The following is a 72,089-nucleotide window of genomic DNA, read 5'->3' on the forward strand; positions in this document are numbered from 1 at the left end:
TGAGGTTTTGAAGCAAAGGAAAATAGAAAAAAAATCTTAAGTAAAACATTGGCGTAAACAAATTTGACCCTTATTGATAGAAAATTTGAACCGATACCTTAAGAAAATAACATAATGGAGGAGGGGCAATGCACGAGGAGCCTTACTTGATCCGCTTTCTCTATCTAAGCTTGTTTTTTTCAAAGCCTGCAAAAAAAATCAAAGTCAACATGTTAAAATTAAAATTAATAAAAGCAGCGTACTTATATTTTTTACCCATTACAACGTACTTGCATCTATTTTTTCTTTATATCAATAGCATCTAAACAAAATCTAAAGTGTAGGGATCACTTGAAGAACGATTGACTATGAATCTATCACACTAATTTTCTCATGTGCAGCCTGTGATAACAACCAAGAAAATAGTGATTATCTGGTGGAATTATACACGAAACTGAACATCTTCTAAAAGTAAAATATAATAAGAATCTCAAAAATAGTATTATAACAACATTAAAAACATCTTGACATAACAATGTACTTACAAAAATTTCACATTAATTGTGAACAAACCTGACCCAATGAACTCAAAATTGTCATTGTCCTACAAAGAAACGAAAAGGTTATTAATTATTTTTTGAATGAATATAAAAATAAATAAATTAAATTATACTTCAGAAATCATGAATAGAAGTCTTTGCTCTTTTTTCCTTAAAAGTGTTTTGTGAAGAGTAGTTTGTCGATCCTGCTTGTATTAAATATTAAACAGGTTAAAAGCAGGAAATAGCAATGCACTTCAAATACAAAACAACTCTAATTCATGTAATATGGAAAAAAAAAATGGAAGTACAATGCTATAATTTGGATAAATTTTTCAAAGTACAATATAAAAAACAACCAAAACTACAACGTTTAATTATCCAAAGAATTTACTTTTATTGTTTAACCATACTAGATTGATTTAAAATAAAAACAACTTCAATCATATTACATTTATTTTCTTTATAATTTATTAGCAAAAAGAAAAAAATTTCAATGATTTTTTTCTTTTAAATAAGAATTATCAGTAGTTAAACCAATTTTTTTTCCATAAGTAACCAAATGAAAAATATAAACTACAATTTTTTTTTTGTAAACTCATAGTCGATAAAAGATCAAAATATATGTATTTTCCTTATTGCATTTTTTCATGCTAAATATATAAATATTTTTTTTAAACCGTTAATAGAAAGATATCATTTTTCATACATATTTTGTATGGTGTATTTACGGGTAAGTCTGGGACTTCATTGGATCATGGTGTGGTTGTGGTGGGATATGGTTCCGAAAATGGGAAGTACTATTGGCTTGTTAGGAACTTATGGGGGACAGTTAAACAATCCTCAAATAGTTAATCATGGTGACTCTTATAAATGAACTTGAAAACAATTTTACTATTTTCCCACTGAACTAAAATTAGGACACTTCAAGAAAAAACTTGATTCAAATTAATATGTGAAAAATAAATGAAGTTTGAAAACCTACAATTAAGCAAAAAAAAATCAAATACCATTAACATTCTAATTTGTTAAGCACACAAATACAGTGATTCATGTCACGAATAATGAAATAAGAAACTTACATTAGTCCTTGCCTCATGAGAAACATTTTGGGGTTCTTCATAACTCCCTGGTCACATCACATAAAAGCTTTTGTGAGGGGCATGTATGCAGAAATACAAGCAAAATATGCCTAATATCAATTACCACACTAAAATTTCCCCACGCAAAATGAACCTAACAATTTGCAGTTTCCACAAAAAAATGAACCAGAAAGAAGAGCACATTCTCACAGTTGTAACACATAAACCTACACTTAATTGATGCTACCCATACCGTTTCGTCTCAAAAAAACTTCCACTTGTGTTCAGTTATGTAGGGTTTCATGAGGAATTTAAATTTGAAGTCTATCAGTGAGCCTTTGTAATTCAATCTAAGAAACAAAGGGGAAAAATATCCAAAACCTAACAACCAAATAACAGAAGAACCCTAAAGATTGGAAGATTCAGTACAAACCGGACTAATACAAAATACAGAAAACTTGATAATGACAATAGGAGGAACCAAAGATTCTTCTTTTCTCATCCCAAACACAAAACTATTGCCCCTCGCTGGCGCTACGTCTCCTACCACTCTACACCTGTAGGCTGACATCAAACACTTTCCATACACTCCAAACGGCTAAAACATATATTCATAAAAAACCCAAAACAACTTGCATTCGAAACACAAACAACAACAAAAACCCTAAAAAATATGGGGAAAAAATGGAATCGACGGATGCAAATACAAAATTCAAAGCATAAAAAGAAATTCACAATCCTTGTGTTTCATTTTAGGAAGAATTTCATATATATCCTTCCTAAACATCAAAATGTCATATGTACCCAACTTAATTTCTAAATATCATATTTACCCTTTATAAAATTTCAAATATCATATTTACCCTTCATAAAATTTCAAAATATCATATATGTCCTTTTTGAACATCAAAATATCATATATGTCCTTCTTAAATATCAAAATATCGTATATGCACTTTTTAAACATCAAAATATCAATGATAATATCTAAAATATACTCCATCTACAATATAATAATAATCAACAACAACAAGAACTAAACAATCAAAATATACATTCCATAGAAAGTGTTGAAGATGAATCTTTTTGTCTGTCAAAAGACCAATATTCCAATAATTTAGAAGTTCACATTTCATTATCATAGACGTAAGGATAATATGGTTCAATTTCTTAATTATTATTATAATTTTATGGTATAAAAAAATGATTATAAAATATTATAAATATTATAAAAAGGATTTGGACAAATATGATATTTTAAAGCTTTATGAAGGGTAAATATGATATTGAGAAATTAAGTTGGGCAAATATAATATTGTGAAGTTTAAAAGGGCATATACCAAATTTTCCATTGATTTTATAAGATCATGTGTTATAAATTACAAAAAATACTGTTTATATTTATCGTTTTTCCTTTACAAAGATGCATTGGCTTTCTCTTTGAAGAAAATGCAGAAAGAATGGGATGTTGATGCTTGAAGAGGAATAGAAGTGATGGGGTCGTAATGGAGAATAATGAATATCGTTCGGTTTCTCGTCCTCTTTCGATTTCGATTTCTAATTCTGGGGTGTGCTATTCCTCTCCGTCGGTGTTTGTTTGTCACTTGCACAGATGTAGGATAAACATACCGAAATCAAAAACACAAAACGCCACCATAGAGAAATAAAAGGACGAAAATCCACGACAGCAGCAGCGTCTAACACTCCGTGGGTTCCCAAAAGTCGATTATTAACAGGCATAGTGATGTAAGGGTGGATGTGTAGCAATAGACGGATCGATTTCATTTCAGAAGGCCGAGGAAATGTTAGTGGTTCTTCAGATTCACCATCTTCTTCGGATGGTAAAAAATCTCCGCAAAATACTTAGGAGAGAGACAGTGATAGGGAAGAACGGTGATTTCTTATTAGAAGGCGACAACTGGCGACATGCAAATGGATTGTGGGAGCGACAAATGGTAGAAGATAAGGCAAGAAACCACCGCCAACACAGATATTACCAAGGCCGGATTAAATAATAAAAAACAACAAAAAGTGAAAGGACAAGAAGAAGCAAAGAGGAGAAGCTGAAGGACCAAAAAAAGTAACACAAATTTAAACGTTAAAACCAGAAAGCATGAAAACTATAGGGACCGAAAGTGCATGAAGCCCCCTTTTTACTGTTCATAAGGAACAGTTTATAATATATATATATATATATATATATATATATATATATATATATATATATATATATATTTAAGATTTTAATATTTTGTATATTATATTATATTATTTCGGTTAAAATATTAAATAATTTATACTTTTATGAATCATATTTTCAACCATGATTTTTTTTATTTTGTGATAAAAATAATAAAAGTTAATTTCAAATAATTTTATTTTATTTTAGTGATGACTAGAAACACATTTTATGTTATAAGCTTCTTTAACCCACACCTAAATTCTAATTTATTTAATTTTTTCGTCATTCTCATCCAATCCTACCTTATTTTTATCATATTTTTAAAAATATGAATAGTATTTTGTCAAATATAAAACAATACTTTTCATTTCTAAAAAAAATAGAATTGAAGTTTTAATTGTTAATTTTAGTTGATATTTTATTTTACATATTTCTAGTTTATTTTTATCTACTCATTATAATTTCAATATAATATTTAATATTGGTATTACATTGTTATAGAATAAATTATATTAATTAATCATAAATATAAAGTTTTATATTTATGTATCGAATTCATATAGGAAATTAAATACAGGTAATTCCAAAAGAAGTTGCAAAACATGGTATATCTTACAAATACGACAATAAGTTCGAGGATGAACATTATCTTTACATGTCAGTTGAAGTTGCAAAAGAAGTGACATTGATAGAGATTGAAACAATAATGGATAAAAACGTCAATTCCAATAATTTCTTGTTATGATATAATATATTAAAGAAAAAGAAACTCACTTCAAAATGCATAACTTGATTATCTATAAGAAATTATTTCAACACATAAATATGTTTTAGTTTTTTCAAATGTAAGTGTAATATTTCTAGAAAATGCATGTTTAATGATTATTTAAAAGTGTATTATAAATATAGTCTTATTTATTTAATAATTTTTTTCAATAAATAGTTTTTATACAAATTCATTATATACAAACAAGTAATTTTGTCATAGTTTTATGACAACATAACTTATAATATTATTACAATGAGAAAAAATAGAATATATATATATATATATATATATATATATATATATATATATATTCTATTTTTTCTCATTGTAATAATATTATTAATTAGTAAAATTATGTTTAACAATCTATGTAAGTTACAAAAAATAAAATATTGATAGAAATATATATTTGGAATAAAAATATAAAGATGGAGATTAAACACTATTTACCTTATCTTTTACACTATTTTTAGAATAAAATAATAATTATTTTTTTTACACTATTTTTGGGATAAAATAAAAATGAGTTGGAAATGATCTAATACTATATTATGATTACTATCCCCTCCACTTATATCGTTTTCTTTTAATTTTTCAAGTACTTTATTTAGTAATTATTATATAATATTTCTTAGATAACATTTTACTTATTATCTGTTTTAGTTTAAAATAAAGATTATAAAAGTTATAAAAATAAAATAATTAACTATAACACAACTTTTACAACAATACCTTAAATAAATATTAATGAAAATTGAAACATAAAATACAAAAGGTGTTGTTAAAGATATATTAGAAAACTTTTTAATTAATTTTTTTTGAACCAACAAATATAATATTAAAAACCAAAATCTTAGGTAGTCACCTATAATTAATTTTTTTGAACCAACAAATATAATGTTTGTATTAAATACCATTAGTGCAGTTAAATGCATCAATGAGTTTCCAATTAATACTAATATGATTAATATAGTAATGAATAAAGAAAAAACAATCTTTGATGCATTTAATTGCACTAATGGTATTTAATACAAACATTTGTTAACATATATTCTTGTTAATTTATGATCGAAAATCTTAGGTAGTCACCTATAAATCTTGCTCCAAATAGATCACAAACACATAATTTTGTAAACGGTTGTTCCGACTCATTGTTGAAGTCTTGAAGATAAAATACAAGCAAAGCAATGAAGCTTTTTAACATATTTGGCTTTGCTACAGCTCTATTACTTATTACAACATCAATTGCAACAACGACATCGAGTAATTTACATATATAATTTTGTTTTGCTTGAATGTGTTTTTTTTTATAACATAAGTTATGTAATATATGTTGTCACGTTGTTTAGGTGATGGGAAAAATAAGATGAAGATGGTAGTCAAGTTATGTGATGTGAATCTGACATGGACAACCGGTTGTTGGAAAGAAAAATGCAACAATTATTGTCATTTCTGGAGGAAGAAATACTCATGGGGAACATGTTCGGATGCTCAAACGTGCAAGTGTCAATGGATTTGTTCATAATTTTTGAAGCTTATTATGTTGGTATATTTGATTGCCATGAATAAAAATTAGTTATGCATGTTAAGTTTTAAAAGATTGGCGGTTGTTTTGATTGATTCTACTTCAAATTTGACGATCAAATAGTCGTGACAAGTTTGATTGATCTGTTTTAAATAAATTAGTTCGAGTTGTATTTTATATGAATAAGGATAAAAATGAATAATTAAAAATAGCCAAAAAGTAGAATGACGATGGGTATGTTTTCTCACCAGGTTTTGAAATTCTTTAGGAACTTGAGTTTTTAATTAGTTTTTCTAAACAACGAATTAAAAAAATGTTTGAAAATACGAGTTTAAATTAAATGTTGATGAAAAATAAGAAATAAGTTAGTTTTTTTTTTTTAACAAAAACTCAAATTTAAACCCAAAAAAAAAAAAAAAAGTGTTTGAATGTACGAGTTTAAATGAGATGTTGATGAAAAATAAGAAATATTCATGAGCATTTGCCCAAATTCATCCAACGGTATGATTAGGTAGGGGGAAACTATGCACAAGAACTTTTATTCGATCCGTATACCCGTTTTAAAATATCCACATCGGATAATCTGTTATATAGTTTTGAATCGAATACCTTTAAAAAATGAATCTGTATTTTTATCCAGCTCGATAATTTGGTTAAATCTAATCCTGATAAAAAAAACGTTTAATTCCAGTTTTTGTGCACGCCTACGCTTGTGTATTGACAAATATACAAAATAAAAAATAAAAAATAAATAAAAGAAAAAACGTAAAGTGACATGTTACTGTTCTTTTGATAGAAAAATTGTTATTAATAATTGAAAATTGTAATTATATTGTTATTATGGATTTGTGTCTACTCTCATCGTCTGGAGTTATATTGCTAGGTAGTGAGTTGTTCTTATTCCGTTTTCGGTGGATACATTTATTCGGTGGAGTATTTGTCTTCTTTGGTGGGAATCCAGTGCAAGTGTTTTTGTCATTATCGAGTTTTGGGTTTTGTTGAATTTCCGCAATATTCATATAGATGGAAAGGTAAAACCGAAAATTTTTAGACATTTTTTTATGACATTGTAGCTAATTTTTTTTTTTTTTTTTTTTTTTTTGGGTTTCTAATAGGAAGAAAAAAAAAATGCATCGGGGGTTCTTGGTTGCAAAACCGTGCTCTAGTTTGTAAAACTTGGTAATTTTCTAATTTGTTTTAATTGGTTTTATTTTTTACTGTATTTCTGTCGTTCAAAAAAGAAATCTTGTTATTATGTTGTTCTTAGGATAAAAAATCTATAATATATGTAAAGCATTAAATTAAATGATATGATATTCTTTTCAGTGGGGCACCAAAAGTCCAAAACCATTGTATTCAATTTTATATTACTACGATAAATTCATATTTTTTTGGACTGAAACTACTAGAGCATTACTAGTGTTACTCTATGTACGGAATTTGAAATTTTGACTCAAAATTTACTTTGTTAAGACTAAAAGCTTTGATAGGATTGAACTTGAGAAACATTCTATTTTGAATGGCACATTAAATGTTTCACAAACATGTTCAAAATTTAAACTTGTTATATACACATTAACAAAGAAAAAAAAAACATTTTCAGAATTTAATATCCAATACTTACTTATAATGAAAATGTTGTATTTATATTTATAATTTATGAATTTATGAATGTCATGTGTTCCAAATTCCAATCATTATGAATCATAGACCTTAGACTCACGATCTAAAATTAGAAACTAACCAAAGGATGGATGTTGATCCCGCAAGAATCTCTAGCCCAAACAAATTTCAATTCTCAATTCATATTTACACTTACCATTTTCCTAAATTAATCATCTCAAATCTAATAAATGTTCTTCATTTCTTCTTTTATCAATCCTTCCATTCACAGCATAATCTAACGATTTTCCAGAAATATGAGAGAGATTGTAAGCATACACATCGGCCAAGCCGGAATTCAGGTCGGCAATTCCTGCTGGGAGCTTTATTGCCTCGAACACGAGATTCAACCCGATGGCTTCATGACCAGGTTTCTCGTTTTTCTTCAAAATCATCAAATCTGTTGATACACAGAAACTAAAATCAACGATTTCCAGGATTTCTTATTGTATTTGTATAGATTGATTCGATTTGTTATTTCTTTTCTAAATCGATGAATGTATCCTTGAAATCCATGGATATCATATGTTAATTTGTGTTTAAAATTAGGGTTTGTTACTGAATTTTTTGTGAGATTTGTTGGCAGCGGCGAGTCGCAGCATAGCACCGGCGACGATTCGTTCAACACGTTCTTCAGCGAAACAAGTTCTGGAAAAAACGTTCCGAGAGCTGTATTCGTGGATCTGGAACCGACTGTGATTGATGAAATCCGCTCCGGTAGCTACCGGCAACTCTTCCACCCTGAACAACTTATCACCGGCAAGGAGGACGCCGCTAATAATTTCGCCAGAGGACATTATACAGGTAACTCTTTAGCCTTTTTGTATTGGTTTTCTATTTTATCATGGAAGAAAAAAAGCTTTCTATTTATGTAACTTTAATGATACAAAAAATTTTGAAGATTCGTTATTTTAATTGAAGTGGATTTTTATTTTTATAAGTAACTAAAAATATTGTTTTATTATAACTTATTTGGATTTTGGATGTGTGAGCTTATGGTTGATTAATTGATTTTTTTTTATGTTGGTCATAAAAGGTGTCTTGTAGTTTTTTTTTTTTTTTAAATGTATTGACTTTTGTCATAAAAAAATTGTACATGTTCCAACAAAAACTACATTTTTCGACCAAAATTACAAAGATCATACATTTATTAAGGGACCAAAAATAATCATTATCTAAACACGTTACAAAAAATCTCAAAAGATTACTAGATTTATAAAAACGAAGTGTTCAAACTAATCACAACTATTACATAATTGATCAATGTGAACACAAATTTGTGTGCAGTGGGAAAAGAACTTGTTGATCTATGTCTCGATCGAGTTCGAAAGTTAGCAGACAATTGCACCGGTCTGCAAGGATTTATGGTTTTCAATGCAGTAGGTGGTGGGACCGGTTCAGGTTTAGGATCATTACTTCTAGAACGTTTATCCGTTGAATACGGCAAAAAGCCCAAACTCGGTTTCTCAATCTTTCCATCCCCCCAAGTTTCAACTGCAGTTGTTGAGCCTTTTAACAGTGTGTTATCAACTCACTCACTACTCGAACACACAGACGTTGTTGCATTACTTGACAATGAAGCAATATATGATATTTGTAGGCGGGCTTTGGACATCGAAAGGCCATCTTACACGAATTTAAACCGTTTGATTTCTCAAATCATTTCATCATTGACTACTTCATTGAGGTTCGATGGTGCAATTAATGTTGATATTACAGAGTTTCAAACGAATCTGGTTCCATATCCTAGGATACATTTTATGCTTTCTTCATATGCACCCGTGATCTCAGCTGTCAGAGCCCACCATGAGCATAACACAGTGTCTGAGATCACGACTGCGGTGTTTGAGCCGTCGAATATGATGGCTAAATGTGACCCGAGACATGGGAAATATATGGCGTGTTGTTTGATGTATCGTGGTGAAGTTGTCCCGAAAGATGTTAATACTGCTGTGGGGTCCATCAAGAACAAACGTACTGTTCAGTTTGTAGATTGGTAGGCTTTTTCTTTCGTATTAACTATTAACTATTTAAAGCAAAAAAGCAAGCGCGTTTAATGAAAAAACTAAGCAATATAAAAAGTTTCTTGATTTATATTTCTATAAGTAAATTGTGATTTTTTTTGAAGGTGTCCAACGGGTTTCAAGTGTGGAATCAACTACCAGGCACCGACAGTGGTTCCTGGCGGCGATCTTGCAAAGACAAGGCGAGCAGTGGCCATGATAAGCAACAACACGGCGGTGGCTGAAGTGTTCAACCGGATTGACCATAAGTTTGACCTTATGTTTGCAAAAAGAGCTTTTGTGCATTGGTATGTGGGTGAAGGCATGGAAGAAGGTGAGTTTTCAGAAGCACGTGAGGATCTTGCTGCTCTTGAGAAAGATTATGAAGAAGTTGGTCAAGATGCTGAGGAGGAAGGAGGAGAGGAAGAAGAGGAGTAATCATCCCATGTGGCTCTCACCTTTCAAAACTATATATATTTTATTTGTTGATTAAATTTTATATTTTAGAGTTCAAATATGCACAAAATATAAATCAAGTTCTAACATTGTATTCTTTTTTCCCACGAGTAATGTGGCTGATGAGTAATGATGTTTGTCTCCATATCATGTTGTATACATAAAATCTATTGGTTTTTTAGTCAAAATTTTTTTTTTTTCTGAAATGAATGTTCCCTTCGCCACCATCGTCGGTGTCTTTGTGTGACATTATCATAACAGACAGGACATTGTTTGTTAGGGCCCAACTTGTTTATCCAGTTTGATACTGGTTTTTATTCATTTAGGCCGAAGTCACTTTAGGTTAATTTTGAAATTGGAAAACAGGAATGTCGCTTGAGTTTCTTGATGAGCAATTGCCAAATGGCAATACACATGAAACGAATGGCAACGATTCACATCTTTGATAAGTGACTAACAGGTAATCGTCTCAGTCTAAATGTCTCATACTCTCATTTGGTTTTAAGAATCACAATCACAATCACAATCCAAATTTTATAGTCGTAATCACGAATTTATAAACCTTGTTCTCAGTTCTTGTCTTTACTCTTCAGTCTTAAAAAGTGACAATCATCTGCTTTTATGTTTGACTCTTCTAATCTTCTTTAATATTAATCAAAATTCAACTCAATAGTCTTTTTAAATCACTAAATAGGCATGTTTCTATTCTAACTTTCTATCTTTCTCTGATTCAATGGCTATAAATTATAATTGACTAATTTCTAAAGTATTTCTCTTTAATGAAGATTTTTACATTTCTGGCTTGGTTACTCAAGACTCAAGAACATAATTTGCAATATTTAGCTATTAACATGCCTTCTGGATTTAGCAACTAGCAATTCACAAACATCACATGAGTTTTCTTTTTCAAAAATGTACTTTATTGTTAGTTCATTTGATTGTGAACTTGATTGTCGGTGAATAATTGTAATGTGTTTGTTTTTTGTATTGAAACTAGAGTAGATTGTTTTTAAGCACACTTTGTTGATATTATACATGGAACATCTGAAAATGGATGAACAAATTATAAAATCTAGTAAGTTTATAATAATTCGGCTTATTGGTTGGGGTATTTTATCAAAAAGAAACATTTCTTTTTGATAAATCATTTCTTTTAGAAGGCATGTTTTCATTCTGTCAGAGCCTTATAAATCATTCATGCTACAGAATCATTCTTGTTGCCAAACAGGTAAGTCGAAGAAACAACCTAAAGTTTGGTGTGAAATAATATTTTAAAAGACATAACAAAATTATGCAACATAAAAAAAAAGCAAAATCTCTAACATATAATAGTTGATTAAAGCATGAAGCAAAAAAAAATTACATAAAATCTAATGCAAGATCCATGATTAAACATTTGTTTTCATAGTTTTTCCCCGATAAAAATGTGAATAACACTAACCAGAAAGAGTATGGTGATGATGATGATGATGATGATGATAATACTTCCTCAACGATTGGCCTTGGCAACTCTCTCAATCTCATCTTTCTTCTTAATCGCATAGCTACAACAAGAACAGATGAACAATGAATACATAAAATACGAATAAAATAAATAAATAGCAATTTTTTGTTTCGGGGATTCAAATATTCAACACATACCTGTTTGAAGAGCCCTTAGCAGCATTAATGAGCTCATCAGCAAGACATTCAGCAATGGTCTTGACATTTCTGAAAGCACTCTCACGTGCACCGGTGGTAAGAAGATAGATAGCTTGATTGACACGTCTTAGAGGTGAGATATCAACAGCTTGACGCCTCACAACACCAGCAGAACCGATTCTTGTTGCATCTTCTCTTGGTCCACTGAACATCATCAGTTACAATCAATCAGAAACCATGGAAATGTAAGGATGGTTGAAAAGAAGTAGAGTGAAACTGTAGAAGGTGATTGATTGTGTACCTGTTGATGACAGCATCAACGATGATTTGAATGGGATTAGCATCAGTTAACAGATGGATGATTTCCATTGCGTGTTTGACAATGCGAACAGCCATGAGCTTTTTACCATTGTTTCTCCCGTGCATCATGAGAGAGTTGGTTAATCGTTCAACGATTGGGCATTGAGCCTTCCTGAACCTCCTTGCTTGGTACCTTCCAGCTGTGTGAGGCATGTAAATTGGGTGCTTTGATGCGGTAGCAGTGATGTAATCCTCTACAGAAAGATCGGGAACCTGTTCACATGACATAGTTAACTCGCATAATATTTCTAAACCAACCAGATCGAGATTGAAATTCATGAGCTAGAAGTACAATACGATGAGCTTAACATGACACAATTGGTGAAGATATTAAAATGAATCGATGATACTTAAGCAGTTTACACACACGAATATCTACTGAAACATGTGAATTTGGCTTAATCGGTTAAGAAGATAACCTGAACGTCGTCGTAAGTCCAGCGGTTAAAAAGCAGGACCTCGCTGCGAGCCTTCCCGTCTTCAACAATAGGTGCGACGGCCTCCATTGCTAACGATTCTTACTCAAACTGTAAAGCAAAAGCCTTCGTGATTAGTGTGTTAACATGAACACGAAAAATACTGGATTAACTCGATCAAAATTGAACAAATTTGGTGAAACGTGTTGTCGTAGGTACATGGATTAAACAGATCGAAGAGGAAGAGTTAGCAAACCTAGAATCCGGGTGTGAGGAACAAAGCTGCTGGTTCTAACCTAAGCTCCGCTTCAGACGACGAAAGGGGTGATAAAACCCTAATTGGTTGTATATAGTATGCTTGTGGTCAGTGAAGGCTTGATTATTGGGCTTGACTTGTAGGCCCAATCACATGGTTTTTTAGATGGAGATCAATAGGTCATTCCATTATCCATATAGTAGTAGTAGAGTTGAATTTCCGCAGGCTTGACTAAAATAATTTGGGCTTTGCAAAAAAATTAAACAAGTTTGATGGTGATTCAAGTATGGTGGTAATCTCGATAGGACACCGTCCGAAATGTAAATAAACGGGTTTAGATTATTTTTTAAGTTGGCCCGTCTTTCTCACATAATAAATAAATCGTGTTTGGATTGGTATGTATGCTTAGAGGTCAACCCATTAACCCATTAAACCATATTAGCTTCAAAAACATATATACCAATTTGAGATGACAATTCTCCCAAGAATAAAAACAATAAGAGTTTAAACAATTTTACGTGTCTTTTCATATCTTCAAAAAGCAAATTAAAAATAAAAAATAAATAATAAATAAATAATAAATAAAATAAAAAACAAACTAGATATGAGGAACTAATGTTGGTATTGTAACGTCCCAAAAATTAGAGCTAAAAAATTCATTTTTATTTAAAGAGACCATCAACCAAACATTTCTTGTGAAACCATATTGAAATCAAAGTATGTTAATAAACATCCAAATACATCAAGTCCATTTGATTTCTGGATACATGTCAAAGCTAATGGGAGCATAATTGTTATGTTGATATTGCAAGTTAGTAATACTACTTGTAGGGAACAAAGTTTTGTTTGCGAATTGCAAAGTTTAAATATTTTTGCTATAGTTAGACTTAAGGGAGATGGTGTTCATACTTCTTTTCGAATCTAAAGGTTTAGATCAAATGGTTTAATAGAGCTTAGTCTTGGACATTTATGAATGTCATGTTAAAATAATTTAATCTTAATCCTAAACCCTCTAGATTTCGAAAATGTAGGGTATAGGATAATTATCCAATTAAACAACAATTATCCAAACAAGGAACCCTAAAACCGTACGGTAATTTCGAAATCAAGGGATGGAGCTAGGGTTTTTCAAAACCCTAACCCTCTTTTTGATTAGGGTTTATGGAGGCTAGGGTTTTTCGAAAACCCCTCAAACCAAAACCCTAAAAACGAAAACTTTGGCCTTTAGGGTTTAATAGCTATAAACCCTAATTTGCAATTCAACTCTTATAGCAATTCAAATTAAAACATAACCAATGGCTCTGATACAACTTATGGGTTTTACGTAAAGTAAATAAACTAGAAAACAGCTCCAAAGTTCAGATGCAGCCTACTTTGGATCTGTGTTTTAATTATTGAACATATAACTTTGAATTGCAAAACAAAAACTCTAAATAGGGAGGCTATTTTCCGAAAACAACTAATTAGGGTTTTTAGAATCACATACCTTTCAATTGTTATAGTAACAATTGGTAATCCTCGATCTTGATCTTCTTGGAAACCTAGCACCACAATTGTAATTCCTTTAATGGAGTCACACCCAAGAGCTAGCAAGAAGGACAATGTGTGTGTGTATATATATATATATATATATATATATATATATATATATATATATATAGAGAGAGAGAGAGAGAGGTTGTGTGTATGTGTGTGTGAGGATGAGTACGTAATTTTCGGCCTAGGTTTCTTTTAGAGAATGAGTACTGAATCTGAGAGCCATAGGGTTCCTCTTATAGTTGAAGCAGCTAGGATTTCAGAGATAACACTAATGTTCTTTTTCTTATGGCCCAAGCTAAACCATAGACCTTTACTAAAGCCCTTCGACGAAATCATTAGGGTTTCCCCTAAGAATTTCGTCCACCTCCTCCAAGGAGGTTCTGGAGCCTTCCATCTAACTATTTTAATAATTTCAAACTAGTCCTTGTACTTCATAATTAATATAATTAACCCCAAAATCAATTCTAATTAGTTTATGGTTAACTATTAATCAAACATTATGATTTATAATTAATATATTAATCTCATAGTATATTATTAAATCATTTATATTAATTTATTAGTCTTATAATAAATTAATCTCTCTCCTTTCATAATTTCATTGTCGAGTTGCTAGGTTTGAGGGCAACTGTAACACCCAAAGTTTTAAAGGCCAAGAAGGGAAAGAAAAGCCCTAATTTTAAGGGTCGACTCGGCGAGTCCAAGGAGGGACTCGGCGAGTCCGAGCGGGATCCGGGTCAAGGTGTAAGTGGCCAACTCGGTGAGTCGGCCAAGTGGACTCGGCGAGTCTGTTCTGTGCGAGGAAAACCATGAATCCGGGACTTTGGGCGCTATTTAAGCTTCTTATTCTCTCCATTAGGGTTCCTTAGAGCCTCCCTTGTTCAGAAAACGAAGCCTAAGCCTCCATTGTTGTAAATTCAAGCTTCCAAGTCATTTTTGGGTAATTTAAAGGAAGAAGAAGGAGGGGAATCAGTAAAGCTTCAAGGATTTGCTTCAAATCTGGAGTTTGTGGAACCTTTCTGAAGTATTGAAGGTATTAAGTCATTTCCTTCCCTTAGATCAAATCTTGGTTGTGAGTTTTAGGGCTTTTAAGCCATGATTAGCCACCCTTATGGGTTAGAAGCCGGATCTGGAGTTGCTACTTCAGATCCAAGTGTGTTATGGTCTGGAGAAGCATAAAGTATCAGCCATTAAGTCGATTTTGAAGCCCCTTGGCCTTAAACCCTAGTTTATGGCATATTTTGCCTAGATCTCCTTCCCTACACGTAAAGTTTGCAACTTTACGTGTGGAATAGGCTTGGGAAGGGTAGATCTACAGTTTGGAGTCCATGCATGACTCTAAAATCCTATGCATGTAAGGAAAACTGAAGGGACTCGGCGAGTCCTTTGAGTGGACTCGGCGAGTAGCATGAAGTTGTGGAGAAACTCGACGAGTGGGATGAACAACTCGTCAAGTCGTATGAAGATTGCCTTGTACTCGGCGAGTCAGGTCGCGAAACCCCAAATCCTTCGAGTTGAGACTCGAATCAGTGAGTCGGGTGGAGACTCAGTGAGTTGGACAGGTCTAGACTCAGAAATCGGTAGACTCGGCGAGTCATGGACTGACTCGACGAGTCGAGTCACGAATGGAAGGAATCTGAACATTATGAACTCGGCGAGTCAGTAGGGTGACTCGGCGAGTAGGGTTGACCTGGAAGGTTGACCTTGACCAGGATTTTGACTTGGACCAGGGTGGACTTGGTTGTCTTTCGGGGGTCAGTTAGACTCAGTGTTGCATTGATATTGGTAATTCGGGGAGCAAGGGGATCAGGAGTTCCGTGAGTTGTTGGGAAGCAACTAGTGAGATCATCAGCAAGTTCAGCCATTGCAGGTGAGTTTCCCTTTGTGTGAATGGGTCTAAGGCCACAATGCCGACCCATGTAGTTATGAATAGAAGACCCGGGGGTTAGCCCTAGGCACAGTATGCTAGTATTATTCTCAGGACGAGGTCCAGTAATAGCGGGCGGGTGCCCAAGGAATTGTTTATATGATAGTTTATACTTGTTGTCTGTGTGATACATGTATGTGCCTGGTAGGGAGGTGAGTGGGGGCGAGGTCTCGTATCTCACCAATAGCAGAGTGTGGATGGGGTTCCATATCTCATTAGTAGCAGAATACGGGCGAGGCCCAAACTAGAATAGGAGTGAAAGTGGGCTAGGCCCGTACCTCACTACCATTAGTAGCATGGACGGGGTTCCATGACTCATCAGTAGTAGGACATGGGCGAGGCCCAGGATAGGCGAGGCCTTAGGACAGAACCAGTTGCATGTGTTAGTTATGTGTTGTGAAATGTTTATGTGTTATTATTTGTTGACGGGCGAGGCCCTGTGACAGGCGAGGCCTAAGTAAAACCGATCTGTATCCGAGCGGGGCTCGAAGCCAGGCGGGGCCTAGAGCGGTGAGGTCGTTGTAGCGAGCGAGGCCCGAGGTAGGGGGCGAGGCCCGAGATAGGGGGCGTGGCCTAGTATGTGCAATATGTGGTTATGCATGGTATGTGGTAGGGTGGGTAACTCACTAAGCTTCGTGCTTACGGTTTTCAGTTTTGGTTTCAGGTACTTCCGGTAGCGGAGGGAAGAGCTCGAGGTGATCGCATGGCACACACCATAGATTAGACAGCCTGGGAATGTTTACTCTGATAATGAACATGTGTTTTGAAAACTTATACTTATATTATGTTTTGGAATGATGACTTTACTTTAAGTGATGATTTATTAAAAGAAATTTTGGGTCTTAAATTTTGGGTCGTTACAGCAACCCAAAAGGATTGTGCTGCTTTCAATTCAAGTACATATCAATTATAGTTGTGGGCTTAGACACTTAAGCCAACATAAACACAGTGAGGAAACTTACCTCAAGATGCATAATCTCTCATATAAAATCTCAGTCTGCTGGTCAAGAACCCCCACCCCCTCCCCCCCACTCCCGCACTAACATCATCAAATAATATCCAACTAATAATTGGATCTCGACACATAATCAAAAATCTAAGATTATTTGTAAATATGTGGATTTTCGTGATGATGAAAATGGCTGATTTGGGTTTGTTCTTTCTTGATTATCAAAATAGAAACCTACAAATCAAAATTGAAAGAAATTGATTTGAGTTTGTTCTTGTTTGATTTTGTCACACCCCAAAACCGGAACGGCGGAAACGTTATGGGGTGGATGATGTCATGTCAAGTATCACAACACATGCATTATAGTAATCAAAGTACAACAAAACATTGCATTAATAGTAATAGTTCCACATAGTTTACATAACAGGGTATCAAAGTAATACAGAGAATTGTAATAAGAACAGCATGGTACTAAGCTATATTCATCAACAGCTCCGGGGATGTACCTGTCTAATGCTAAGCTGAGAATACAAGTTATTTGAAAAACGAGTATCAACATTTTTACAAAATGCTGGTGAGTTCATAAGTAATTAGTGACATTTTATTCAAATAACTTTATAATGTAGTAGTTTAAGAGTTTACAGTGTATTAGAGTTCTTTCCAGAAAATCCTATATTTTCTTTAATAAAAGCAGCCTTCTACCAAGACTGGACGGAGTTATGTGGTAAAAAGTAGACTCTAGGAGAGTATCGAACGAACGATACGCCTGGTTCCGTCTAACAAATGGAGACACAGACCCCAGAAGGTACCAAATGAAAGGTACAGCTGGTAAGGTCTGAAACAGTGAATACAGACCGCAGACAGTATCAAATGAAAGATACATCTTGCAAGGTCAAAACAGAGAATACAGACTGCAGATAGTATCAAATGAAAGATACATCTTGCAAGGTCAAAACAGAGAATACAGACCGCAGATAATATCAAATGAAAGATACATCTTGAAAGGTCAAAGCAGAGAATACAGACCGCAAACAGTATCAAATGAAGGATACATCTTGCAAGGTCAAAACAGTGTGACTCTGAAAATAAGTTACCAACATACAATGTAAATTGCCGGTGAAATACCGTTACCTTAAGGCCATGAATTATAAGGCAACCAAGGATACTCGTAACCATACTAACCAACACTAAAGTACCTGACGCCCTACAAGCGTCTATAAAATATGTCAGTTGTCACCCCTTGGCTTGGTGGGTCGTGGACTGTAACTAGCTGTCAGGGTGCGGGGGTGTAAATCCCGTATAGATCTATACACACAATGTTCGCTCTCCCTACAGGAGACTCTGGTTACCAACTAGACGACGGAGAAGGCCGTGTCCCGAAGATGCATCCCAAATAGTGGGTAGAGACTTCCAAATAGTGGGTAGTGTGTCTTTAATGTAAGTATTGAACTAGAGGTAGAGACTTCCAAATAGTGGGTAGTGTGTTTCTAATGTAAGTGTTGAACTAGAGGTAGAGACTCGTAACTGAACTGACTAGAGCATACATGTACGTCTATACTCGTATACATAATATGTAACTAATGAATCAAACAACCTTCGGACGGCCATCCGATCCCACCAGACCACATCTCAACGAAGAAAAGGAAATAGGGCGGACGAGCCTTCCTAAGACTTTCAAATCATTATTTATATGTACCTATACAAGCACAAACATACATCTAACTACGAATGAGTATGTATTAAGTAGAAGTGATTTTTGTGAAGTAGGAGTGTCTAACGAGTGAAGTAGGAGCGGTCGCAAGTGAAGTAGGAGTGTCGAACAAGTATAAGCATATCACAAAGTAGAAGCGACGATAAGTGAAGTAAGAGCGTTTATAAAGTATAAGCGACTACAAGTATAAGTGAAATAGAGACAATAACCGGTATAAGCGTACCACGAAGGAATTGCGTTATCAAGTAGGAGTTTTAAATAAGTAAAGCGAAGCAGTAGTAACAAACAAGTAAAAGTATACGTCGTAAAAGGGAACTTCGATGAAAACCTTGGAAAAACCTTTATACTCAGGGAGAATCACATTCGATATTCTTTGGTAAAATTAGTTTGAAAAACTTTATAAATCCTTGGAACCTTTATAAACCAGTTTAAAATGAACTTAGATAAAACAATATAAGTAAGGGTTTTGAAACAAATGAAAACCTTTTTGAAACCATCATAGTATCCTACTCGGTAAAAAGTGTACAGTGTGGTAAAATTCTGTGCATGCGGGTTATCAATCACATGTGATCGATATGATAACTGACATGTTTAACTTGTATTCCCCCCTATAAACATGTAACAACATTTAAAAGGTTCATTCAGGGGTATGAACTCACCTGATGTAAGTAGGTCCGACGGAGGTGCCGGTTGGGTATTCGGTGTCACGTAAAGACTTGAACACACTCAATGACCTATTTAACATGTGATAACATATGTTCACATACAATTAGTATATTTAATACTAATTAAACAAATATACGCACTCAAAAGGAGCGGAAAACACTTTGGTTAAGTGTTTAGGGTTTCCCGGGTAGCGTCTAAAGGTGTGTATGGCTTAGGAATGGAGTTTACTATCTGAGAGTAAACTCTCAATGCTATGTTTACGGCCTAGGGACATCTCACCATGAGTTTACGGCTGTAAACTCATGGTGAGGGGTTCTAGTGTGTTTTAAGGCTTCTAACTTGTTCATGGAATTATTCTAGGTTCAAAACTATATAGTATGAATGGGTTTAAGGTCTATAAGGGCATCATTAGGGAGTTTACGGCCCATGAACCATCCCTAAGGGAGTTCACGGCCGTGAACTCTCATTCCTTGAGTTTAATGAAGTTTTAAGCCCTTAATTCACTCCTAGCATTTTATGGTAATAGTCTAAGGCCATTTGGGGGACAAAAACCAACATTTTGGCATCATTAAGGGTGTTTACGGCCTTGACATGTGTCTGGGCTGTAAACTCCTTTTAACCCCTTAAATCTTTGTGTTTGGATGATCTAAACCCGAAATAGCAAGCCCCTAATTCATGTATAAGCCTAAGGGTGGTTTGGGAGTGTGTTTAGGGCATTTTGACAAGGTTTAGAGGTGTTTACGGCCTAAGCATGTGCTTGGGCCGTAAACTCTCTTTTATGCCCTAAAATCCTATGTTTTGATGATTAAACACTCCTAGACAAATTCCTTAATTGGTTCCTAGGCTCAATGGGACAAGTTCGGGTCATTTTGGCCACATTTAAGGGGTTTACGGCCCTAGAAATTTCTTGGGCCGTAAACTCCTCTTTGACAGCTTATATGGTTGAATTTTGGGGTATAATCACAAGTCATAATGTTTAGAACAAGCTAGGGTAAGTGGACTTACGATTTGGAAGCGTTTGGTTGCGGATTCGGGTAAAAAACGAGTCTAGAGAGAGAGTCTAGAGAGAGAGGGTGGAAAAGGCTCAAATGGAATTTACTCCCCCTTATATATGGGTGGGAGTTGGAGCTTAGTGATATTCTACCCAATACTGTCATTTAACGGGGTTGTTGGTCGCACCCGATTTAGTGGTTGTAATAATAAAAACTAACTTTTCCAACTAAATGGAAATGTGTATTATGAGTTTTTATTTCTCTTATCACGACTGAACGACATAAATAAATGAAATATTTATTTAATTGGCGACCTCTAATTAACGAAACTTTTATACAGTGGAATATTCCGTTAACGATAACGGGGTAATATAACGGAATAACTTTGGGTTGTCACAAATTTATTTGTGGAAATCGAAACTTAAACCTCGAAACCCTTATTATCGTGATCTACTATACAAAAACGAAGAAAATACACACTATATTTGATGAATGTATCACATAAAATTAGAAAGGAAGAGTAGTGCTTCTGTAAGATTATTTGTAAATATGATGTTTTATAAATTCAAAGTTCACAATATCTATAAATAAATAATTATATGGAAGAAAGTTGTGAATTTATTCTAAGATATACTTTGCCTTAGTCGAGTAGTTGTGTGATGTAGTTGCTAATCGCATCGGCGACGCATCTTTCAGCCACTCCATCTTCATCCTTGTAGCCTCTGCATACAAATCACTATTTAAGTGCATAGAAAATTAGAAATGGTGGACCGGAAAAGCAAGAAATAATCACCGGTACCATTTCCCACTTATGATATATTGGTAAGTGCAAGGGGTATCAGTGTATTGAAGCGATACAGATTTGGGACCGAAGATAACTTTCAATGCAACTATTAATGTGATTATTCCAATTATACTGAGTATCATCCATGTAACGATCGTGGTCGGGATTCTTACTCTTAGATCTAATATTCAAATCACTAGAATTTCGATAAAAGAACTTTATAGTTCACTACAAAAAGAATGATCATTGACAATCTCAAAAATATGATTTTTAATATCAAAATATATAGAATAACTGTCCCCATTACTATCTTTCACTAACAAAGTATCATAAGAGAAAAAAATTCCGAATGACCTTCGACGGCCAAAAAAAGATCAGCACTAAATCGTCTACACTAACAATCCATCATTCTCCCCCCAAACAACGATTTTAGTAAATAACCAAACATGATACTTGGGCTAAGCGTCAAGTTGGTTATTTTTCTTACATATCCTCCTCCCGTATGAGTGTGATTTTGTGCTCCGATTCAAGAGAGATAAAGGGATGGGACCGGTGGATTAAAGAGGTGGGACCCATTGTATTGTCATAACAATATAAATAGTTATAAGAAATAAATTAAATAAAAAAGAAATTACCAATGACACAATAGTCTTTTTATATAGTGCATGGACTAGCCATACAACGAAAACATACTATGGTGTCTGAGTTTAAAAAAAAATGTTAGGATCCAATTACACAAATTACCTTAAACAACAGGGACCAATCTTGTAATTTACTCTAAATTAATGAAAATTTGATTTTTCTTTTATAACTCAACCATCGGAAATCTGTAAACATAAAAACTGCCTCCGGCTCCTTCAACATCGACGGACACCTTCTTCCTACACCATTAGCCGGCCATCAGACCTACCATCGCCGTCGACCAGCAGCGCATCTCCGCCGTCAGCTCCTCTGCGCCGATCTCTTCCCCTCGTCCCCGACGGTACGTCTATTTCTATTTCGATTTCGATTTCGATTTTGACCTAATCTACAACAGTACCTCGAACCTAATTTCTTCCCTTTTCCTGTCTCTTGGCACCACCTTAATACTGATTTATTGATTAATCTGCACCACTACCTCGATTTTGAGTTTAACCTAATCTGTACATTGTCTTGCTTTGTTCCAGTTCTATACACCAACTGTTAGAGAAAAAAATAATTCAATAATGGAAGCCAGTTGGTTGAATTTCTGAATAACTGATCTTCAAATATGATGCTTGTAATTACGAAATTCGATACATCTCATGAGTTTCTGTCTAGTGTTTATTAGTTTCACTTTGGCGAACATCTATATCAACTAATCAGAATCTGATCCCGTATCCGATTTAGAACAGCAGACATATCAATGCCTGCAGAATCATGTATTTTTGGCCAATTCGATGCAGAAAAAATATGATGGATCATGGATGCTTATGTAGGCTTTAGAAACTGATATCTTCTTGTCAACTTAATTGACATTCAGGATACATTTAATGTATTTAAGTCTATCCATAATCATTTAACAGAAGATTGAATTATTGTTTTTAGGACATGTATATAGGGTTCTCTTAAGTTTTAACTGACATTTTTATTTCAGGAAAACCTACTGTAAATGGCAACAGCAACTTATCCACCTCCTCCACCATATTACAGACTCTACAAAGATTATGAACAAGACCCCACCTCTGCTCCAGAACCTCCCCCTCCTATTCAAGGAACTTACCTCTTATATGGTGCCAATTACACTGTAAGCTCATCTTCTTAATAACAACATAATCAAATAGTATATTTTCATCATACACATTGTCAAATTTGATTCTTTTATATACTAATTTTGTTTGTAGACTGATGATGTATTGCCAAGTTTGGAGGATCAGGGTGTTCGCCAGCTGTACCCAAAAGGCCCAAATGTTGGTATGTTATAATTCCATTTTCTTTCTGTTTTTTTATTTTTCCATAATTGGTAGTTGCATTTTCGATTAATTTAATTAATTTTATAGATTTCAAGAAGGAATTGAGGTCACTAAATAGGGAATTGCAGCTGCATATATTGGAGTTAGCTGATGTTTTGATAGAAAGGCCATCACAATATGCAAGGAGAGTGGAAGATATTTCTCTTATATTCAAGAATTTGCATCACCTTCTTAATTCATTAAGGCCACATCAGGTAGAATTATGTCTGATTAAAATTTTAATTAACTTAATTTGTTCTTATTTCAAGACCAATTTACTTAAATACCCAAAATACCCCTTTTTTCAGGCGAGAGCAACACTTATTCACATACTTGAACTTCAGATACAAAGACGAAAGCAAGCTGTGGAGGACATCAAAAGGCATGTTTTGTACATTTCATGTCAACACAAATAGACCCTTAGTTTAAGAAGTGTTTGTATGAATAAAATGATTTTTCATATGAAGTATTCCATTATATACTTTTTCTCGTAAGTCTTATTTTTATGTTTGACTTTTGTAGGAGGAGAGAAGAAGCACAAAGACTTCTCAAGGAGGCACTTGGGACATTGGAGGGACAATAAAAATAAAAAATGTTTAACTACCAAATCAACAAGTGTAGTATTTTTTTTTTGTGCACTAGCACCTAAGATTTCTATGGTTGTAAATGTTTCACATGAGTCTTTATTTTTATTATACTAGAGTATATTTTAGAAAAGGAAACCGAGCATGTTAAACCCTAATTTTGTTTCTCATTATCTGTTTCATTACAAAAGATGTTGAGACATGGTAAGACAGGTTGAGTTCTAGTGGTTGTATGTTTGATGACGAGACGAGGACATTTATATTTTTTGCAAAGATCAAGTGGTTCCATCTTTTTGGGTGTGATGAAAATTTACAGTTTTTGTTTCATTAACATCAGTCTGACTATCAGCTAAAGTTAAATACATGATAAATAGAAGAGAAATTAAATATCCTTCTACTTTTCTTCATAATTATCTTCTTACACATGTGAAATGATGACAAATATCCAAAAAATATAACTAATTTTATTAAAATATAACACGTGTCATCATTTTATATAGAGATTGATCATCTTAGAGGAAGTATGCGATTTGAGGATTGTTCGAATATTTGAGCTATGCAAAAGACCAAGTTGTGCATAATTTTATATTCTTTTGGTAGATATTTATAATGTAAAAATATATTAATTGGATGATGTTGAACTTCATTTTGATCCAATGGTATTATCGTTAGGTTATTATGACTTTATGATCATGTGGTTAGATTGCCTATGATGGAGATGAAGTGGGGGTGATTTATCATTAGCGTATTTTTTAGTGTCTAAATTGATGATATCAGAACCTGGTGGACTATAACTGCCAGGAGTTGACATTTAAAGGGGTGAAAATAGTCATATCGTCTAACTTTAAGCCACGTAGAACCTTAGAAGTTTCTGGAGACAAAGCTGACCCTAAAAAACTCTGTTGCGTGAAATTTAATCAGTTGAATCGCTGCGGATTAAGGCACGGATATAGCTCGATCGATTTTGCTGCAGGTATTGTTCTAATGTTCTTCGTCATAGTTGTACGTAGTTGGTGATTTATTTTTAAGCGTATGTATTTTCTCACATTTGGAATTTAATTGCAATTTTGTGTATGATGATATGTTCTGATAATCTGATGAAATGTTTCTATTAATTAACCGTTATCGTGATCGCCTTGTGATTGTAATCTGTAGGTATTTCTCTGATTTCTTCGTACTTTAGTCTTATATGATTTGGATCTTATTTGCAGTTCCACATCAAAAATTTTGTTAGATCAATCGCTATTTTTGTTCATAGTTTATACGCGAAATACATCAATCTATTCACACTTGTAATTATTCGGTTTTAGCGTTTCGTAAATTTATGCATCTATTCCCTCTTTCAGTTTCATCCTCACGTATTGATTCTCATAGTTATTACCTCGAATGTATCAATCTTTTCATCCTTGCTATTAGCCTTTGCGTTTACTGAATTTTTACGCTTGTATTCGTTCTTTGTCTATTTCACATCGCTTTTTGTTAGATCAACAGCATCCATCTCTTTTCATGCTTGTTGATTGCTGTTTTAGGTCCATTACATTGCAGATTAGATTTTTCATTTTTGTGTTTGAAAAACACTAAATTGAGGATTATGAGGTAATTGTAGTTCATTGCAATCAACATTCTTTAACATATATTGGCTACAGGGTGAAGCATGAGGGGTAGAAGTTACAGCTACAGCCCTTCACCACCAAGGTACCATAGCAGAAGGAATCGAAGCCCTAGCCCAAAGCGTCATGCTAGAGATCTTCCTACTAGCCTATTGGTTCGCAACCTTCGCCTTGATTGTAGGTTCGTTCCAACATTCTTTCTTTTTTGTGATAAATATTTGAAATATAAACCAATGATCATCAATCATTTCACAAACTCATTGTTTGCAGACCAGAAGATCTTCGTGTGCCATTTGGAGAGTTTGGCCCTCTGAAAGACGTTTACTTGCCACGAGACTACTACACAGGGTGAGCATATTCTTAACTGAATATTCGTTTGTTTATTACAAGTGTTGAAGACAAATGAAGTTAAAAAAGATTACCATGAAGACTGAAGAAAGTTGGTTATAAAACATAGTGAAGAACTTCACATTAAAAATGTAAAGGTTAGCATTCGTTTTTGATGAAAATATTTGGCTCAAGCTTTTGCCGGATATTGAGCGAATTACAAAACAAAACCATTATATTTTGGGGTTTTACCATTTATACTTTCGATCCTACATATGTTTTAATTTTATAATATTTATCTACAGAGAGCCACGTGGATTTGGTTTTGTTCAATTTCTTGATCCAGAAGATGCTGCAGAAGCCAAATATCAAATGGATGGTCAGATCCTTCTTGGTAGGGAGCTCACAGTTGTGTTTGCTGAAGAAAACAGGAAGAAGCCTTCAGACATGAGAGCAAGAGAACGTTTCAGGTAATAAAATTATTAATATCAATATTTATTTATTTATCCAATGAAAATTAACGTCTGAATAAATACAGAGGCAGATCTTATGATCGTAGAGTGTCTTCTTCTTCTTCTTTCAACCGTTATTCTCGTTCCCCGCCACGTGGCAGATCATATCACCATTCTCCTCCTAGACGCCGTCATCATTACTCAAGGTAGGCAGTTTAATGTGTTGTGATCTTGACACGTAGGACGGATTTAATTTAATTTAGTTTTTGTCACGTAGTGGCATGTGATAAATAATCTCTGCCACGTGGGATAGAATACATGTCTACCCAATTAAAACGCAACAACATGTAATAACAGTTGGTTTTGAATTTCATTATTGAGAAATTGACATTAAGTGTTTGATGAGTTGATGTGTTTGGATATGGAATAGGTCAATCTCACGAGACCGAAGCTACAGGGACAGATACAGGTCTTATTCAAGGTCTCCATATGGTTCCAGGAGTCCAGAAGGTTATTAGTTGACAATTAACAGAGTCTTTAATTTATGGATTATGAAATTCCGTTATGGAATCTGGATGTTGATTTTACGTGAACAACTTGATATAATATATATATATATATATATGCATTTAGACTAGATATCTACTTTTTTAGAACTTATTTTTGTCTCTTCAAAATTGTAGAAGACATTTAAGATGTGCCACAACTATAATATCTCCATCTCGTTTTTTTTTTTTCTTTTAATTTTATTTTAGTAGGATAAGTTTTATTTTTAAAGGATACAAAAAAGCCAACAAAAACAAATATGTTCTGGTTGTTTTTATGGGTCCATCGTTATATTTCATCAGTTTTGCTGGTTTAGAATTTTGTTATGTCGAGCATTTTAACATTAGTTTATTTTTTACTAGTTGTGAGATTAAGTATTATATGGGTTGATTAAAAAAAAGTTAAATAAAAATGTTAAAATATTTGAGAGTTTTAAATTTATAAGAAAATAAAAAAATAATGAATTGTTATAATGAAAATGTGTTTTATCTTTTAAATTTGAATAAATAAAAATTTTAATGAACTTTAATTTTGGAAATTTTAAAATTAAAAGGTAAATTCATTAATAAAATTGATATCTATTTATTATTTATTACATTGAAATATTATGTGAAATTTAATGAAATATAAAAATTTATAAAATGGCATGTAGAAAAAAAAATTAATTTAAATTAAATAAAAAATAATATTTAACAAATTAAATAAAATTATGATGAACGGCAAAAAAATAATATAATTATTTATTAGAGCTTGCAAAAAAAAAAAAAACTTATAAACTAGTTTATTTATTTTAAGAAAACTCTGTTTAGATTAATGTTTTAACTAGTTTATTATATAATTTAGGGCAAATTACACAAATGGTCCCTATGGTTTAGGGTAATTTGCATGTTTGGTCCCTAACTTATTTTTCTAACTCGGAAGGTCCCTACTGTTTGTTTTTGTTACACGTTTGGTCCCTGTCTTACATAAAAAGTCTATTTTTCTCTTGATTTTTTAATTTATTTAAATAAACACACCCCCAACCCCATCCCCTCACCTTACCTTACCCACCCTACAATTTTTTTCCTATTTAAATAGCTGTCTTTTTACGTAAGATAGGGACCAAACACGTAACAAAAACAAAAAATAGGGACCAATCGTGTAACAATAACAAACAATAGGGACCTTCCGAGTTAAAAAAATAAGTTAGGGACCAAACTTGCAAATTACCCCAAACCATAGGGACCATTCGTGTAATTTACTCTATAATTTATTAATTTTAAAAAAGTCAAAGCTTCTATATTTTATAGCGTGCATTAATGTTATTTTATTTATTTCTGTTATTTTTTTAATCGGATTATAATTATTTTTCACTTATCAGTTAGTTCCGAACATATCCTAAATTTGTAATGATAGAGAATGTTTGTGTTTTATTGAAATTTTTGATGTTAAGTGTTCCGCTGAAGGCACTAATGGCCATTTTAAGACGCTAAGATATTTCCAAAACGGTCCATATAGAAAAATTGTCAAATGTGGAAGGTATGGCTGACAAAATTAAAATATGATGATTAAGTCACAAATGTATTGATTAAACTATAAAAATAATTTAAACATAATTATATATATATATATATATATATATATATATATATATATATATATATATATATATATATATATATATATATATATATATTTTATCGAAAGACTAGTTTCACAAGTAGCTTATCCTTTATAGCAACTGGTTTTCATTTATTTATTTATTTTTAAATTTGTTGGGTTCTTTGCCAAACTTTACGAAACCTTCTATGTTCGTTAGCTCGCCTAAAGAGTCTTAGCTTAGCTCACTGATTGCTTTCTTCACTCATACGACCATATTTGGCACGAAAAAATTGGCTATAAAATAATATGTTGCAATATAAAATTCCTCATAACACGCATTTAGAAAGCAACACAATCTTGTCTTGTATTATAATTTAATATGTTAAACATGCTCTTTGAGGTTTTAAATTTGAACCATAGTAGGAGGATAAGACATACGGATAAGATTCGCGGGGATTTATGTCTATTTAATTTTTGTTGTGCCTTCTTTTTGAAATTAATTTATTTATGAATAATTGAGATGTCAACTCGCTGTGCCCACTTTATCTTGATTCGTATTTCTTTACTGTTTGTTTGTGAGGATTGGAAATGGGCAGATGTAAACGTCGACTAATTTCTAGAAGGAATTGATTTTCTTCGTTGGTTATTATAAAGTCGTTTGTAACGTTATCTGCAAGAGACATATCATGCTATTAATATAGTGTGATGTGATCACTCAATAATTTAAAGACAACAGGTTGATTAATTTATTTTATTTAAAATGGTAAGTCTGTTAAATTAAACGGTGTCAAAAGGTTGAATTAATCAGTGAAATGGTAGATGTATCTCATGTTTTATGATTAACTTTTTTATAGAAATGACAACAATATCAATTTTTTAAAAATCTTTTACAAAAAAGTACCTGATGATTTTTAGAAATGGATAGTTATCGGTAAAAATCACTTAAATTTTAGATAATTATGGTAAAATACTTATGAAAATCGAATGTAATAGTGTTTGTATTTTTTTAGTTTTAATTTTTTTTATACCCTATGTGAGTGTAATAGTGTTTGGTGGCAAGGAGGAAAGAGTCACATGATTCAAAGAAGAAAAGAGTTTCAAACCATGAAGGCGTGGTTTAAACTCGCTTTACTTAAAGTTTAATTTTGTTTTAGTATATAAAAAAATTAAAGAATGATCGGTTAGGCTCGATCTTCTCAGTGGGCTTAAATTGTTTCTAGACAACCTTGATTATATACATGTTGAACAATTATTTTTCTAGTTGAATTGGTTTAGTTGAACCGGATTTTCTCTTGAATCAACCGGTTATAAAACCACATGGTTTTTATTCTAGATTTGCAATTGATTACACTCTCATCAATACGGTCTTAGTGATCTATAAGGCATCAAAGAAAACTCTACATCATTAAAATGAGCATTATAATGCTTTTTCAAGTTGAACGGATGTGACATCCTACATTGGTTTTGATGAGCATAGATATTATACTAAGTGTGCGTTTTACATACATAAGTTCTAGCGTATCACAAATTTATTGGGCAAATGTCATATTAGCCAATTAAACTTGTCGTTTTTGGTTTAAAAGGCCACTCAATTGTTTTTTTTTGTTACAAAAGGTAATAAAGTCATATATGACAGTTTTAAAATCTCCTTTAACCCTTTACATTAGGTTACTTTGACACGAATTAAAAATACCGGTGATATGAACTTATACGCAGGATACAACAACCTAATTGGAGTATTACGTGTCATGGATAGTACAACCCTTGGGGAGCAAGGGTTCTTACGTGCCCTGTGGTCCCGTATATAAACTCGTATTCCCCTTTTAGGTTAAACATCCTCAGTTTGTTACCCTTACAGAGCACTAGTTGTCTACCCTTTTTCTTCCTTCCCCCTTTATAAACTCTATCCCTACCAAAGATCATGGCTTCAAAAGAGATTTTCATGCAGAGGATTCCACGCGTCAGACTTAGACATCCCCATTATGGAGATACAGGTCGAAATGGAAAACATGAGAAACAACTTCACCCTGGAGGTCGTTGAAATTAGAGACCATATGACAATGATGCAGAAGAGGTTCAATTTTAGTGTGTGGATTTTGATTCTTGGAGTGGGTGATGCTTTGATTTGGGTTTATAGATCCTTGAAGTAGTGTGGGTTCATGGACCACCAAAATCGTTTTGTGGATGTCTCATTAGGTACTAAGGTTAGTTGGGTTTGTCTTGATTTCGGTGGTAATGGTGTTAGTGGGTTTCTTATATGTAATGTTGGTTAGTTTATGTGTTTATGATGACTTATTTTGGGGGTTTTGTTGATTTCGTATAATTACAGTCATGTAATGGTGTTTTGGGGGTATTGATTAGCCAATTACCCTGATTATAGTTCACGGATCAATTAGTGTACCCAAAAAGTGGTTTCAATGTTAATGGAAAATATTTCATATTATATTTTGGGGCCCTATATTTTTTATGTTTGTCAAAACAATTTTAATGCATTTCAAATAAGATGTTGACTTATTGCAGTAATGGTGGATGCATTGTGTTGAAGGTTTTGTGTTCATGTTAAAAGATAGTACATGCGAAAGTACAGTGCTATTTTAGGTGAATTCTTAAGTGCACAATTGACAACAGAAAAAGTACAAAACAAACATGTTAAAGAACATAAAAACAAAGTACAATCATCTTTCAAAGTACAACGCTATTTTCATACCTTGTAATTGTCAACATTCAAAGGATATGGTTTTATTCTTGAAATTGTGTTTGAAGCACACACATACACATCTTAAAACAACCATGACAACATAAAACAAACACATCTAATCCAAGTCCATTGGTGTGGTTGAAGTATCACCTTCTCCGTTTTTATGTAACGACGTAAATTTTCAAACCAAAATTTTCATTTTTTAATTACCACAATCACATATCATAATTCTCAAAAACCTCAAGTATCAATGTCAAAACATATTTCAAAATAGGTTTTCACAAATCCAGAATCCATAATAAATATAATCTCCAGCTTAAGTGTGTGTGTACAATCAAGCCGATGCCTTCTCGCGATCCTCTGAGGTACCTGAAACACATAACACGGTAAGCAAGAAGCTTTGTGAGTTCCCCAAAATACCATGCACAAATAACTAGCCAGTCGAGGCTATAGCTCTGTAAGACCCTCCGATCAATGTGTCTCAGTGGGACCCTCCAGTCCCATAGCTCGTTGGACCCTCTGGTCCGGTCTGGTTGGGACCCTCCAGTCCCATGGCTCGTTGGACCCTCTGGTCCAGTTTGGTTGAGAACCCTCCGGTCTCATAGTTCGTTGGACCCTCCGGTCCGGTCTAAGTATCACATAATATAACATCCATCACATATATCATACAAAAAATGCATAACTCAAGCAAGCACATAAGACCCTCTGGTCACACATAATTACCACTCTAGGTAAAGTATAGTGAGAAGACTCACCTCCAAGTAAGCAAGTTAATACACCTCGTACACAAATCACCGATCTAGCCTCCGCCTAATACATGTGATGATTATCTCTAATTAGACCATAATTCTAATAAACTCATACTAACCCCTTTCTAACTCTTGGTAAGGGTAAAAGACCATTCTACCCCTCCATGGCCTTCATTACTCATATTTTGTCAAAACTCCAAAAGTCAACATAAGTCAAACTTGAGTCAATAGTCCCTGTTGACTGAACTCATCGAGTGCATCGGAGAAGACTCGTCGAGTCCCCTCAGAGACCTTATGAAAACCAATTCTACTCGTCGAGTAGACCCGTCAACTTGTCAAGTTACAGCATGCTCAGACTTATCCGGATAAACCCTAAGCGACTCGTCGAGTCAGTTCATGGACTCGGCAAGTTCATCCAGTCTATACTCCCATTCAGACGATTTAGGGCAGATCTATCATCCCAAACTCTGGATCTAGACTCCCTAGGCTCGAATGTCACATAAAGATTCGATCTTTATGTTCATGCATGACATATTTGCTCCATAATGCCGTTACAAGCTCCAAAGAAGGTTAAATGCACATGAGCTTGCCCCTGGCTTAATAAAGCTCGGATCTTTGGACTCTCAAGGTCTCTTATAGTCCATATATGAGGTTCTAATCTCAAACCATACTCAAATAACTCAAGGATACAAGATGATTGGAAGAAACCCTAAAAACTCCCAAAAATGAGATCTAATGAAATATGTGGACAAGATGAGAGCTTTTTACCTATGTACAGATGTCAATGATTGAAGAACACTAGATCCACAACCTTTCCTCGATTTGATCCACAAAGCTCCTCAAATCTTCCTCCAAAAATGCACAAGAATGCTCAAAATGGTCTCTTTGTCTATACACAACGAATGGGCGGTTTAGGGTCTCTCTCTGTGAAGTGTGGCTTCAAAGGAGGCTATAAGTGCCTTTAAATAGGTCCCAAACCCGGGATTTAGGGTTTCTCGTTCCTGCATCTACTCGACGAGTAGCCTCTCAGACTCATCGAGTAGATCATTAAACCCACGTGGTCATTCGCGACTCGAGTCAACAAGTCATAGCACCAACTTGTTGAGTCACTCTATAAACTTCAAAAATAAATAATCAAAATGATGTACCTGGGATTTTAGATGTTACAATTCTCCCCCACTAGAATCAGACTTCGCCCTCGAAGTCATGCTCCGCAAATAGTTTTGGATGCTGCTCCCGCATCTCTGACTCTGGATACTAGGTCAACTCGGACCCCTTCCGATGTCGCCACTGGACTTGAACCAGGGGCACTTCCTTGTTCCTCAGAACCTTCACCTTTCGATCCAAAATTGCAATCGGCCTTTCAATATAATTCAGGATCACATCCACCTGAATTTCCTCTAGCGGTACCACTACCGTCTCATCAGCCACACACTTCCTCAACTGAGACACGTGGAAGCTGTTATGGATCTGGATCAACTCTGCATGTAGCTCCAAGTGGTATGCTACCCTGCGCACTCTGGTGGTCACTTTGAAAGGACCGATGTATCAGGGTCCCAACTTGTCCCGTTTCCTGAATCGGATCACCCCCTTCTAAGGTGATACCTTCAGGAGTACAAAGTCTCCGACCTGAAACTCTAGGTCGGATCGTCGCCTGTTCGCATAACTTTTCTGGAAACTTTGTGTCGTCAGTAATCTCTGTCTGACTTGCTGAATCCGCTCGGTCATTTTTAGCACTATCTTGGTGCCACCCATCACTCTCTGTCCCACTTCTCTCCAGCAAATCGGAGTCCAACACCTCCTCCCGTAAAGAAGCTCATATGGATGCATACCAATAATCGAATGGTAGTTGTTGTTGTAAGAAATCAGCCAGTGGTATGTAGGTGTCCCAACTTCCTTCGAAGTCTATGACACATGCATGCAGCATGTCATCAAGTGTCTGTATCGTCCGCTCACTCTGCCCATCTGTCTGCCGGTGGTACGTAGTGCTGAAATGTAGACGCGTGCTCAATTCCTCATGAAATTTCTTCCAAAACTGGAAGTAAATCGCACGTCTCGATCTGAAACTATCGAGATTGACACTCTGTGCTGTGCTATCACCTCTCTCACATAGATCTCTGTAACATCCTGTTTCAGATTGTTCGTGATTTGTGTTGGTGGGCCACGAGTCGGGCAAGAGAAGGTTTCGGATTGAGGCGAGTTGCTTGAAAGGTAAGGGATCTCTTTACCTTTCGATATATATGAGGATGGTGGAAGCAAAGTTTTATCTTTAAAGCTATGAAAGTTTGGAGGGTTGACAAGTTAAGCCCTTAAAGTCACGAAGTTGGCAACCAAGTACGTTGGGCGTACATATGCGTACGCTTAGCGTACAGACGCGCGTTATTCTTAAGCTGAGCCACCTAGTACGCTGGGCATACCAGGGGGTACGCTGGGCGTACTAGGCACAGAAGAAATCCCTAAGTAAGTAAAGTGTCCCTATATAAAGAAAGAGATGGTCTCGTTTTTGGCCACCTTCCTCAGTTTGTTAGACCCTCTCAAACCCTAATATCCGTTCTTGAAGTTTGTGGTGGCCATGATGAGCTTGTTGTGTTCTTGTGGATTTTGAAGAGTCAAGAAGAAGCATGAAAGGGTGTGAAGTCGAAGAGCAAGTTGTGGATCTGAGCTTCCTTGGGGCTAGAGCACCATTTGAAGGTATAAAGCTCCAAACTTTCCCTCTCTTTCTGTTTTGTGCATTTTAGGGTCCATTTTAGGGTTTTTGGTCCCAAACTTGAGACTTTATGGGTTGATGCACTCCAAAGCTTAATAACCTGTCCTTTTAAGTATATCTAATGATGAAGAACCATAAAAATGAGATCTTGATCGTGTGAATCTACCCATGCATGAGTTATGAGCATTTTGGGCTAAGAAAGTAAGAGTTTTTATGTGTTGAGACCTCACCAGCCATGCAAAGGCTTATAGTCGATAACTTTATGGAGTGAGAGATGTTAGGAAGTCCAGATCTAAGAGATAAGTCAAGGTCTTAACGGGTTAAGACCCAGATATGTATTTAAGCAAATCTGAGAGTACGCCCAGCGTAATCCTAGTACGCCTCGTGTACTAGGCTGAGGTCCCCGATCAGATTTGTGCTTGCTTGGGTACGCTGAGCATACCAAGAGAGGTACGCCCCGCGTAACCCCTTTGTGGACTTTTAGGCAAGGTGATCTTTTGGGCTTTAAGCGTTGGGCCGGAATCTTTGGGCCTGCTTAGTGGAGCCTATGATCAAAGACTAAAATTGATGTATTGGGCCTCATGTTGGGCTTGTCATGTAGGATGAGATTGGACCTTGGGGAAAACTCAATTATTATTGGGCCTTAATGGGCCCAATGGGTTAGAACCATGATGGATTGGTAGCTGGTCTATCTTTAGACCTGGTAACTTAGAATTTGGACTTAGTTCCTGATTGGGTTAATTGTGGGATTTGACACAGAGTTAGAGGTCGGTGTTTGGCAAGCAGCATGATTGGAGGTTGATTCTTGTGTCAGGTGAGTTTTCTCACTATACTGTACCCGGAAGGGTTTTATTGTGTGACCGGAAGGTCGGATATGTTATGAGTTGTATGCATTGTATATGATGAGTTAATCGTTTGTATGTGCTATGTATGCTATGATTGATATGGGCCGGAAGGCATTATGTTATGGGCCGGAAGGCATATATGTTATGGGCCGGAAGGCATTGTGATGTGGACCGTAAGGTTGACGCGGGTAAGACCGGAAGGTTTACCGAGCCAGGACGGAAGTCCCCTGAGACACATGGACCGGAAGGTCAGGGCCTGGAAAGGCGTATGTGCGTAAGTAGTATCTTAGGGAGCTCACTAAGCATTTATGCTTACAGTGTTATGTGTTATGTGTTTCAGGTACCAGTGATGATCGCGGGAAGGCGCCGGCTTGATCAGTACACACACACGGGATTTTTATGCTATGAGATATTGGGAAACATATATGTTTTGAAATGAGTTCAAACAATGATGTTTTTATGAATAATAAATGAATTATGTTCTTTTTAAAATGCGAAAATTATCTTGAAAATTTACGGTGTTACAATCTCAGCCAATCACTCTGCATAAGCGCTCTCACTAATAGTAAGGAAGCGAGCACTCTTCGTCAGTCGGTCCACAATCACCCAAATCGCGTCAACACCACGCGTCGTTCTCGGTAGTTTGGTGATAAAATACATGGTAATCTGCTCCCACTTCCATTGGGGGATATCTAATGGCTGCAATGGACCATGCAATTGCTGGTGTTCCGCCTTGACTTGGCGGCAGGTCAAGCACCTCTCAACTACCCATGCAACATCTCTCTTCATACAGGTCCACCAGTAATCTTTCTTCAGATCCAAATACGTCTTAGTGGCCTTGGGATGGATCGAGAATCTCGATCTATGCGCCTCCTCCATCAGTATAACTCGAGCAATGCCCGTATAGGGCACCCAAATCCACCCTTGAAAAGTCATAAGCCCTCAACTATCCGTCACAAACTCTGAAACCTGCCCAATCACCTGCTTCATCTTGCGGTTCTTCGGTCTCACGACCTACGCCTAGGCCTCTCTGATGGTGTCCAAAATTGGAATCATCACTGTCATCCTCATACACATCTCTCGAATCGGGGTACTCTCTGATCGATGGCTCAGGGCGTCGGCTACCATATTAGCCTTGCCCAGATGATACAAAATCTCGCACTCATAGTCTTTCACCACATCCAACCACCTCCTATGTTGGATAATCAGGTTGGGCTGATCCATGAGGTACTTGAGGATCTTGTGGTCCATGTATATGGTACACCAAACCCCATATAGACAGTGGCGCTAGATCTTGAGGGTGAACATCACCACCCCTAACTCTAGATTGTGGGTGGGATACCTCGTCTTATGAGGATTCAAATGACTCGATGCGTATGCGATCACGTGCCCTCTCTGCATTAGCACCGCACCCAACCCGGATATAGATGCATCACAGTAAACCACAAAAGTCCTCCATGCCCTCGAGAAGGGCTAACACCGGGGCTTCGCACAATCGCTGGCGAAGAGTCTCTAATGAGGTCTACTGCTCGGGACCCCAAATAAAAGCAATGCCCTTCCGGGTCAATTTGATGAGGGGGATGACAATCTTGGAGAAATCTCTGATAAATCTCCGGTAGTAGCCAGCCAATCCCAAGATACGTCTGATCTCGGTGGGAGATCTCAGCACCTCGCATCTCATAACTGCCTCAATCTTGGCCGGATCGACCAGAATCCCATTCTGATTAACGATGTGTCCCAAGAACTGGACCTCTCGTAACCAAAAATCGCACTTGGAGAATTTGGCATAAAGCCTCTCTGATCTCAATACCCCAAGAATCTCTCTCAAATGATCCTCATGCTGCTCTCTGGATCTTGAGTACACCAAAATATCGTCGATTAACACGATCACCGATCGATCCAACATAGGCATGCACACCTGGTTCATGAGATACATGAATGATGCCGGTGTGTTGGTGAGTCCAAAAGGCATCACCACGAACTCGTAATGCCCGTAACCAGTCCTAAAGGCCGTCTTCTAGATATCCTCCTCGCGGACCCTCATCTGATGATATCCAGACCTCAAGTCGATCTTGGAAAACCGAGATGCACCCTACAAATGATCAAACAGATCGTCGATCCTTGGTAGTGGATAATAGTTCTTGACCGTCAGCTTGTTCAACTCCGGGTAATCAATGCACATCCGGTGTGATCCATCCTTTTTCTTGACAAAAAGGATCGGCGCTCCCTACGGTGAGCTACTCGGTTGGATAAAACCCTTCCCCAACAGCTTCTGAAGCTGCGAGGATAACTCCTGCATCTCGTGCGGTGCAAGGCGATAAGGTGACTTAGCAATAGGCACCGCTCTCGGAACCAAATCAATATGGAAATCCACCTACCTCTCGGGAGGCACACCCGGTAACTCTTCGGGAAAAACATCCGGAAATTCACTCACTATTGGAACCTCAATGATAGAACTCTACCTCTCAGCAACAACTCGCGTATCCATCACATATGCTACAAAAACCCAACAACCCCACTAAAGACTCTGTCTCGCTCTGGCAGCCACGCAAAATGCTGACCCAGATCGGGTACCCTCGCCATATACTGTAAGCACTCCCCCACTAGGGTCTTGTATGGTCACCAACTGACGCTCGCAGTCGATCATAGCTCCGAATCGACTCAATCAGTCAATGCCGACGATAACACATACATCCCTCATCACGATCAGTACCAGATCTCTCGGAAACTTAACTCCAAAAATCTCAAGCACACATCCCCGAATCACATCAGTCGCAAACACCGCATGCTCGTCGTCTATGGAGACTCTCATAGGCCGACTCAACGCCTCTCATCGGATACTGATGTGATGACTAATTGTTAATGATACGAAGGATCGACTCGCACCCGAGTCAAATAACATCAAGGCAGGTACACAATTCACAAGAAAAGTACCTATGCATATCACAATATAAGCACAAAATAAATCAAATAGAATAAGTACAAAAACGCATACCGTCCATGACATCAGGTGCCACGCGCACCTCCTCCGCTGTCAGCTGAAAGGCTCTCTCGCGAGCCTTTGGTGCCTCGGCCTTCGCTGGATGACTCTAAGTAGCTCGAATAGCAGTAGGTGTAGATCCCTACGTTGATCCCTATAATAGTTGCGAGCACTCGGCCTTCTGATGGCCCGTCTGGTTTCAGTGAAAGCAAACTGCAAACCCCTTGGGGAAATCCCTCGTGATATACCCCTCCTTACCACACTTGTAGCACACACCTGCTCGACATACTCCCTCATGACTCTTGCTGCACTTCCCAAAAGTGCGGTCCTTTTGGCCTCCAGATCTCGAATCAGCGGGATTTGCCCGCTTGGCTGCCGGCTGTGTCTGTGCCGGCCGCCGATCCCTCCCCTAAGACTCCTCCTCCTCCTTGGCCTGAGTCTTTAGCTCAATCTCCCTCTTCCAGGTATTTTCCTGGAGATCAGCAAATATCCAATATGTCGAGCTCTCCACGAACTCACGAATGTCCCTCCTCAGTATGCTCAAATACTAGCTCATCCGTGCCTGCTCGGTAGACACATGCTCAGGGTAGAACATCGCCCTCTCATGGAACATCCTCGTAATCACTGTCACGGACTCTATCCCCTGCTTGAGGGACAAAAACTCATGGGCCAACCGTTCCCTCTCCACCGGGGGAACATACTAATCTCGAAACATAGCAGTAAACCGCTCTCATGTCACTATAGTGTGCTTTGCAAGAGTGAAACTGGCTGTCACAAACTTCCACCAGTCCTTCACCCCCAAGCGAAGCTGGTTCAGCGTGAACCGTACCCTCAAATTTTCCAGACATGAACAAGTGTAGAAACACCCCTCGATTTCATAGATCCATATCATCGCGACAATAGGATCCTGAGTCCCATCAAACTCTGGTGGCTTCGTGTTTTTGAACTCTAGATACAACAACGAGTCACCGCCTGTGGCCTGGCAGCAGCAGCAGCTGCGATGGCTGCAGCAGTAGCCGTCTTAGTAATAGCAGTGTATCGCTCGTAAAACGTCTCAATAAGTGTGGTCTTAATAGACCCGAACATCTATGGGATAGCCTCCCGGATAGCTGTGGCCACCTCCTTATGAATCATCTTGTGCATCTCCTTATCGCTAACTCCACTGCTCTCAGGGTTGTGGCGTGTACGAACCATGATGTATCTGAAACATAACACAAAATAATTAGAGACTCGATTGAGAATACTCACACTCGATCACCCACCCCTACTTGTTCCTTATCATCATAAGGATTCTTACTTGGACTGCTCACTGATCCAGTGTTTCCAGTAGTACGGGCCCAATACTACCTTCCACACCGCATCCACGCTCATCCCAAGTCTCCCTCCTAGGATCGTATATCACAAGTACTCTATATCTCGTCAAACATCTACTACTCTCATAGCAGACCTCTCATAAGCTCATCTCTTCTACATACTCACACTTAAGAAACTCACTACTAGCAGTAACTCCTAGGCTAAGGCATCACAATTCGGGCCACTCTAGTCCAAAAATTATTTCTCTTGAAATTTTTTCTCAAATCCTCTGTTTGAGTCCAGCTATACCCGAAGGTGCATTCGAATCCCTCAAACCAAGGCTCTGATATCAACTTGTAACGGTGTAAATTTTCAAACCAAAATTTTCTTTTTTAATTACCACAATCACATATCATAATTCTCAAAAACCTCAAGTATCAATGTCAAAACATATTTCAAAATAGTTTTTCACAAATCCAGGATCCATAATAAATATAATCTCCAGCTTAGGTGTGTGTGTACAATCAAGCCGACGCCTTCTCGCGATCCTCTAAGGTGCCTGAAACACATAACACATAACACAGTAAGCACGAAGCTTTGTGAGTTCCCCAAAGTACCACACACAAATAACTAGCCAGTCGAGGCTATAGCTCTGTAAGACCCTCCGGTCAATGTGTCTCAGTGGGACCCCCCAGTCCCACAGCTCCTTGGACCCTACGGTCCGGTCTGGTTGTACCCTCCACTCCCATGGCTCGTGGGACCTTCTGGTATGGTCTGGTTGAGAACCCTCTGGTCTTATAGTTCGTTGGAACCTCCGGTCCAATCTAAGTATCACATAATATAACATACAACACATATATCTCACAGAAAATGCATAACTCAAGCAAGAACATAAGATCCTTTGGTCACACATAATTACCACTCTAGGTAAAGTATAGTGAGAAGACTCACCTCAAAGCAAGCAAGCTAATACACCTTGTACATGAATCACCAATTTAGCCTCAACCTAATACATGTGATGATTATCTCTAATTAGACCATAATTCTAATAAACTCATACTAACCCCTCTCTAACTCTTGGTAAGGGTAAAATGCCATTCTTCCCCTCCATGGCCTCCATTACTCATATTTGGTCAAAACTCCAAAAGTCAACAGAAGTCAAACTTGAATCAACAGTCCATGTTGACTCAACTCATCGGGTGTATCGGGAAGACTCATCGAGTCCCCTTGTTCCCTCAGAGACCTTATGAAAACTAACTCTACTCATCGAGTAGACTCGTCAACTCGTCGAGTTACAGCGTGCTCAGACTTATTCGGATAAACCCTAAGCGACTCAACGAGTTCATCCAGTCTATACTCCCATTCAGACACTTTAGGGCAGATCTATCATTCCAAATCTGGATCTAGATTCCCTAGGCTTGAATGTCACGTAAATCTTCGATCTTTACGTTCATGCATGACATATTTGCTCCATAATGCCATTACAAGCTCCAAAGAAGGTTAAATGCACATGAGCTTCCCCTTGGCTCAATAAAGATCAGATCTTTGGACTATCAATGTCTCCTATAGTCCAGAGGTTCTAACCTCAAACCATGCTCAAATAACTCAATGACACAAGATGATTGGAAGAAACCCCAAAAACTCCCAAAAATGAGATCTAACGAAATATGTGGCCAAGATGAGAGCTTTTTACCTCTGTACAGATGCCAATGATAGAAGAACACTAGATCCACAGCCTTTCCTCAATTATATCCACAAAGCTCCTCAAATCTTCCTCCAAAAATGCACAAGAATGCTCAAAATGGTCTTTCTCTCTCTACACAACGAATGGGCGGTTTAGGGTCTCTGTTTGTGAAGTGTGGTTGCACAAGGAGGCTATAAGTGCCTTTAAATAGGTCCTAAACCCAGGGATTTAGGGTTTCTCATTCCAGCGCCTACTCGACGAGTAGCCTCTCGAACTCGTCGATTAGATCATTAAACTCACGTGGCCACTCACAACTTGACTCGACGAGTCATAACACCAACTCACCGAGTCACTCTATAAACTTCAAAAATAAATAATCAAAATGATGTACCTAGGATTCCCGATGTTACAATTTAGCTTGTACCTTTTTTGCAAACTTTTCTTTAGTATCCTCTCCGACTTTTTCCTTACTTTGATTATAAGTTTTTGTTGACCATTCCCCTCTTTAACAACACTTCCACCCTCATCCAGTTCCTTGCCCTTGGTAACACCACTTCCACCCTCATCCTGTCCCTTGCCCTTGGTAACATCACTTCCTCCCTCATCCTTTGCCTTCCATTTTTAACACCATTTCATCCCTCACCTTATACCTTCCTCTTCTTCACACCACTTCCACCTGCAACTTGACCCTTCTTTCTTTTTACCTTTAATTTTAAGGGTCTTTCAGCTGCATCACATGTTGACTTGTTGTGCCTTACTTTCTTACAAACACCACATGCAATCCTTTTTCCTACCTTTGACACTCTGTGTTATCCACTAACCTCTGTAATGTCCCTCTTCCTATTAATAGTGGGTCTCCCTGATATTTTCCTTTTTAGTGGTGGCAATGGTGTTATGTATTCTGTTAGGGGCCACATCGCACTCCTATTCATGCTTCCTATGGAATACTTAAATGTGTTCATATATATGGTTGCATGATACAAAGGATGCATAAAGGCCTCTACATTTCTGTTTACATAAGATATGAATGCCACTGAATGAACACAACCATATCCATTCAACTGCCATATCCTTCATGTATATGTTTTTTTTCTAAACCAATACCATATGACTCTCCTAAGTTTCTTGTCTCAAAGGTATTCAATTCACTATACAACACATGCCAATACCTAAAACATACACACAATTAGTATGGCAAACATCATTGATATATAATAGTGTCACAACAAACCTTTGGTGGATCTTCAATTCATTAATGGCAAGTCTTATGTTTGGACATACATCAAATCGTCCCTATCTAATACCTTTCAATCTCAAACTACACATCCTCTGCATCACATAAAGTCTTACATCCTCCAACATAGTGATACTGGGATTCTTCCTTGCATAACACATTGTTAAAGCTCTCATGTAAGCCGTTCTCAATAACATCACTTACCCTTCCTTTATGAAAGAATTCTTTGGACCATGACTTTGGATTCCTTCCCATAAGATACACATATGTAGCAAGGCTCAACATTTGAACCTCTTTCATTGCAACATTGAAAAGAGGCTCAGTTGATGCCTTACTTGCCTTCCAAAATAGTTTCTCATAATGAGCACCATGATATTTCTTCTTGAAGTTGGATAAAACGTGCATGACACATTGCCTATGTTCTATGTCTGGGAATAAATCCTTCACTGCCTCAATAAACCCATGTATTAACATCATATTGACACTTAGAACATGATCATAAATAGTTATGCACAATTCACACAACCTTACCTTATGTTGATGTGACATCAATGTCTTACCATATCCAGATTCAAAATGCAGGTCTTCTTTCAAATTTTCTAGAAACCATTTCCAATTATCCTTATTTTCCACACCTACCACATCCCAAGCTGTTGGGTATATATGATTGTTTCCATCCCTCCTAACAACTCATACGAGCTTACCACTACACATTCCTTTTTAAAAACAACCCTCCAAGTTTATAATCCCTCTACATCAACTTCTCTAACCCTGCTTCAGTGCATAAAAACATATGTGTGTATGTATGTATGTATGTATGTATGTATGTATGTATGTATGTATATTCTGCTAAAGTAGGTTTTCCGATCTGGCATAGACTTTACATATATCTTAATTGTTAACCTTCGATTAGACCTTCTAATCTCCTCACCATAGGACCACAACTTTGCATAATTTTCTACTATGGTACCTTCAACAAGAGACATTGCATGTTGCTTTTCTCTTCTACACTGTCCCATACTAACCTCAATGCCAAATTTATTTTTTTTACTTCTTCTTTTAGCATCCTCACATTCAGTTTCTCATTTTCAAGCACTTCCCTTGTGAAATGACTACCAGCCCATCTGTAATTAACAATTGACCCTAACTTAAAATTCCTGGGACAACTATGCTCAGTAATAAGGGATTTGATTTAGAACAAATGCTCATCATGTATCCATGAAGCCTAGAGCCTAAATGTGCATTCACCATCACAACACTTAACCAATAATCTTTTAATGTTATTTTTTTCATAATACAATTGAAACTCATTGGCTACAACATAATTACAAAGCATGAATTTCAATTGTTTAGGATTGGTAAACCTCATACATAGACTTGGTAAATGTTTCTTCCAAGGTATGTCATTTTTGAACCTTGCTTGACCTTTCACATCTGGGACATTGTCATCTTCATCATCTTGTGGGCTTTCAACTTCCGTTGCATCCTTATTTGCATTTTCTTGACTGATTCCATCATACGTTACTCCTTCCATGTTGCTCTTCTATGGACTCATGAACTCAGTTAGGTCAACACCATTTTCCATTTCCATTGACCCGTTTGACATGACAAAACAATTATCTTCAACGTCATTTTCCTTACTCCATCACATAATACTTGCAGATTAGTACGGAAATGGTCCATGTACACATACAGTTGTACTCCACACCTATACGCAACGCCTATAAACTCTTGATATTCAAGATCATTAAAAATCAATGTTAAACCGTTTGGGATTTCTAAATCCGGCTAACAATAGTAAACTTTCTCATACTTCTCTTGTATGAATCGTTCAAGAAAACCAACAAACTTCTTGTGATTTATACCAACAAAATTGATATTTTCAAACAAATGGTGAATACCATCTGAATAGCAAAAAAGTTTTTTTTGATGAACACATTTTGAGAATGAACTTTGATTGAGATGAATACAACCATCCACATGAACTTTGGTGGAAACAAGAGTTTTTCTTGAAAGAGTTTAACGAAAGTGGAGAATGAAACATCCAAAACCAATGTATTTAAAATATTTCAAATTATACACTTGGCCATTTCATTTAGACATGACACCGTCATTTTGTGTCATGACACCCATTATACCTGTTATCCCGGTAACTGGTAGCATAAGGAGACAACGTTGATTAAACAAAGTTCATGTGGATATTACCATTTAAACTAAAAATGACAATTCTAATGGACGAATATTACATTTGTTCCAAATTTATTTGATAAAAAAGATGAGACAACGTTGATTAAACAAACACATATATGATGTATCGATTTCTAAAAGAGTTAAAGTCAAATATGTTTATAAACAGATTAAAATTAATTTTTTTGTAAAACAACAAAACCCTTTGATTGATCGGCTCATCACATACATGAATAATAAAACATCAAAATCAACATTCAACGTATCAAACTATAGGTTCATGGAACCATAAACAAAACAACCAATAAACTAGTACTCATTTTTTTATATATATATATATATATTATGTAACTTACAATAATTTATACATTTAAGAAATATGGTAAAAGTAGTAGATTGCCACAATATAACGTTACAAAACTTACATAATATTGTGTGAGATATGGCATTATATATCTTGCTCATATCCAATCACTAACGCTCTCTCTCTATACGTGTAATAAAAATAAAAATAAAAATATATACTTATATACATATTTATAAAAAAGAGAAGGATAAAAAGACTATCATATCTCGACGAGGCAACCCGACTGTACAAACCCAGAGAACTCATCGGGGACGTCCACCTTTATCAATTTACCATTTTGCCCTTGGTTGGACTTTTCCATCACAAAAACCGCTTGAGGTGCACCTTGGTAAGCCGAACCGGTAACCACGGAGCAGTCCCCAAGGTCAACCCCGCAGGTCCCGACTTGAACCGCCGGTTCGACCTCATCCCAAGACGTGAAATTACCGTTTTGACCAACCGCCACACATGACCTAGGGCATCGACTCACTCCCCAAGCTTCCTCCACGCGCCGCCATGTGCCGGTTGTAGTATCGAACACATCCGCGCTGCTTTTGAAGCGTCCTTGGCTGTCGGTTTCGTAGCCGCTCACGACCCAGAACTCTGACCCGACGAACACTCCTTCGCACTCGTCTCGCTCCTCACTCATCGGAGCCAACTCGGTCCACTTGTCGGCAGCGATATCGTACATCCACGCGCTGTTCAGAGCGTTTTTACTCTCGTCGTGTCCACCGGCGACGTAGACTCTCCCGTCACACGCGCCGGTAGCAAAAAAGGAACGAATTAATGGCATATTAACTCGTTGAGTCCACCTCCGAGTAGTGAACTCGTACACGAATACGTCGCGAATAGGTTCCCAACTCACCGGATTCCACCCGCCCATCAGCACTAGTTTCCCCTCCGAGCTTGTGACCTGGCAAAACAACGGCAATCCGTCTGGGTACTTGGGGACAGGGTCGATTTGGTCCCAAATACCTGTAATCGGATCGAAAACCGATAGCCCGTATTTCGGTTGTTTTTCGGGTTTAACATTTGATGTAGAGTGAATCGGAAGCGATTGGACGAAACAAGCAGCTTTCCGAGTGAACCCACTTCTTTTCCGGTGGTAATAGAATTCCCGGTTTTGTATAAGGCGACGCCACCGTTGACAGACATGAGAGGCGACGTCGTGAGCTCCATAGTGCAAACGAGTCAAACATTCTAGCGCTATTTCATCAGGTAAACCTGGGATCAATTCGGTGAAATCAGGATGTGATTCCATTTCAGATAGAGGATTTTGGAAAATTGCGATTCAGATTTATTAATTTTCAGGAGAAAATTGGTGGATTAGAGAAGAGGGAAAAAGCTTCACGAAGAAATCGGTTAATGAATTCGGATATTTATAGGAAGAAATGTATATAATCAGATAGGGATGCTTGTGACATACTATCTTGAGCTCTAGCAATGAGATGCTTACACGTGGCATATACCGATAGATCGTCGCGTGAAAGTATCTATGCCATATTTTAAATTTTAAAATTTTAAAATAATGTACAAATAAGGGTTTAAAGTTTAATGGGTATTATTTTTATCAACGTAATTATTTGAGGGTTATTCGTAAAAGAGTAAATTACACCCTTGGTCCCTATGGTTTTTCCAATTCCATATATTTGGTCATATTATTGGATTTTTTTTATGTGGATGTTCTTTATAGTTTTCATTTAATCTACGAACCTTGAGGCTAACTCCATCTACTTAATATTGAGTTTATATTTAAAAACTGTTTAAAAAAAAAAAAAAAAATTAGCAACGGAATACACACTAATAATCATCATACAAGACATGAACATATTAAAACATTTAACATGTAATGCCTATAAATTCGGGCTAAATATTTAAAATATAATAAGTGATAATTATTTATAATTAAAATCCTCAAATAAGGATAATTGTTCATCCTACAAGTTGCGAGCAATAAATAATATTTTAATTAGGAGATTATTTAGGATAAATAAGCTTAACTAAAGAGGTAGTAGTCATAATGATGATCTTGTATATATAATGAGTGTTTGATTTCGTATAAAGAAGTTATGATCTTTCAAAGTTTTGCGATCAACCCGACACAACTATGTGTGTCATAAAAAGTAAGTTAGAGGTCGGTTGCTTATTAGTTTAAGTAATCTAAACGAAAGTCGTAGTAACCGTAAAAACGCAAGTATAAATATAAAAAACGCTTAAATCTGACTTCGTATGAGGAAGTTATAATTTTTTGAAGTTTCGATGCGGTACAATACAATAGTGTGCGACATAGAAATCGAATTAGATCTTTTGATTGTTAACCAAATCAATGTAAACGAAAGTTGAAGATCTATTAAAAAATGCATACGTCGATATAGAGATAGTCAAGAACGGAGTTCGTATGAAGTAGTTATGATTATCATACAGACTTTGACAATGTAATTTCTATTAAAATATGAATTTAAAATAGAGTGAAAATTAAGTAACGCCCCAAAAACTTAGAACCATTTTTTTTTAATAAATAAACCATCAGAGTATATCAATAATCATCAAATAATACATCAGAGTCGATAAAGCGGAAAATCATGGTGTGTACAATGCAATCATTCTGAGCTCCTCCCACTCGAACCAGAAGTACCTGATGTTGGATCTATATACTCAAGAATCATTATTGAGTGATGTTGCTAATAACGTATGATCATATAGTGTCACACCTTAATCAAGTTGGTACTTATTGAATATTTATTAAGTAATTTGTTATTAATAAATAAATTCAACTCTTGTATTTAATTAGAAAAAAAAATTATTGTTTAATGAAAACAATATTGTAATAAGTAAAAAAATAGTCTTTATATGATAAGGTATCATATAATAAGTCATGTACAAAGTTTTGGACATTTTGGTTAACCATGATTAAATCAAAGGCTTACTCTACCATGGTTAAAAGACTAGTGAACATTTTTTTTATCCTCTTTAGGCCCTATGCTCGAAAATATGTAGAGGGATGGAGATTGCTTGTCAACCTCCATCATCTTGTTCCCCATGCCTCTCCTTTATAGCTCATACTTTAGAATATTATATTCAAGAGGCCATACTTGGATGGGGTTATAAATATAGGGTCTTATACAAGGAGAAATTGCAAGTTTTTGGTCTAAATAACTCCTATTTTCTCTAAAAAATCGTAAGCACATAGGAGCTTGGAGCTCCCTCCTCTTTTGAAGACATTACTTGTCTTTTGATGCTCACTTTGTGTCTTCCTTTTAGTGCTTAATTGTTTAAGCACTTAAGGCTGAAAGAACAAAGTCATACAAGAGAAAAACTAGCATTTTGAGTAACTTATCTTGTTGGTGGATTACTTTTAGAGAAGATCAAGCTTCTTGTGTAACAACTATCAATTTTAGGTCAACAAAGTCAACAAAGTCAGCCAAGTCAACTCGACTGGTATTAGTATTTTAGGAGTTACAAAATGTTTTCCTAATATTACTAATGTACAACTTACAAGCATTAATGCAAAGTACATCTCTGGATTTGCCAAAGAGGATTAGTAATGTAACAAACTTGATGATTCAGATATATATTATTTGGGAATAACTAATATTCGTAACAAAATATAGTAGGGTTCATAAACCTAACACTACAGGCAAGACCATAGCGAAGGCTACAAGCACAAATATTGTTATAGGCCGACCACTTGGACCTGATGGGTTTTACATAAAATAACATCCTATGTGCTCATGCAAACCCTAAAGCGTGGATCTAGGTTTCTCTATTGTACATGCAATTCATCCAAGACTTACTGTGATATCCCCATTTTCATGGCCATAAAAGATCGATTTTGTTTATGCTTTATAAAAATCAGAGTACCTCTTTTAATAAAAATGTTGCGGAATTTGTTCCCAGTAAAATATGATAAATACGTTATCAAAGCATTTCCGAAGAAAAGTATTTGTATTCATTTTAAAACATTTGGGATGTCATCATCAATACGGAAACATAAGCATAAACAGAACTTACATTCATTATCACTAGTGATTTATATCTCCTTTAATATCTCAGTGTAATGTGACTTCATATCAACACCTGTGATATAAATAAACCGAGTGGTTCAGGTTGGGAAACCTGGTGAGTACATAGAGTTTTCAACCCACAATAATATAATTATTATGTTTAATCATCAAACAGTTAACCCAATTACCCATCCCCCTTATCTTCTTTACTCTTAAGGATCTACCTTAAGAATCAACTATTTCTCATTCAATCATTCATAAGGATTATCCTAAAGAATAGGTACGAAGTCCAGGGTTGTCATCCATACTCTGCTATATGACGGGGCCATCACTTGGGTCATCGTTGGCTCATCGTTTTGGCTCATCGCTTAGGTCATCGCTTCTCACCATATTTTACCACTTATATATCATCTCTCATCATTCATCTCATCAATCATTGCTCATCATTTATCTCATCTTTAATCTACCCATGTTCTACCCAACACATTTTATAGATATAAATATACGTATACAGTTTAAATCATTTAAAACATATATAAAATCGTTCATCCAGCATAAACAATATATATTCAAGTAATATGCACACATAGCACGTAGTTTATATAAAATACTTCATATCTATGTGTAAGATGAAAGTAACTATGCACTCACCTGAAAAGGCGGTGACTCGACACTCGGACAACACTTCGTTACTCTTAACACAATTTTCCTCTAACAAAACCCAGTATCATTACCACTAGAGTTTAGTTTAATATTCGCTGAAACTAATTAATAGTCTAACTATTATTACAATTATATAAGCGTTAAACAATACTCTTAACCCACTATGTAAAGATAGGGGCCATACATAAAACACCGGAGGGCAGAACCATTTTGGTGTATAACACTTCTGAAATCCAACAACCCTCTGCGACCTTTTAAACCAGATTCCCCATACCGCGAGTGGTTAAAAATATATTATAAAGACACTTATATAACTCATAATAATAGCCCAAATATTTATTATAAGGTCCTAATAACATTACTATATTGAATCATAAGCTATACTAAAGATAGGTTAGGCGTAGTTCACTTACAACAAGTTTTTATCAAAACCGGGCTCCGTCGAAGCAGAGTTTCTGAGCCGAAGGCTCTTCTTTTCAGATCCGTCAAGTGTTCCGGGGCTTCCGCCTCGTGCTAGGGAGTTACCCTAGGCTTTGGGGGGATTTTAGGGCTTAGAGATATGTTTTAGAGAGAGAGGAAGAAGTTAGAAAGTGTGAGGAAAGAATGGAACCCGACACCTCTATTTATAGGATTACTGGAGCATCAACACGTCGTGGTGCCTCTCACCATGTTGTGGTGTTGCGTAGGCTCCAAGGTTTCGTTTGGTGCTGACACGTGGCATCACACACAGGGTGGAAATCATCAGATTTTCAAAAACTCATAACTTTTACATACGAGCTCCGTTTTTGACGTTATTTATATCCACGTGTAGGTAAAAATAAGATCTACAACTTTCATTTAGACTCCGTCGATTAATTCTCGACCGGTCTTAAATTTAATTGTAGGAGGCGATTAGACTGTTAAATGACAGCGAATAATTCGTAACTCCTTCATACGGAATCCGTTTTCGTCTGTATTTTTATCGTTGAGTTCCTATTAATAAGATCTTCAACTCTAATTTAGGTTGCATAGGCCAAAAACCGCTCGAACTAAAATTCGAGTTTCGGGTCGTGCACTGCTATGCCAAATCTTAGAAAATTCATAACTTCCTCATACGAAGTCAGATTTGAGTGTTCTTTTTAAGAACGCTCTCGGTTTAATGTATAATAAATTTTTTTTTAGATCACTAAGGCTAAAAATTCCTCTATCATAAATTCACTATTTTACGCTTCCCGATGTCGTGCTGGTTTTTGCTGTAAAACTTCGACGGGTCATAACTTCTTTGTTATAACTCGGATTTCGACGTTATTTATATGTACGGAACCCTTGTAACATATACTACTATTTGGTTAAGATTATTCATTCTAAATAATATTCCATCAAAAACTCATTTTTGATGCTTATTGTCTCTAAATTGATTAGCTCGGATTTGCGGGCGTTATAATTATCTCCCCCTTAGGATGATTACGTCCCGGGATCATCAACGAAACATGATTGTATAATGAATCCATATGTTATCTCTTCATCCTAGGTAATAAACGTAACTTCTATGTTGCTTCGAACGAACAACTAACTCTTGGACTCGTTGACTGTAGACGGTGCTCGATCTTGCACCCGTTCTTTATGTTTTGTTAGACTTTTAATCGTGACCTTCATGTCACAACCTCGCTCTTTATCAGACACACCTTCTTCTTCTTAAAAAAATTATGACACGTTTATTTGATTTCCACGATAGACCGATGGGTCACATTCTAATGACCTCTCATCGTGTGTCGCAACGCGTAGGCTCAGGTCTCTTAGAGTCAAATTCCAGAACAGACTATACCTTCCTTCATGTTCTAATGTGATATAATCACGTCACAACATGTAGCACTTCTAGCTACAAGCTTCTTTAATGATGAGCGCGATACTTCTATTGATCGCTTCGATTATCTTTCAATTCAATCTTCTAGCTTAAGTTAGATGTTACCTCGAACTTGGTTCTCTGAAACACGTAACATACTCATCGTAGTCGGACTCAGTTTGATATGACCACTAGGGTTGGAATAAAAATCATCTTCTTAATAATTACCGAAACAATGGTAATGACATACTTGAATAAAATGTAATCAATTACTATCTTCTTGGTAACCTTGTGACTTTCCCTGATCCAAGTGTGAGTCATGTGCTTCCGATAGTATAGGCCTCTACTACCATTCATACCTACTCATACTCGTCCCAACTATTGTCTCACAACTTTCCAAGTCATTATCACAAAACAAATTTTAACACAAACTAAGGTGTCCAAAAAATCACAAAAATTTTCCTAGACTCTACTAGGACTTATTCCATGCGTATCTTCAATCATCAACTCTGCTTCAACTCGGTTGGTGGTGGAAACTCCATACGATGGGAAAACTTCAGGAATTACACCAATTGTTCCATCATCCCGCCCATCGAAGGTGTACTTCGGACGTATCGTATTCCTCTAAACGTACTGCTTGACATATTCTAAAGGCAAGATACCACTCTTACGATATCTTCCGATAGGTGTCATTCACTATCATAAGCCTTTTCATTTCCTCTATTTACTCAATTATGTATGAGTCTTTCGCCATGACGTTAGTTTCACAAAAGCATGCATTCATTGCATCGAGACGAGAATATAGATAGAGAAGATTTAGACGTGTAATCCTCCTTATTACTTCGAAAAATTACATGCCAGTTCCTATATTGTATCTAAACGTTTAGAAATCTGAACACGTAAAATTTTCAGATCCGTTCGGCAAAAGACCATAGATCCGTTCAGACATTTAGCATCATAAAGCATCATAAATCATTTAGCACATAAAAGCATGTTAGGCATTTTCCTAAATAAGCTAGTGCTTGTGTCTATTCAAGTGTGTTACCTAAATTTATTAGACACACTCCTCACAATCATTGCATAGCATTCTTAGTTTAAGTCTAGAAATAAATCATTATTCCTAGTTCGCTTAAACTAATGCTCTGATACCAACTGTGACATCCCCATTTTCAAGGCTAGAAAAGACCGATTTTGTTTATGCTTTATAAAAATTAGAGTACCTCTTTTAATAAAAATGTTTCGGAACTTGTTCCCAGTAAAATATGATAAATACGTTATCAAAGCATTTCCGAAGAAAAGTATTTGTATTCATTTTAAAACATTTGGGATGTCATCGTCAATATAGAGACATAAGCATAAACAGAACTTACAGAGTTTAGTCTAATATTTGCCGAGACTAATTAACAGTCTAACTATTATTACTATTATATAAGCGTTAAATAATACTCTTCACCCAGTATGTACAGACATGGGCCAGACATAAAACACCGGAGGGCAGGACCATTTTGGCGTATAACACTTCTGAAATCCAACTACCCTATGCGGCCCTTTAAACCAGATTCCCCGTACCGCGAGTGGTTAAAAAGATATTATAATGACACTTATATAACTCATAATAATAGCTCAAATATTTATTATAAGGTCCTAATAACATTACTATATTGAATCATAAGCTATACTAAAGATAGGTTAGGCGTAGCTCACTTACAGCGGGTTTTTCTCATAATAGGGCTTCGTCGAAGCAGAGTTTCTGAGCCAAAAGCTCTTTTTTTTGGAGCCATTACGTGCTCTGGGGCTTCCGCCTCGTGCTAGGGACTTACCCTAGGCTTTGGGGGGGGGGGGTTTAGGTCTTAAAGAGATGTTCTAGAGAGAGAGGAAGAAGTTGGAAGGTGTGAGGAATGAATGGAACCTGACACCTCTATTTATAGGATTCCTGCAGCGTCAACATGTCATGGTGCCTCTCACCACATCGTGGTGTTGCATAGGCTCCAAGGTTTCGTCTGGTGTTGACACGTGGCATCGCACACAGGGTGGAAATTAGCCGATTTTCAAAAATTCATAACTTTTGAATACGAGCCCCGTTTTCGACGTTCTTTATATCCACGCATAGGTAAAAATAAGATCCATAACTTTCATTTAGACTCCATCGACTAATTCTCGACCGATCTTAAATTTAACTGTAGGAGGAGATTAGACTGTTAAATGACTACCAAGAATTCGTAACTCATTCATACGGACTCCGTTTTCGCCTGTCTTTTTATCTTTGAGTTCGTATTAATAAGATATTCAACTCTCATTTAGGTCACGTAGGCCAAAAACCGCTCGAACTAAAATTCGAGTTTCGGGTCGTGCACTGTTATGCCAAATCTTAGAAAATTCATAACTTCTTCATACGAAGTCAGATTTGAGCGTTCTTTTTATGGACGCTCTCGGTTTAACGTATACTACAAATTTTGTTTCGATCACTAAGGCTAAAAATTCCTCTATCATAAATTCACTATTTTACGCTTCTCGGTGTTGTGCCAGTTTTTGTCGTAAAACTTCGACGGGTCATAATTTCTTCGTTATAACTCGGATTTTGGGGTTCTTTATATGCACGGAACCCTTGTAACATATACTACTATTTGGTTAAAATTATTCCTTCTAAATAATCTTCTATCAAAAACTCATTTTTGATGCTTATTGTCTCTAAATTAACTAGCCGGATCTGCGGGCGTTACACTTACAAACCCTAGATCTAGCATATATGTTTTGAAATTATCACAAGAAAACAGATATAGATGATAACTTCTTGAACAATTTCTTGAATCTTCTTGTCTTGGATCTTAGAGTCATAAATTTCACTCCTCTAATGGCTTACAAGCACCAGATAAGCAAGAGGATGATATGAGAAAGAGGAGAGAGGCACAATTTCAGCTATGAAGGCTCTTAGGGTTCAAGTGGCCGAAAATTGGAAGCCTTAGGGTCTTATTTATACTGGTGCTACTAGTGTTTCAGTCTAAACCCTAATGGATAGCTTAGGCCTTAAGCAATCCAAGGAAGCTTCTGGAATAAGGCCCTTATGGCCAAAATTATGGACGGACACATCCTAATTTCGTCCATGCCTAGTCTAAGAGGCTCCTCAGCCCAATACTCAACTATCACACATTTGACAGTTTAAGTCCCCGATATTTAATTAATGTCTTTTAGCTACATAATTAATTCTTAATTAATTATTGTCTAATATTAATTAAACCATTTGATTTCTCCTTTAATATATTATTCATATAATATATTAATAAACCATATTAACCTCTCTATTCATAAATCACCCTGTCAAGTTTCTTTGGTGAAGGCAACCCAAAAGGACCATGCACAACCGGGTCAAGTACTTACCAAATATAGTTACAGGCTTAGACACTCATCCAACAGTGTCCCACTTGGATAAGTATAGTAACTATAAATACAAATACAATCTAATTAGCAATCGTAGCTCTGAAAGTCGCTGTAAAACTTTGATCTCATCAACAACCTGTCCTTTAGATAAGGGATCATATAGTCCTCTGTTTTAGATATCGTGCAGACACTTACATGGAACATAGTCATACTTATGGTCCAACAGTTTGTTTCTCGATCTCAGATTCGTTTGACATAAAACTTAATTGAACACATCAATTCAGTCCTGACCGGGCCTGACACACAAGTCAAACCAAATCATCAAGGGCCCCTGATATCGCTTTTACCCTCTTAGGATAAAAGGAACAGATAAACTTCGACTTATATTCATTTACCATTCACTAATCAAATCATACACAACAATGCGTTTTATAACATCAAGTTACTAATGCGTTTACGCATTATCAATGTACAACCAACTAGCAAACAATAAACCATATATCTAGGTTTTAAGACCATATGATATTATCTTCTTGCGATCACTCGTGATAAATTCCATGAGGTGATTCCAGCAAGTGTGGGTTTATTCCAATGCTCAAATCTTATTCATAAACACTCATGAATGTTGTAGAAAACTCTTACTATGTCTAATACACTTTAGACAATCTACACACCAATTCATGACAAGCTTCATTCATACCTACTTCCAACATATGAATGACTGTGGACCGTTCGAATAATGTTTTTTTATTCAAGAAGTCAAAACATGCAAAATGAAACAATAGGCAAAACATTAACATAAGACAATAACTTTACTAATAAATAATACCCATTTATTTAATCGTCGAATGTTAATTCCAATTTATCTATTACACATCTCTAAACTATCTAATCTAAACTAATATCGTCCTTCAGCCCAATGCTCCTAAATGCTGCAAGTGCTTAACCCTACTCAGTCCCTTCGTAAGTGGATCTTATGGGTTATCCTCCGATGATACCCTCTTCACTATGATGAGTCCTTCTTCTACCAGATGTCGAATAAAGTGATATTTTTTGTCGATATGACGAGATCTACCATGATCCCTTGGTTCCTTGGTCAAGGCAACCGCCCCTTCATTATTACAGAAAATTTTCATAGGTTCCTGTATGATTGGCACAACTCCAAGGTCGCTGTAATGTACTCTGATACGCACGTTGAATCAACTACAGTCTCCTGCTTGGAACTTCTCCAAGTCACTGCTCCTCCATTGAGGGTAAAGACCCATCCCGACTATGACCGATAGTTTTCTCTGTTGGTCTGAAAACTGGCATCACTGTACCCTCGCACCTTTAAGTCATCACTCCCATCGAGGACTAGAAACCATTCATTGGTTCTTCGAAGGTACTTAAGAAATTCTTAACCGCAGCCCAATGTGCTTTGCTGGGGTTCCCTTGATATCTGCTAACCATGCTGAAAGTGAAGGCCACATCAGGGCGAGTATAAGTCATAGCATACATAATCGAGCCAACCGCAGAAGCGAATGGTACTAAACTCATCTTTGCTATCTCGACTTCGGTACTCGGACTTTGAGTCTTACTCAATTTGGAATTACTTTGGATTGGTAAATCTCCTTCTTGGAATTATCCATACTGAAATGTTTTATTACCTTGTCCAAGTAAGTATTCTGACTAAGTCCTATTAGTCTTTTACTCCTATTTCTCATTATCTTTATTCCCAAAATATAGGCAGCCTCTCTGAGGTCCTTCATAGCGAAGCACTTCCCAAGCCAGGACTTTACTTCCTGCAACGTCAGGATGTCTTTTCCTATGAGTAGTATGTCATTGACATAGAATACGAGGAAGCTAAATATACTCCCACTGGATTTGACATATACACATGATTCATCCTCGCTTCGTAGAAAACCAAACTCTTTGACTTTCTCATCGAAACAAAGATTCCATATGCGAGACGCTTGTTTCAATCCATAAATGGACTTCTCAAGCTTACACACTCTATTAGGGTACTTTGCATTGACAAAACCCTTTGGCTGAGCCATGTAAACATCCTCAACCAACTTCCCGTTAAGGAAAACACTTTTGACATCCATCTTCCATATCTCATAGTCATGAAATGCAGCAATGGCCAGCATCACCCTAATAGATTTTATCTTCGCAATCGGTGAGAAGGTCTTTGTCACACACCCAAACCGGAACGACGGAAACGTTCGGGGGCGGAGGACATTATGTTTAGTATCACAACACATGTATCATAGTAATCATAGTGAAAAACAACCATTGTATTAATAATAAAGTGTTTACAAAGTAGTGATTCACAAAAGATTGAATCCAAAAGAAAATAACAAAACAAGACTTGAAGTTACTATGCTCCATCTTCTGAATCCCAGAGTGCGTACCTGTCTACTAGTTTCCTGAGAATACAAGTTATTTTGAAAGAGTAGATCAACATTTAAGCTGGTGAGTTCATAAGTATTTTAGTGATGCAAAGTATGTTGAAAGTTCTTTTTAGAAAAGTTCGCCTGTTCCTCCATAAAATCCTATATTTTCTGATTTGATGAATGATAAGTAAAATGACTCTACAATCCTTTCTATGAGTACTAAACGGATACAACTTATATATATATATATATATATATATATATATATATATATATATATATATATATATATATTAGAGTAAACAAACAATGGATTGTGTGAATCTGCCCTAAGCCCACAACCAAACAAGGAACATGGAATGGGGCGGAAGTTACACATCCCATTGTTTGTTAGATCTTCATTGTATATAACCCTAGTGTATTCATTCAGTACTTACAGAGTTAATTGTAATAGATCCTTTATTTGATTAAAAACATTCTTTAAGAAAAACCCTTATTTTCTTTAGTGAAATGGTAACCACAATAGTTCCTTCTATAATCACTTAGTTTACACTAGCTATAGATAATCTAATATCGAACGGGTCGTTAATTGTGTGAATCTGCCCTAAGACCACAACCAAACAAGGAACATGAATTAAGGCGGAAAACACACATCCAACTGCCTATCTGATGTTAATTATGTATAACTCTACTGTATAAACTAAGGTATTATAGAATTAACCACTAGAGGTCCTTTAAGTTATATTGGTTTAATAAAATGGATTAAACCTTCACTGATAAGTTTCTAGTTTAGATTACTAAATGTTCTATCTGAAAAGTATGTTCTTGTACTAGAAAACGATGTATTGAATTAGTATACTATGACCTGACCTATACCTGGTACCCCTTATGATTACTTGGTGTATACATAATATATATGTATATATATATATATATATATATATATATATATATATATATATATATATATATATAAGATCGAATAGATAGTAGACTGGGTGAATCTGCTCTAAACCCACAACCAAACAAAGAAAAGGAAATGAAGCGGAAAATACAAATCTTACTGTTGTCGGACCCGATTAATATATATCCTTTGTGTATGCACTAAGGAATCATAAAGTTAGCATTACAGGCCCATTTCTACTTAATGTTCATGTTACTAGGAATTTATGTATTTTATTTATTATTGTTCGACACTTTGTAGATGTACCCCTTTATAAATAAATCAGGTACTTTGTAGATGTACCCTGTATATAACGTCGGTACTTTGTAGATATACCCCATTTATATCTCTCGTACTTTGTAGATGTACCATATATATATATATATATATATATATATATATATATATATATATATATATATATATAATCATGGCATATTGTAGATGCACCGTGTATATATACATATACATATATATATATATATATATATATATATATATATATATATATATATACACACACCACTTTTATTATCATCTTTTGTTTAGAATAATGAGTTCATGATACTTTCCCTTCCTAGGTTACTGGGAATTATTAGTATAAGTGTGTTGATCATGATTTTTTCTTCTATTTATAGTATATTGTATGTTCCTCCCTGTTTCCCTTTATAGTATGTTCCTCCATGTTCTAGTTATAGTATGTACTAAACCCATAAAATATACCTATTATAGTTTACTAGTATGTTTACTTGAACTGATACTAACTTGAATAAAAGACTCATTTATCTACTGAGTTATGATTGTACTTTAAAAATGGTGTTTTATAAACAATAAAGTAACATAGCTTCAAAAAGAGATTTTGAAATGGTTATGATCACTTATAAAAGCATAAGAAATCCTTGAACGTGATGGTTATCACAAATAACATTTACACAGTTATCATTGTGTTCAAATTGTATTCCCCCATTAAAAGCATTTAAAAACATTTTAAAAGATTGATTATAGAGGTATGAACTCACTTGATAAGTGGTTAATCGGGCAACGTTTCGTTTCAAGGAATGATCTTTCTTGACGTAACCGTGGGTTTTGGGTGAAGAAACGAGCTTCACGCGAGCAGCACTTCGAATGGAAATGAGTTAGTTTCTCGGGAGATTCGGGGCGTCGGAACTTGCGTCGTGTGCTAGGGGTGTTACTGGGGCTTCGGGGTGGTTTAGAGGTGCCTAAGAGTGAGAAAGTATAGGAGAGAAGATGGAAATGAGCAACCAAGGCCGGTTGCCCTTGATTTTTATTTATAGGCTGGAAGTTCAGGGTTCACGTCGTGAACCACATGTTCACGTCATGACCTTGGTCCTGCTCAGGTCATGGCGTTCGTCATCAACCACTTGCTCTGGAAGGTGTCAAATCTCTAAGTTCACGTCGTGAACCCTATGTTTACGTCGGGAGCTCTGACACAGTGTTGAAATTTGTGCCCCCAACTTCAGAAATCCATATCTTTCACATATAATCTCCATTTTTGACGTTGTTTATATGTACGCGTAGGTTACATTATGCTTTAAAACTTTCGTTTAGACTCCGTCGGCTAATTTTGAGTTTACTTTTAATATACTATTTTTAGTAGGTCGGGGCTGGGAAAGTCTATTAAAAATCCATAACTTCTTCATCCGACGTCCGTTTTCGTCTGTCTTTTTACCAATGTACTACTGTTGTCGAGATCTTCAATTCTCATTTAGGTTGCGTCAGCTAAATCTGAAACTTAGAAAACTCATAACTTCTTCATACGAAGTCAGACTTGGACGTTCTTTTTATGCACGTTTATGGTTTAAAGATATCTACGACTTTCATTTAGATATCTAAGGCTAAAAAGTATTCTATTGAAATTTCACGTTTTATGCTTAACAGTGCTTTACCGGCTAAAAACTTTTGGGTTGTCACAGTCTCATCATAGTCAACTCTTGGAGTTTGATTAAAGCCCTTCGCAACCAATCGCGCTTTATAAGTGTGCACATTCCCATCCATGTCGGTCTTCTTCTTGAAGATCCACTTGAATCCGACTGTCTTATGACCTGGTACATTGTCAACCAAATTCTAAACTTGGTTGTCGTAAATAGACTGAATCTCGCTCTCCATCACCTCTTTCCACTTTGCAGACTCCAGGCCTGCCATGGCTTCCTTATAGCTGTTAGGTTCGTCTAAATTTATTAGTGTACTATCACTAATAAACGTATCACCCTCACTTGTTATATGAATACTACACAATACAGGTGGAACACTAACTCTACTCGAAAGTCTAAGAGGGAAGGATTTGTCAATCGGTTCAACCGGAGTTTCCTCTTCGAGTTGAGAGCCAACGTTATAGGTTCCTTCATTGCTTGACTCTTGAATATCTTCAAGATCGATTTTCCTTCCACTATCCCCTTGGCTTATGAGTTCTCTTTCTTGGAAAACCCCTCTCCTCGCGATGAAGACAACATTGTCACTCAGTCTATAGAAAAGATATCCAAAGGACTTCTGCGGGTAGCCGATGAAAATACACCGCTCACTACGAGGTTCAAGCTTGTTGTGAGTCTCTCATCTTAAAAAAGCCTCGCAACACCAAACCTTGATATGTGCCTATGAGGGAGCTTTCCCTACCCACATCTTGTGAGGTGTTTTGGCAACCTTTTTCATAGGGACTAAGTTAAGGATATGGGCGGCAGTCTCTAAGGCATACCCCCAGAATGAGATAAGTAGTGAATCACGACTCATCATGGAACGAACCATGTCTAGCAAGGTTCAATTATGCATCTCAGCCACACCATTCAACTACAGTGTCCTAGGTGGCTTCAATTGCGAAATGATTCTGCATTCCTTGAGGTAGTCGTGGAATTCAAGACTTAGGTACTCTCCTCCTCGATTGGATCAAATACCCAACTGATTCTCCACTTCTTCTTTAAACTCTTTGAACTTTTCAAAGGTTTCTAAGTTGTGCTTGATTAAGTAGATATACCTATATATACTATAATCATCGGTGAAATTCATATAGAATCGATTCACATCCCTTGTAGTGGATCTAAAGGGCCCACACACATCGGTGTGTACGAGATCCAATAAACCCTCACCCCTTTCACAAGTCCCAATGAAGGGTGACCTGTTCATCTTTCCAAGTAAACAAGACTCACACACGTCATTGTCCCTAAGGTCGAATGACTCCAATACTCCATCCTTTTGGAGTTGGGCTATGCGTTTCTTTTTTACATGTCCAAGACGACAATGCCACAAGAATGCTTTATCCAAAGTATTGGAAGAATCAATACACAACACATCATTTCCTAAATTATCTACAACCATCACAGTTTCATATATTCCATTACAAGGCAATGCTTCAAAATATAAAACACCATTAAGATAAGCATAAATAGAACCCTTTTCATTATCAAATGAATATCAAAATCCTTATCTATATAAACCATGAAAAGAAATGATGTTTCTTGCCATATCTGGTGAATAGAAACAATTATTTAAATCTAAACCTAATCCATTACTAAGCACTAAAGAATAAACTCCAATCTTGGTAACAGGTGACGATCTTCTGTTTCCTATGATCAAGTTTATTTTTCCATGCTCCACATCCCTATTTCTTCTTAGTCCCTACAATTCATAACATATGTGAAAACCACATCCTGTATCAAGAACCAAAGAAATAACATGTGATGAATCATTAGATTTAATAGTGTAAATACCTGCGAAGGATGACTTGATCTTCCCATCCTTGATAACTTGTAGATACTCTGGGCAGCTTCGTTTCCAATGCCCTATCTTGTGGCAGTGGTGGCACTCTGCCTCCTTGGGGTTAGAGTTGGGTTTAGTAGAACCCACCTTGGTTCCACTAAAAGAGGTACCATCTTGGGACTTTCCCTTGTGGTTTCTCTTTGAGGGAGCTTTCCTCTTCTTACCCTTCCCTTGCCCTATTCAGGAGTTGATGCAACAAACTTATCTTTGAGATTGCTCTTAGAAGTCCTTAGCAAGCCTTGAAGCTTGCTCAAAGTGACTTATTCCTTATTCATGTGGTAGGTCATGAGGAACTGTTTGTAGCAAGGAGGCAAGGAATGAAGGATGATGTCAATTTCCAGCTCTTCATCAAAGTTAACATTTAACTTTAGCAGGTGATCAACATATCTCCACATCTTTTGCAGATGAGCTGTAAGGGACTCTCCATTACCCATTTTGGCAGTGATCATCGAGGTGATGATCTCGTACCTTTCTTGCCTAGCGCTTTGGTGGTACCGGTCCAACAAATCTTGATGCATCTCATAGGGATACATGTCCTCATAGGACTTTTGGAGTTCTGCAGTCATAGTCGCCAGCATGATGCAATGGACTTTCATAGCATCACACTTAGGGGCTACAAAGGCATCGATCTTTTCAGCAGTGGCAGTTTTGAGGCAGCGATCTGTCCACACAGATCAAAGAGGCTCAACTTAAGGCCTTAAAACCCGAAGATGTGGTAGGTGAAACCCTGAGAGGAATGGATAAGAACTTTGAAGTCAGAGGTGATGGAGTTTATTATTTTATGAAACGGATCTAGACACCAAAGTTTGGTGGTTACAACGACTTGGTTATGAATGAAGCACACAAAACCCGATACTCCATTCATCCAGCTTCAGACAAGATGTATTTGGACCTTAAGAAACTTTATTGGTGGCCTAATATGAAGGCTGAGATTGCTACATGTGTGGGAAAATGACTTACTTGTGCCAAAGTCACTGTAGAGTACCAAAAGTCTTCAGGTCTACTACAACAGCCTGAAATCCCTGAATGGAAGTGGCAGCGGATTACAATGGATTTCATAACTAAGTTACCCAATACATCGGGTGGTTATGACACTATTTGGGTAATCGTCGATAGATTAACCAAATTCGCACACTTCTTGCCAATAAAGGAAACCGACAAGATGGAGAAGCTTACAAGAACCTATATCAGAGAAATAGTTAGACTACATGGTGTGCCAATATCTATTATTTTTTACCAAGATAGTAGATTCACCTCATGTTTCTAGCAGTCTTTACCAAAGTCTCTGGGAACTAGGCTGGACATGAGTACAGCCTACCACCTACAAACAGACGAACAAAGTGAGAGGACGATTAAAACTCTAGAAGATATATTGCGCGCCTGTGTGATAGACTTTGGAAAGGCATGTGATACTCATTTACCCCTTGTCGAATTCTCTTACAACAATAGTTTCACACTAACATAAAGGCTGCTCCATTCGAATCCCTTTATGGCCGCAAGTGCAGATCACCTCTGTGCTGGGCTGAAGTGGGTGATACGCAACTAGCTAGAGGTTAAATTCTAGACAATACTGTCACTGGTCCGGAAATCATTCATGAAACTACAGAGAAGATAGTTCAAATCTAGGAATGGTTGTAACCTTCTCGAGATAGACAGAAGAGTTATGCGGATAAACGACGAAAACCCTTGGAATTTAGGTTGGTGACCACGTTCTATTGAAGGTCTCACCCTGGAAAGGAATGATACGTTTTGGAAAACGTGGCAAGCTAAATCCAAGGTACATTGGACCATTCCAGATCATTTCTAGAATTGGTCATGTTGCTTAGAAACTCAATCTACCGCATGAACTCAGTAACATTCATCCCGTATTTCATGTCTCAAATCTCAAGAAGTGTTCGTCCAATGAGACTCTTTTTATCCCACTTGTTGAAATCGAATTAAATGAGAGTCTCAACTTAGTGGAAGAACGCGTAGAAATCCTAGACATGAAAGTCAACAGAACCAAACAAAGTCGTATCCTAATAGTGAAGTTTCGTTGGAATGCAAAACGAGAACCTGAATTCACTTGGGAGCGGGAGGATCAAATGCAACAGAAATATCCACATATTTTTCCCTTGTCTTTCTGTAACACAATATTCCTAATTTTGAGACGAAATTCCTTCTAACGGGGGGATAAAGTAACATCCCGTTATTTTCATTATTGTAAAAGTCAATTTGGTTAACTAAGGTCAACGTAAATCTTATTCTATCTTAAATAGGTTAGATTAACGTTTTATAAGTCTTTACACATTGTATTCAAAGTTTTATGTGTTTAAGAAGGGAATTAGTTAGAACCAAGAAACTTCACACCACTTTTCTTCTTTTCCCATCGGACCGCAAACCCTCGGACAGTGAACACCTTCGCATAGTTGTGAACCTTCTTGGGCCGCAAACACTTCTGATTCTATCACCTCGGGAAAAGGAACCTTATCGCTTTAGATCTCATTCTCGGTCGCAAACTGCCTTCGGGCTGTGAACCGTTTGCTGCCTTCGGCCGTGAACACTTCGTCCGAGAACTGAAGTCGTGAACTCCTCCCTATATATATATATATATATATATATATATATATATAATGGGCTGATTATTTCTCATTCTTTCATTTCTGGCCATGAATCCAATGATTTCTCTCTTAAGTATTATCTTCCAAACCTTCAAATCTTCTTAGAATGTTGTTTGGATCTTCAATTGTTCATCATTTCATCAGCCTACTAGGGAATTCTAGATCGAATACACTTATTTAACCTTCCAATCTACAAGATCTTCAAGATCATTGGGTCGTGAAATCAAGAACATCGAGTGTTCTTGGACCGTGAACACCCCTCATGGCCGTGAACTCCTTGACCCTCTATTCTTAGCTTCTAACACTCCTATTAGTAAGTTATACTTACAAATTAGTCAAATTTCCAATCATTCCTATGATTATATTCACTAACTGGTTGCATATATACTATACAAATTGCTATATAGGACTTGTTTTACTACGAGATTTCACTTGTGGAAATAAATGTCCTATATCAAATCATCAATCGAATCACCCTCTAAAAGGTGAGTTCATACCCTCGTATTTTCACAGTTTTTACAGTTTTTTTTTTTTTTTTTTTTTTTTTTTTTTTTTTGGGGGGGGGGGGAATACAAGTCTAACACATGGATTTTGTGTTACAAACAAATGGTTTCAAATTTATTGTAAAAATGACATCAAGTCATCAAAAGTATTTCAAAATTGTTAAACTCTTTAAAATATTTTATAAACTTATATTTTCCTCAAAAATCATATATATATATATATATATATATATATATATATATATATATATATATATATATATATATATATATATATATATATATATAAGATTTAAAAGGCTTAGGACCGATAACTCGCTTTATTTCCTTTTCCTTGTTTGGATGTGGACTTAGGGTATCAGTTATTTGTCCGACTGTTGTTTAAATTTTACTTATATATATTTATATATGTATATAAATATAAAATTGATTTCATTCAGTTTCAATACCCTTTTGTAACATGTCGAGCAAAGGGTTGCATTCATGAACAATTAGTATCAATACATAAAGTACATATAAATTATAATAGGTATAATTTATGATTCAAGAACACTAACTCATGAGTCAAGTATACAAGAGTACACTATTTTACAAGAACAAGGATTTGATTCAAAACTAAAAAAGGGTATACAACTTACAAATACATTTCAAGTATACTAAAGAAGGAACATACTATCAATCATTTATTTCAAGATGATTGGGTTTTCATTACTATTATATACGTAACGTCTATATGATTTTAATGATACAATGTTCAGGTTGTTTATTTACTTAAACAAAATAGCTAAAGTCCTAATATTATAACCATACTCTACAGTCTGGGATCAAAAAAAGTGTGTATAGATCTATATAGGATTGACAATCCCGCACTCAGACTACTAGCTACAGCCAGACATACATGCCTACGAGTGACAATTGTTATCAATAGTTTTGATGCCTTTAAAGCGTTGTTTCAGGCCATCAAGTGATAGTATGGTTATAATAACTCATTAAAAAGATATTAACAATACAGTTAATGTATAATTAACTAAACATGAGTACAAATTTCAAAGTACAAGTTTTACAAAGGAATACAAACATAGAACACTAGTTTACAAACAGGGAGCATACAATACAGAAAACATTCATCTTATAGTGTTAATAGGATTAAAAATATGTTATACTATTTTATACAAGTAGAACAATGCTTATACAAAACGATTTTATGGTTTAAAACAACATTTAATTTACATCAGAATATATAGGATTTTCTAGATCAGTTTACATATTCAAAGAACAAAAAAAGCTTTCAAACATAAATACTTATGCAATCACTCAACTTTATGCTGGTACTCTCTTTTTCAAATTACTTGTATTCTCAAGGAATCAGTATACAAGTACTCCCCGAGCTTTTGAGAAGACGAAGCTATTTTTGATTTGTGTCTTCTATCTTTTGCTATAAATATTTTGGTGTCAATATACAATGTTTGAACACATGTAGAAACTTATACTTATTAATGGAATGGTTTTTTGTAATTTGATTACTATGATGCATATGTTGTGATACTACAAATGAAGTCGTCCACCCCCGGACGTTTCCGCCGTTTGGTTTGGGGGTGTGACACTGCAAATCAGAACAAATGTGAAATCCACAACCTGTATCAAGGATCTAAGAATAAGAATGTGATGAGTTATTAGATATAATAATGTAAATACCTGTATAGGTGGGCTTAACCTTCCCATCCTTGACATCCTGCAAGTATTTGGGGTAGCTTCGCTTCCAGTGCCCTTTTTCATGACAATGGAAACACTCTGCTTCCTTACGAATGGTAGAGGGATCAACATAACCACATTTGGTTCCACTTGAAGAGGATCCATCAAGAGACTTTCCCTTGCGGCTCTTAGAAGGAGCCTTCCTCTTCTTCCCTTTCCATTGTCCAATTGCTAGAATAAGGGCAGTAGCTGTAGGAGTAGGAACAACATTTTTACCTTTGAGACTACTTTCAGTAGTCCGCAAAAGTCCTTGAAGCTTGCTAAGAGTGACCTCCTCCTTGTTCATATGATAGGTTATATGAAACTGATCATAACAGGGAGGTAAAGAGTGTAGAATGATATCTATGGCCAACTCTTCATCGAAGTTGACATTCAACTTCAGCAAGCAGTTCACAAACCTTTTCATTTTTTGCAGGTGGGCCGTGATAGACTCTCCATCCTTCATCTTTTTTGTTATCATGGAGGCGATGATTCCTTACCTCTCTTGTCGAGCAGTCTGATGGTATCTTTCCATCAGCTCTTGGTGCATCTCAAAAGTGTAATAGTCCTCATAGGACTTTTGGAGTTCAGTTGTCATAGTGGCTAACATGATACAAGACACCTTAGTGACATCCTTCTCATGAGTCCTATACTCAACAATCTCCTCAGGAGTAGCAAACAACTCATCAATTTCCGTCAGTTCTTTGTCGATGACATATTCCTTGTCCTCATAACGAGTAACCATCCTGATGTTCCTGATCCAATCATTGAAGTTGGAACCATCAAAGATAAATCTCCTACACAAGTTCATTAGGGAGAAAGAGCGAGTAGGGTTTGAGCCAGAAGCAGTGTTGGAAGACATCTGAAAAGGAAAGACAAAGTTTAGTTTAGATAATAATCCTTAATATAATACCCAAAATGAAATATTAAGGCTAGGACCCAACACAATATTTTACAATTCGGAAGAGGGATGCCGTAATCCAATTGCAAAATATTTGAAGGCAAGTAAATGACGATTTACCAATTTCCACCACGAAAAACGAAATTGATTATTAAGTTTTAATTGGATTGAAATTCCTAGATTCTTTTAAGATTCTTTGAACTTTTCAATCCATGTTTAAATCTCATTTAAGCCTTTTAAGTTTGTGAATGGGATACCGAGGATTACAAACAAGGTGTGAATAACCATGTAAATGTGCTTGGTACTCTTGATGTCATATATCACTAAATCAATGTCCCGGTTAACCACACACGCTCCATTGATCTATGATAAACATCAAGCCACCCTTTGCCACCCTTACTAGTCCATGTTAGTCTGTCGGTTCACCACAGACGCTCCACTAACGACTTGGCAAGGTGCAAAGTGCAATTTCATGGATTAGCATCAATTTCAAATTTTTCCTAAAGTAACTAAGATTAGGAATTTAATAAAATTTTAGTTACTTTATAATTATCATTATACTTTTAACGAGAATTAATGTCCTATCCCACCCGTTCGGCTAACGACCTTCCACCAGTCAAGGAAGTGGTGGGTGAGAGTGGACACCCATTGAAACACCATTTTATAGGCAATAACCTTATACCCTCTTATAGACCGGTTTCGTGAATGAGGCCTACTAACGGTAAGACTGACTTGTCTTATACATATATATATATATATATATATATATATATATATATATATATATATATATATTATTTAACTTTTAATAGTATAATAGTATAAGGGTTAAACTTTATCTTTTAAAATTCTTGGGTTTGAAATTAAAGTATTCATAAGTGTGACTTTACAAATTCCAAAACTTGGGGGCAAGTTTTGAAACCCTTCAAAACTTTTGGTTTCCATAACTTATGAGTTTAATGCATTTTTTAAAGATGAGACTTTTCATTTTTCTTAACTTGAGGACAACTTATGGAATTCACCAAAGACATTTAGATCAACATTTTAACTAACAATATTATCAAATAATTTATCTATGATCTAGTTAAACTCATAAGTCAAAATAATTCACCTCAACAATTTACAAGAAATTAGCCTATCATATATTCCAATACAAATCTTGAAATTTTGACAATTATGTTTTAATTGAATGAACATGATCACTACCATATAAAAAATAGATTTTATGATTCAAGACAGTTTGTGGTAATGATCCTAATCCAATTTTGGCCAAAAACTCAAAATTCTGCAACCAGAGCCATCATCTCGACGAGTTCATGATCCTGTCTCGTCGAGTTTCCCTTTTACTGAGTGGACTCGTCGAGTCAGCCAATGGACTCGGTGAGTTCATCAGTCAAAGGCCAGAAAATTGATTTTTTCAACTTTGAAAATTAACAAGCATCAAGTATAACAGAAAACCATCCTAGGCTCTGATACCACTGATGGGTTTTGAGCACTATAACACTCCTATGGTGCACATGCAACCCTAGATGCTTTGGATCTATGTTTTCTTTAATTATACATGCATATTCAATTTTCCAAAGCATACATCCTAACAAGCATACAATGGAGGATATACAATGCAAAATTCATAGTTAGATGAATACCTCTTAATGTAGTTGTAGTTCTTGGCCTTTGAAAGCTTTAGCACCTCAAGCCGATGCCTCTAATGTGTCACAAACACCAAAATGCATGAGGAGGCTTGAGAGAATAAGCTAGTTAGCACAAAATCTATATCAAACTCTTAGAATGATAGGTGTAGTCGATTTTGGCTCTAGGGGATCCATTTTATAGTGTAACAAATGCTAGGGTTACATCTTTGCAAGCCCTAATGACCTTTCATATTACTTAGGCTCCATGGGTTAAACCTATATGGACTACCCATGGACTATCACATTGGGTTAGCCCAACCTAAATAACCATGGATCATTGGCCCACACTATAAGAATAATTGATTTACTAAATTAGTCCCCGCATATTTAAATAGTCTCTTTTGATCACTACATTAGTTCCAAATTAATTCTTGATCAATACTAATTAAATAATATGATTTCATATTAATATATTATACTTGTAATATATTAATAAATCATAAATAACCTTATTTTTCAAAAGTCTATCCTACCAAATTGCACTGGTGAAGGCAACCCAAAAGGACCATGCTATAATCGGGTCATGTACATACCAACTATAGTTATGGAATTAGACACCTTATCCAACAGTCTACCACTTGGATAAGTCTGATAACTATAATTGTCAATGCAACTTCAGGATCCGATTAGCAATCGTAGCTTTCAAAAGCCGCTGTCGAACTCTGACCTAGTCAGTGACGCGTCCTTTAGATAAGTGATCATACAATCCTCCGTTCTTTAATATATCAGTCGGAAAAATACATGAAACAATCTCATACTTATAGTCCAACAGTTTGTTACTCGATTTCCGATTTGTTTGACATAGAACATAACTGAACACATCAATTTAGTTCTGACTGGGCTCGATACGTAAGTTGAAACAAAATCATCGAGGGGCTAAATATATCGCTTTTAATCCTCCAAGATTTAAAAGGAACAAATAAACTTTGAAATTATATGCTTGTACTAACTACTTGTTAAATCATACACAAAAGTGCGTTTTATAACAAGTTACTGATGTGTTTTTGCACTATCAATGTACAACCAACTAATTGTCAACAACTCATATATCTTGGTTTGAAAACTATATGATATTATCGTATCACAATTAGTCATGATAAATTCCATGAAGTGATTCATGTGAGTGTGGGTTTAATCCAATACTCTGACCTTATGATCACTCAGGAATGTTGTAGAAATCTTTTTCTCTGTCTAAACACTTCAAACAATCTACAAGCCAAATTCATGACAGTCTTGCCTCAATACTGTTGGGTTTTATACATAGCAAACAATCCTATGTGTGCATGCAACCCTAATTTGAGGATCTATGTTTTAATTATTAGATATACAAACATTGAACACAAAAACTAGAAACCCTAGGAGGCATATGTAATTTTTGAAATTAACATATAATTAGGGTTAGGATATATACCTTTATTGTTATATTGTAATAGCAATCAAATCCGTGAAGATCTTGAACTTTGGGAGCAAGCGCCACAAGCATCACGCCTCTAATGGCTCACAAACAAACCTAACAACTAAGGATTACTATGGAGAGAGAGAAGTAGAATATAATTTCGGCCCTTAGCCTTTCTTGGAGTGCATGGGATGAAATCCAACCCTATAGGGGTTTATATAGGTGATAAGGAAGGTTTACGATAAGGCAGGTGTATCTTAGATAACCCTAATCCCTTAACTTCCTCCCTAAGGCTTCCAAGGAACCCTTAGAGCCCAAGGAAACCCTAGGACACTATAGATTTCGTTCCCAACCTCTAAGGGAGGTTCTAGAATGATCAATGTTCAACTTTTGAACATTGTCACCTTTAGTCCCTGCAGTTTCAATTAATTCCTTTAATCCTAAAATAAATTTCAAATTAATTTCTGATTAAATATTAATTAAACAATATGATTTCTAATTAATATATTATATCCATAATACATTAATAAATCATTTATATTGATTTCAAATTAATTTATTAACCAAGTAAGAAATTAATAAATCATTCTTCTCATTCCAATAATTATCCTATTCAATTGCTAGGTTTGAAAGCAACCCAAAAGGACACTGCTACTATCAATTCAAGTACATACCAACTATAGTTATAGGCTTAGACACCTAATCCAATAATCTCCCACTTGGATAACTCTAATAACTATAGTTGCACGTATAACTTCAAAAATTGACTAGCAAACTTTAGCTACCAAAATCCGCTGTCGAACTCTAACCTAGTCAGTGACGTGTCCTTAGATAGGGGATCAAATATTCCTTCATTCTACAAGATATCGTATGGACATGATACATGGATTATAAGCAATCTCTATCCAATAGTTGTTTCCCAATTTCCGATTTGTGATGACTGACTAATTGGAAAAATCAAATCAGTCCAGGCTTGGCCAAGCGCTTAGGGTGTCGACACTAAATCATCGAGGGCCCCACATATATCGATTTTATCCACTTTGGATAAAAGAAGCAGATAAACTTTGACTCATATGCTTGATCTAT

General features: G+C 36.0%; 5 protein-coding genes across 7 annotated transcripts; 3 read left to right on the forward strand and 2 right to left on the reverse strand.

Annotated features, from left to right (window-relative positions):
- Nucleotides 1–7,716: 7,716 nt before the first annotated feature.
- Nucleotides 7,717–10,361, forward strand: LOC145036044 (tubulin alpha-5 chain-like). 2 transcript variants are annotated; one of them, XM_078984533.1, is made up of 5 exons: nucleotides 7,717–8,108; nucleotides 8,325–8,542; nucleotides 9,026–9,734; nucleotides 9,867–9,987; nucleotides 10,073–10,361. In XM_078984533.1, the coding sequence occupies exons 1-5, from the start codon at nucleotides 7,996–7,998 to the stop codon at nucleotides 10,232–10,234; spliced, it is 1,323 nt and encodes a 440-aa protein (XP_078840659.1). In that variant the 5' UTR covers nucleotides 7,717–7,995; the 3' UTR covers nucleotides 10,235–10,361. The 2 variants fall into 2 exon arrangements, with proteins under 2 accessions (XP_078840659.1, XP_078840654.1); XM_078984528.1 differs by having other exon boundaries at nucleotides 7,736–8,108; nucleotides 9,867–10,348.
- A 1,135-nt stretch (nucleotides 10,362–11,496) lies between these two features.
- LOC145036054 (small ribosomal subunit protein uS7) lies at nucleotides 11,497–12,985 on the reverse strand. Its single transcript, XM_078984537.1, has 5 exons — nucleotides 12,871–12,985; nucleotides 12,618–12,725; nucleotides 12,140–12,411; nucleotides 11,839–12,042; nucleotides 11,497–11,741 (listed from the first exon to the last, which is right to left on the reverse strand). Exons 2-5 carry the CDS (start codon nucleotides 12,702–12,704, stop codon nucleotides 11,687–11,689), a joined length of 618 nt encoding a protein of 205 aa, XP_078840663.1. The 5' UTR covers nucleotides 12,705–12,725; nucleotides 12,871–12,985; the 3' UTR covers nucleotides 11,497–11,686.
- Nucleotides 12,986–22,262: 9,277 nt separating this feature from the next.
- Nucleotides 22,263–24,150, forward strand: LOC145036062 (mediator of RNA polymerase II transcription subunit 7a-like). The gene is made up of 6 exons (XM_078984546.1): nucleotides 22,263–22,420; nucleotides 23,054–23,203; nucleotides 23,301–23,370; nucleotides 23,457–23,623; nucleotides 23,717–23,790; nucleotides 23,931–24,150. Exons 2-6 carry the CDS (start codon nucleotides 23,069–23,071, stop codon nucleotides 23,989–23,991), a joined length of 507 nt encoding a protein of 168 aa, XP_078840672.1. The 5' UTR covers nucleotides 22,263–22,420; nucleotides 23,054–23,068; the 3' UTR covers nucleotides 23,992–24,150.
- A 684-nt stretch (nucleotides 24,151–24,834) lies between these two features.
- LOC145036070 (serine/arginine-rich SC35-like splicing factor SCL30A) lies at nucleotides 24,835–27,018 on the forward strand. 2 transcript variants are annotated; one of them, XM_078984552.1, is made up of 6 exons: nucleotides 24,835–24,965; nucleotides 25,639–25,783; nucleotides 25,873–25,950; nucleotides 26,235–26,399; nucleotides 26,468–26,587; nucleotides 26,812–27,018. In XM_078984552.1, the coding sequence occupies exons 2-6, from the start codon at nucleotides 25,647–25,649 to the stop codon at nucleotides 26,897–26,899; spliced, it is 588 nt and encodes a 195-aa protein (XP_078840678.1). In that variant the 5' UTR covers nucleotides 24,835–24,965; nucleotides 25,639–25,646; the 3' UTR covers nucleotides 26,900–27,018. The 2 variants fall into 2 exon arrangements, with proteins under 2 accessions (XP_078840678.1, XP_078840683.1); XM_078984557.1 differs by lacking the exon at nucleotides 24,835–24,965 and adding an exon at nucleotides 25,000–25,022.
- An 18,245-nt stretch (nucleotides 27,019–45,263) lies between these two features.
- LOC145036082 (F-box/kelch-repeat protein At1g15670-like) lies at nucleotides 45,264–46,589 on the reverse strand. The gene has a single exon (XM_078984564.1). It carries the CDS (start codon nucleotides 46,490–46,492, stop codon nucleotides 45,452–45,454), a length of 1,041 nt encoding a protein of 346 aa, XP_078840690.1. The 5' UTR covers nucleotides 46,493–46,589; the 3' UTR covers nucleotides 45,264–45,451.
- Nucleotides 46,590–72,089: the final 25,500 nt, after the last annotated feature.

This window comes from Lactuca saligna, chromosome 1, assembly GCF_052625555.1.
Source record: "Lactuca saligna cultivar CGN05327 chromosome 1, ASM5262555v1, whole genome shotgun sequence".
Classification (NCBI taxonomy): Eukaryota; Viridiplantae; Streptophyta; class Magnoliopsida; order Asterales; family Asteraceae; genus Lactuca; species Lactuca saligna.

Coding starts and splice junctions, on each gene's coding strand:
- LOC145036044 (XM_078984528.1), top strand. CDS start 7,996: ATGAGAGAGATTGTAAGCATACACATCGGCCAAGCCGGAATTCAGGTC. Junction 8,109..8,324: donor CCCGATGGCTTCATGACCAG/GTTTCTCGTTTT, acceptor ATTTGTTGGCAG/CGGCGAGTCGCAGCATAGCA. Junction 8,543..9,025: donor CGCCAGAGGACATTATACAG/GTAACTCTTTAG, acceptor ATTTGTGTGCAG/TGGGAAAAGAACTTGTTGAT.
- LOC145036054 (XM_078984537.1), bottom strand. CDS start 12,704: ATGGAGGCCGTCGCACCTATTGTTGAAGACGGGAAGGCTCGCAGCGAG. Junction 12,412..12,617: donor GGACTTACGACGACGTTCAG/GTTATCTTCTTA, acceptor TCATGTGAACAG/GTTCCCGATCTTTCTGTAGA. Junction 11,742..11,838: donor GCTAAGGGCTCTTCAAACAG/GTATGTGTTGAA, acceptor TTCTTGTTGTAG/CTATGCGATTAAGAAGAAAG.
- LOC145036062 (XM_078984546.1), top strand. CDS start 23,069: ATGGCAACAGCAACTTATCCACCTCCTCCACCATATTACAGACTCTAC. Junction 23,204..23,300: donor TATATGGTGCCAATTACACT/GTAAGCTCATCT, acceptor TTTTGTTTGTAG/ACTGATGATGTATTGCCAAG. Junction 23,371..23,456: donor CCCAAAAGGCCCAAATGTTG/GTATGTTATAAT, acceptor TTAATTTTATAG/ATTTCAAGAAGGAATTGAGG.
- LOC145036070 (XM_078984552.1), top strand. CDS start 25,647: ATGAGGGGTAGAAGTTACAGCTACAGCCCTTCACCACCAAGGTACCAT. Junction 25,784..25,872: donor AACCTTCGCCTTGATTGTAG/GTTCGTTCCAAC, acceptor CATTGTTTGCAG/ACCAGAAGATCTTCGTGTGC. Junction 26,588..26,811: donor CGCCGTCATCATTACTCAAG/GTAGGCAGTTTA, acceptor GATATGGAATAG/GTCAATCTCACGAGACCGAA.
- LOC145036082 (XM_078984564.1), bottom strand. CDS start 46,492: ATGGAATCACATCCTGATTTCACCGAATTGATCCCAGGTTTACCTGAT.